This window comes from Capra hircus, assembly GCF_001704415.2.
Source record: "Capra hircus breed San Clemente chromosome X unlocalized genomic scaffold, ASM170441v1, whole genome shotgun sequence".
NCBI classification, from domain to species: Eukaryota; Metazoa; Chordata; class Mammalia; order Artiodactyla; family Bovidae; genus Capra; species Capra hircus.
In genome coordinates this window covers 12,583,008-12,655,096 of record NW_017189516.1, presented here as the reverse complement: position 1 = coordinate 12,655,096, position 72,089 = coordinate 12,583,008, and the positions used below count along the sequence as shown (strand labels likewise).

General features: G+C 39.2%; 1 protein-coding gene across 2 annotated transcripts; it reads left to right on the top strand.

Moving 5' to 3' along the window:
- Positions 1-37,304: 37,304 nt before the first annotated feature.
- YIPF6 (Yip1 domain family member 6) lies at positions 37,305-69,752 on the top strand. Of its 2 annotated transcripts, XM_005700717.3 has the most exons (7): positions 37,309-37,896; positions 55,676-55,804; positions 56,804-56,882; positions 59,833-59,875; positions 62,256-62,381; positions 63,020-63,177; positions 65,092-69,752. In XM_005700717.3, the coding sequence occupies exons 1-7, from the start codon at positions 37,840-37,842 to the stop codon at positions 65,208-65,210; spliced, it is 711 nt and encodes a 236-aa protein (XP_005700774.1). In that variant the 5' UTR covers positions 37,309-37,839; the 3' UTR covers positions 65,211-69,752. The 2 variants fall into 2 exon arrangements, with proteins under 2 accessions (XP_013831876.1, XP_005700774.1); XM_013976422.2 differs by lacking the exon at positions 62,256-62,381 and having other exon boundaries at positions 37,305-37,896.
- The last annotated feature ends 2,337 nt before the right edge of the window (positions 69,753-72,089 follow it).

Genomic DNA, 72,089 nt, shown 5'->3' with positions numbered 1-72,089 from the left:
GCAATTTATTTGCAAAGTCAAGACTGGAGAGGAAATGTTGACCCTTTGAAGATATGCCACAAACATGGTTGTAGTTTAGTTTCTCTCAGTTTGGATTTTGTTCACTGCATCCACACAGTGTCATACACCATGTCCCTTTGTCTTCTGTATTTCTTATAAACTAATAGTTTGATGTTTCCAAAGAAAGGCAATGCAAAAGAGTGCTCAAACTACTGCACAATTGCACTCATCTCACATGCTAGTAAAGTAATGGTCAAAATTCTCCAAGCCAGGCTTCAGCAATACGTGAACCGTGAACTTCCAGATGTTCAAGCTGGTTTTAGAAAAGGCAGAGGAACCAGAGATCAAATTGCCAACATCCGCTGGATCATGGAAAAAGCAAGAGAGTTCCAGAGAAACATCTATTTCTGCTTTATTGACTATGCCAAAGCCTTTGACTGTGTGGATCACAATCAGCTGTGGAAAATTCTGAAAGAGATGGGAATACCAGACCACCTGACCTGCCTCTTGAGAAATCTGTATGCAGGTCAGGAAGCAACAGTTAGAACTGGGCATGGAACAACAGACTGGTTCCAAATAGGAAAAGGAGTACATCAAGGCTGTATATTGTCACCCTGCTTATTTAACTTCTATGCAGAGTACATCATGAGAAAAGTTGGACTGGAAGAAACACAAGCTGGAATCAAGATTGCCAGGAGAAATATCAATAACCTCAGATATGCAGATGACACCTCCCTTGTGGCAGAAAGCAAAGAGGAACGAAAGAGCCTCTTGATGAAAGTGAAAGAGGAGAGCGAAAAAGTTGGCTTAAAGCTCAACATTTAGAAAATGAAGATTATGGCATCCGGTCCCATCACTTCATGGGAAATAGATGGGGAAACAGTGGAAACAGTGTCAGACTTTATTTTGGGGAGCTCCAAAATCACTGCAGATTGTGATTGCAGCCATAAAATTAAAAGACACTTACTCCTTGGAAGAAGAGTTATGACCAACCTAGATAGCATATTCAAAAGCAGAGACATTACTTTGCCGACTAAGGTCTGCCTAGTCAAGCCTATGGTTTTTCCTGTGGTCATGTATGGATGTGACTGTTGGACTGTGAAGAAGGCTGAGCGCTGAAGAATTAATGGTTTTGAACTGTGGTGTTGGAGAAGACTCTTGAGAGTCCCTTGGTCTGCAAGGAGATCCAACCAGTCCATTCTGAAGGAGATCAACCCTGGGATTTCTTTGGAAGGAATGATGCTAAAGCTGAAGCTCCAGTACTTTGGCCACCTCATGTGAAGAGTTGACTCATTGGAAAAGACTCTGATGCTTGGAGGGATTGGGGGCAGGAGGAGAAGGGGATGACCGAGGATGAGATGGCTGGATGGCATCACGGATTCGATGGATGTGAATCTGAGTGAACTCCGGGAGATGGTGATGGACAGGGAGGCCTGGCGTGCTGCGATTCATGGGGTCACAAAGAGTTGGACACGACTGAGCGACTGAACTGAACTGAACTGAATAGTTTGATGTAGAGCAGGGATTAACAAACTACAACCTGCAAGCAAAATTCAGCCTGCTCCTGTATTGCCCCTGAGTTAAGAAAGCTTTCTACTTGGTATATTCTGAATGTTTGTGTCCACCCCCAATTTCACATATTGAAACCTTAATTCCAAAGACAATAAGATTAGCTGTTGGGCCCTTTGGCAGGTGATTAGTTCATGAAAGTAAGGCCCTCATGTATGGATCAGTGTTCTTAGAAAAGAGAATCCACAGAGCTCCCTGGTCCCTTCCAATATATGAGGACACAGTGAGAAGGTACCAGCTTTCAACCAGAAAAAAGACTTTACCAGACACTGCAACCATGCTGATGCATAGATCTTGGACTTTAGGACTTCAGAACTGTGAGAAATAAATTTCTGTTGTTTATAAGCCATCCAGTCTACTGTATTTTGTTAAAGCAGTCCAAATACACTGACACTACATTTTTAAAAGACTAGGGGAGAAAACACAACAAAACTTTAATTATTTTTGAATATGCAATAGAGATAACAGGTGTCTGTCCTCTTACAGAAAACAGTTTTCAACCTCTAGTTAAAAGGACTGGTTTTCTGACAGTTTAAAATATGTTTGTACACAGTTATTGTTCTAATGAGGTTTTCAATCGTTTATATTTTCCTAAGAATTTGTCCAACTCCTTGATGTTTTCAAACTTGCTACACAGATTCATACATGGTACTCTTATGTAGATTTAAAATATTTTTTCCATTATTACTCTTGGCCTAAATTTTAATCCCACCTTTACCAGTAACAAAATTTCTGGGCAATTTGGAGCAAATCACTTAACTCGTTTGAGTCTCATTCTCTTATAAAATGGGAATAATAATTAAACCTTACTTAACAGAATTTTTGTGAGAATCTGATGCAATAATGTATGTAAAATTGGTTTGAAATAGTAGGACTCATGCATATGAGGAGAAGGAAATGGCAACCCACTCCAGTGTTCTTGCTTGGATAATCCCAGAGATGGAGGAGCCTGGTAGGCTGCCGTCTATGGGGTTGCACAGAGTTGGACACAACTAAAGTGACTTAGAAGCAGCAGCAGCAGCATGCAAATGATAGTCATTTTTTATCTGCTGCTGCTGCTGCTAAGTCACTTCAGTCATGTCCGACTCTGTACAACCCCATAGATGGCAGCCCACCAGGCTCCACTGTCCCTGGGATTCTCCAGGCAAGAACACTGGAGTGGGTTGCCATTTTATCTGCTAGGTTATTTTAATATCAAGTCATTTTATTTTTGTGGACTTTTCCTTTTAATCTTGACTTTTCTTGAGTTAAGGGATTGGACCTTGTACACAAGTGATGATGTTAGTCTTAGTAAAGACAACTGGGATGAGCAGAGGCAGAGAATGTGATTACACATGCTCACAATGGGTAGACACGGTGGTGAAATTTTGTAGTTCTCTTTTGATTGGTATCATGTTCTCAGTCAAGTCGAAGCCAAAGTCATCATCTGAAATTTAGGACTGAAAATGAAATGTTGAAGTCTTGAGGAGAAAGGTCCGATCTAGGTGATAGGTGGGTGAATGGACACGTGAAATATGTGTGATCACCAGGCAGCATTAAGGGTTCATGAAGCTTTGAAGCCATTTCAAGTGTGACCAGAAAGCACAATTAGGTTTTACTTCAATCACAGTTAGCTGACTGTGCCAGTGTTGGGCTTAACTAGGATTGGACTTTTGCCAAGTAAAAATTATAAAGCAACCCTTTCATGGATCACTGCCTTGTCATGGTGAAGGGGCTTGTATAACTCAATGAAGTTATGGGCCATGCTATGCAGATGCTGTCCAAGATGGACAGGTCATAGTGAAGAGTTCTGACAAAATGTGGTCCATTGGAGAAGGAAATGGCAACCCACTCCAGTTTTCTTGGGTGGAGAACCCCATGGACAGTACAAAAAGGCAAAAATATATGAAGCCAGAAGATAAGCCCCTCCTTCCCAGGTCTGAAGATGTCCAATATGCTACTGGGGAAGAGCAGAAAGCAATTAATAATAACTCCAGAAAGGATGAGGCAGCTGGGCCAAAGCAGAAATGATGTTCAACTGTGAATGTGTCTGTTGGTGAAAATAAAGTCCAATGTGGTAAAGAACAATATTGCATAGGAACCTGGAATGCTTGGTCCATGAATCAAGGTAAATTGGATGTGGTCAAGCAAGAGATGTCAAGATTGAACATCAATCTAAATTAAACACCTTACGATTATACAGTGGAGGTGATGAATAGATTCAAGGTATTTGATCTGGTAGACAGACTGCCTGAAGAACTATGGACTAGAGATAGAGATTTGTAACATTGTATAGGAGGCAGTGACCAAAACCACCCCAAAGAAAAAGAAGCACAAGGAGGCAAAGTGGTTATCTGAGGAGGTTTTACAAATAGCTGAGGAAAGAAGAGAAGCAAAAGGCTAGGGAGAAAGGGAAAGATATGCCCAACTGAATGCAGAGGTCCAGAGAAGAGCAAGGAGAGATAAAAAGGCTTTCTTAAATGAACAATGCAAAGAAATGGGGAAAACAATAAAATGGAAAAGACAAGCGATCTCTTCAAGAAAATTGGAGATATCAAGGGAGCATTTCATGCAAAGCTGGGCATGATAAAGCACAGAAACAGTAAGGATCTAACACAGGCAGAAAAGAGATTAAGAAGAGGTGGCAAGAATACATAGGAGAACTATACAAGAAAGACTTAATGAACCAGATAACCATGATGGTGTGATTATTCACCTAGAGTTGGACCTCCTGGAGTATGAAGTCAAATGGGCCTTAGGAAGCATTAGTTTGAACAAAGCTAGTGGAGGTGACAGAATTCCAGCTGAGCTATTGAAAAATCCTAAAAAATGATGCTGTGAAAATGCTTCACTCAATATGCCAGCAAATTTGGAAAACACAGCAGTGGCCACAGGGATAGTAAAGGTCAGTTTTCATTCCAATACCAAAGATTAGCAATGCCAAAGAATGTTTAAACTACCATACAATTGTGCTCATTTTACATGCTATCAAGGTTATGCTCAAAAACCTTCAAGCTAGGCTTCAAAAATACATGAACATAGTACTTCCAGATGGACAAGCTGGGTTTTGAAGAGGCAGGGGAACCAGACAGAGGTTGATTTGCCAACATTCACTTGATCATGGAGAAAGCAAGGGAGTTCCAGAAAAACATCTACTTCTGTTTCACTGACTACAGTAAAGCCTTTGACTGTGTGGAACAAAACAAACTGGAAAATTCTTAAAGAGATGGGAGTACTAGACCACCTTACTTGTCTTCTGAGAAACCTGTATGCAGGTCGATAAGCAACAGTTAGAACCAGACATGGAACAACTGTTAGGTTCAAAACTGGGAAAGGAATATGACAAGGCTATATATTGTCACCCTGCTTATTTAACTTATATGCAGAGTATATCAAGCAAAATTCTAGGCTGGATGAATCACAAGCTGGGCTCAACATTGCCAGGAGAAATGTCAACTCTATCAGATATGCAGGTGATACCATACTAATGACAGAAAGTGAAGAACTAAAGAGCCCCTAATGAGTGAGAAAGAAGAGAGTGAAAAAGCTGGCTTGAGATACAATACTAAAAAAAGAAAAAAAAAAAAAACTAAGATCATGGCATCTGGTCCAATCACTTCATGGTAAATAGAGGGGAAAAAGTGGAAGCAGTGAAAGGTGTTCTTTTCTTGGGCTCCAAAATCACTGTGGATGATGACTGAAGCCATGAGATTAAAAGACAATTGCTCCTTGGAAGAAAAGCTAAGACAAACCTAGACAGTAGTCGTCAGGTGCCCATATAAGAGCTGGACCATAAGGAAGGCTGAGTGCCAAAGAATTGGTGCTTTTGAACTGTGATGCTGGAGAAGATGCTTGAGAGTCCCTTGGACAGGAAGGAGATCAAATAAGTCAATTTGAAAGGAAATCAACCCACAGTATTCATTTTTTTTCATTTTTATTTTAATTGGAGGCAAATTATTTTACAATATTGTGGTGGTTTTTGCCATACAGTCACACGAATCAGCCATGGGTGTACATGTTGTACATGCTATACATGTTCCCCATCCTTACCCTCCCCACCTCCCTCCCCATCCAATCACTCAGGGTCATCCAAGTGCACCAGCCCTGAGCACCCTCCCTCATGCATCAAACCTGGACTAGCAAACTATTTCACATATGATAATATACATGTTTCAATGTTATTCTCTCAAATCATCCAATCCTCACCTTCTCCCACAGAGTCCAAAAGTCTGTTCTTTACATCTGTGTCTCTTTTGCTGTCTCACATATAGGGTCATTGTTACCATCTTTCTAAATTCCACATATATGCAATAATATACTGTATTGGTGTTTTTCTTTCTTACTTACTTCACTCTGTATAATAGGCTCCAGTTTCATCCACCTCATTAGAACTGATTCAAATGCATTCTTTTTAACAGCTGAGTAATATGCCATTGTGTATATGTACCACAACTTTCTCACCCATTCGTCTGCCAATGGACATCTAAGTTGCTTCCATGTCCTGGCTATTGTAAACAGTGCTGCGATGAACATTGGGGTACATGTGTCTCTTTGAAATCTGTGTATGCCCAGCAGTGGGATTGCTGGGTCTTATGGCAGTTCTATTTCCAGCTTTTTAAGGAATCTCCACACTGTTCTCCATAGTGGCTATACTAGTTTGCATTCGACCAACAGTGGAAGAAGATTCCTTTTTCTCCGCACCCTTTCCAGAATTTATTATTTGTAGACATTTGGACAGCAGCCATTCTGACTGGCATGAGATGGTACCTCATTGTGGTTTTGATTTGCATTTCTCTGATAATAAGCAACACTGAGCATCTTTTCATGTTTTTGTTAGCCATTTGTATGTCTTCTTTGGAGAAATGTCTGTTTAGTTCTTTGGCCCATTTTTTTGACTGGGTCATTTATTTTTCCAGAATTGAGCTGCAGGAGTTGCTTGTATATTTTTGAGATTAATTCTTTGTCATTTGCTTTGTTTCCTATTATTTTCTCCCATTCTGAAGGCTGTCTTTCCACCTTGCTTATAGTTTCCTTCATTGTGCAAAAGCTTTTAAGTTTAATTAGGTCCCATTTGTTGATTTTTGTTTTTATTTCCATTACTCTGGGAGGTGGGTCGTAGAGGATCCTGCTATGATTTATGTCAGAGTGTTTTGCCTATATTTTCCCCTAGGAGTTTTACAGTTTCTGGTCTTACGTTTAGATCTTTCATCCATTTTGAGCTTATTTTTGTGTATGGTGTTAGAAAGTGTTCTAGTTTCATTCTTTCACAAGTGGTTGACCAGTTTTCCCAGCACCACTTGGTAAAGAGATTGTCTTTTCTCCATTGTATGTTCTTGCCTCCTTTGTCAAAGATAAGGTGTCCACAGGTGCATGGATTTATCTCTGGGCTTTCTATTTTGTTCCATTGATCTATGTTTCTGTCTTTGTGCCAGTACCATACTGTCTTGATGACTGTTGCTATGTAGTAGAGCCTGAAGTCAGGTAGGTTGTTTCCTCCAGTTCCATTCTTCTTTCTCAAGATTGCTTTGGCTATTGGAGGTTTTTGTATTTCCGTACAAATTGTGAAATTATTTGTTCTAATTCTCTGAAAAATACCATTGGTAACTTGATAGGGATTGCATTGAATCTATAGATTGCTTTGGGTAGTATACTCATTTTCCTACATTGATTCTTCTGATACATGAACATGGTATATTTTTCCATCTATCTGAGTCATCTTTGATTTCCTTCATCAGTATTTTATACTTTTCTATATATAGGTCTTTTGTTTCTTTAGGTAGATATATTCCTAAGTATTTTATTCTTTTCGTTGCAATGGTGAATGGAATTGTTTCCTTAATTTTTCTTTCTGTTTTCTCATTGTTAGTTTATAGGAATGCAAGGGATTTCTGTGTGTTAATTTTATATCTTGTAACTTTACTATATTCATTAATTAGCTCTAGTAATTTTCTGGTGGAGTCTTTAGGGTTTTCAATGTAGAGGGTCATGTCATCTGCAAACAGTGAGAGCTTTACTTCTTCTTTTCCAATCTGGATTCCTTTTATTTCTTTTTCTGCTGTGATTGCTGTGGCTAAAACTTCCAAAACTATGTTGAATGGTAGTTTTGAGAGTGGATATTCCAGTGGTCATGTATGAATGTGAGAGTTGGACTGTGAAGAAAGCTGAGCACCAAAGAATTGATGCTTTTGAACTGTGGTGTTGAAGAAGACTCTTGAGAGTCCCTTGGACTGCAAGGAGATCCAACCAGTCCATTCTGAAGATCAGCCCTGGGATTTCTTTGGAGGGAATGATGGTGAAGCTGAAACTCCAGTACTTTGGTCACCTCATGTGAAGAGTTGACTCATTGGATAAGACTCTGATGCTGGGAGGGATTGGGGGCAGGAGGAGAAGGGGATGACCGAGGATGAGATGGCTGGATGGCATCACTGACTCGATGGATGTGAGTCTGGGTGAACTCTGGGAGTTGGTGATAGATAGAGAGGCCTGGTGTGCTGTGATTCATGGGGTTGCAAAGAGTCAGACACTACTGAGTGACTGAACTGAACTGAACTGATTCTTGTCTTGTTCCTGACTTTAGGGGAAATGCTTTCAGTTTTTCACCATTGAGGATAATGTTTGCTGTGGGTTTATCATATATGGCTTTTATTATGTTGAGGTATGTTTCTTCTATGCCTGCTTTCTGGAGGGTTTTTGAATTTTGTCAAAGGCTTTCTCTGTATCTATTGAGATAATCATATGGGTTTTATCTTTCAATTTGTTAATGTAGTGTATTACATTGATTGATTTGCAGATATTGAAGAATCCTTGCATCCCTAGGATAAAGCCCACTTGGTCATGATGTATGATCTTTTTAATATGCTGTTGGATTCTGTTTGCTAGAAATTTGTTAAGGATTTTTGCATCTATGTTCATCAGTGATATTGGCCTGTAGTTTTCTTTTTTTGTGACATCTTTGTCTGGTTTTGGTATTAGGTTAATGGTGGCCTCATAGAATGAGTTTGGAAGTTTACCTTCCTCTGCAATTTTCTGGAAGAGTTTGAGTAGGATAGGTGTTAGCTCTTCTCTACATTTTTGGTAGAATTCAGCTGTGAAGCTGTCTGCACCTGGGCTTTTGTTTGCTGGAAGATTTCTGATTACAGTTTCCATTTCCGTGCTTGTGATGGGTCTGTTAAGGTTTTCTATTTCTTCCTGGTTCAGTTTTGGAAAGTTGTACTTTTCTAAGAATTTCTTCCACATTGTCCATTTTATTGGCATATAATTGCTGATAATAATCTCTTATGGTCCTTTGTCTTTCTGTGTTGTCTGTTGTGATCTCTCCATTTTCATTTCTAATTTTGTTGATTTGATTTTTCTCCCTTTGTTTCTTGATGAGTCTGGCTAATGGTTTGCCGATTTTATTTATCTTTTCAAATAACCAGCTTTTGGCGTTGTTGATGTTTGCTATGGTCTCTTTTGTTTCTTTTGCATTTATTTCTGCCCTAATTTTTAAGATTTCTTTCCTTCTACTAACCCTGGGGTTCTCCATTTCTTCCTTTTCTAGTTGCTTTAGGTGTAGAGTTAGGTTATGTATTTGACTTTTTTCTTATTTCTTGAGGTATGCCTGTATTGCTATGAACTTTCCTCTTAGCACTGCTTTTATAGTGTCCCACAGATTTTGGGTTGTTGTGTTTTCATTTTCATTCGTTTTTATGCATATTTTGATTTTTTAAAAATTTCTTCTGTGATTTGTTGGTTATTCAGCAGCATGTTGTTCAGCCTCTATATGTTGGAATTTTTAATAGTTTTTCTCCTGTAATTGAGATCTAATCTTACTGCATTATGGTCAAAAAAGATGCTTGGAATGATTTCAATTTTTTTGAATTTACCAAGGCTAGATTTCTGGCCCAGGATGTGCTCTATCCTGGAGAAGGTTCCATGTGCACTTGAAAAAAAGGTTAAATGCATTGTTTTGGGGTGAAATGTCCTATAGATATCAATTAGGTCTAACTGGTCTATTGTATCATTTAAAGTTTGTGTTTCCTTGTTAATTTTCTGTTTAGTTGATCTATCCATAGGTGTGAGTAGGGTATTAAAGTCTCCCACTATTATTGTGTTATTGTTAATTTCCTCTTTCATACTTGTTAGCATTTGTCTTACATATTGTGGTGCTCCTATGTTGGGTGCATATATATATTTATAATTGTTATATCTTCTTCTTGGATTGATTTTTTGGTCGTTATGTAGTATCCTCCTTTGTCTCTTTTCACACCCTTTGTTTTAAAGTCTATTTTATCTGATATGAGTATTGCTACTCCTGCTTTCTTTTGGTCTCTATTTGCATGGAATATCTTTTTCCAGCCCCTCACTTTCAGTCTGTATGTGTCCCCTGTTTTGAGTTGTGTCTCTTGTAGACAACATATATAGGGGTCTTGTTTTTGTATCCATTCAGCCAGTCTTTGTCTTTTGGTTGGGGCATTCAACCCATTTACATTTAAGGTAATTATTGATAAGTGTGATCCCATTGCAATTTACTTTATTGTTTTGGGTTCAAGTTTATACACCCTTTTTGTGTTTCTTGTCTAGAGAATATCCTTTAGCATTTGTTAGAGAGCTGGTTTGGTGGTGCTGAATTCTCTCAGCTTTTGCTTGTCTGTAAAGCTTTTGATTTCTCCTTCATATTGGTATGAGATCCTTGCTGGGTACAGTAATCTGGGCTGTAGGTCATCTGCTTTCATCACTTTAAGTATGTTTTGCCATTTCCTTCTGGCTTGAAGAGTTTCTACTGAAAGATCAGCTATTATCCTTATGGGGATCCCCTTGTGGGTTAATTGTTGTTTTTCTCTTGCTGCTTTTTATATTTGTTCTTTGTGTTTGATCTTCATTAATTTGATTAATATGTGTCTTGGGGTGTTTTGCCTTGGGTTTATCCTGTTTGGGACTCTCTGGGTTTCTTGGACTTCGGTGGCTATTTCCTTCCCCATTTTAGGGGAGTTTTCAACTCAAGTATTTTCTCATGGCCTTTCTTTTTGTTTTCCACTTCTGGGACTCCTATGATTTGAATGTTGGGGTGTTTGACATTGTCTCAGAGGTCTCTGAGGTTGTCCTCATTTCTTTTAATTATTTTTTTCCTTTTTCCTCTCTGTGTCATTTATTTCCACCATTCTATCTTCCACCTCACTTATCCTATCTTCTGCCTCAGTTATTCTACTATTGGTTCCATCCAGAGTGCTTTTGATCTCAGCTCTTGCATTGTTCAGTATTGATGGATTCTTTTTTATTTCTTCTAGGTACTTGTTAAACTTTTCTTGCATCTTTTCAATGCTTGTCTCCAGACTATTTATCTTTAACTCCACTTTGTTTTCAAAATTTGGGATCATTTTTACTGTCATTATTCTGAATTCTTTTTCAGTTAGACTCCCTATCTCCTCCTCTTTTGTTTGGTTTGGTGGGCTTTTATCATGTTCCTTTACTTGCTGAATATTTCTCTGCCTTTTTCACCTTGTTTAGGTTGCTGTGTTTGGGGTGGCCTTGCTATGTGCTGGAAGTTTGTGGTTCCTCTTTATTGTGGAGGTTCCTCCCTGTAGGTGGGGTTGGATGAGTGGCTTGTCAAGGTTTCCTGGTTAGGGAAGCTTGCGTCTTTGTTCTGGTGGGTGGAGCTGGATCTCTTCTCTCTGGAGTGCAATTAAGTGTCCAGTAGTGAGTTTTAAGGTGTCTATGGGTTTGGTGTGACTTTTGGCTGCCTGTATTTTTGTGCTGAGGGTTATATTCCTGCTTTGTTGCAGAATTAGCTTGGTATGTCTTGCTCTGAAACTTGTTGGCTCTTGGGTGGAGCTTGCTTTCAGTGTAGGTATGCAGGCTTTTTGGAGAAAGCAATGCCACCCCACTCCAGTACTCTTGCTTGGAAAATCCCATGGATGGAGGAGCCTGGTGGGCTGCAGTCCATGGGGTTGCTAAGAGTCAGACACAACTGAGCGGCCTCACTTTCACTTCTCACTTTCATGCATTGGAGAAGGAAATGGCAACGCACTCCAGTGTTCTTGCCTGGAGAATCCCAGGGACAGGGGTCCCTGGTGGGCTACTGTCTATGGGGTCGCATAGAGTTGGACATGACTGAAACGACTTAGCAGCAGCAGCAGCAGCAGCAGCATGGAGGCTTTTGGATGAGCTTTTGTTGATTAATGGTCCCTGGAGTCAAGAGATTTCTGGTGATCTCAAGTTTTGGACTTAGGCCTCCTGCCTCTGGTTTTCAGTCTTATTCTTACAGTAGCCTCAAGACTTCTCCATCCATACAGCACCGATGACAAAACATCTAGGTTAATGGTGAAAAGATCCTCCATAGTGAGGGACACCCAGAGAGGTTCAAAGAGTTACATGGAGAAGAGAAGAGGGAGGAGGGAGATAGAGGTGACCAGGAGAAGAAGAGGGGGAATCAAAAGGGGTGAGAGCAGTCTAGCCAGTAATCAATTCCCTATTTGCTCTCCACAGTCTGGAACACTCAGAGGGGTTCACAGAGTTCCATAGAAAAGAGAAGAGGGAGGAAGGAGATAGAGGTGACCAAGAGGAGATGAGGAGGAATCAAAAGGAGAGAAACCAATCTAACCAGTGATCAGTTTCCTAAGTTTTCCCCACAGTCCGGAACACCCAAAGAGATTCACAGAGTTAAGTAGAGAAGAGAAGGGGGAGGTTGGGGATAGAGGTGACCTTGGGGAAAGAAAGGAGAGTCAAAAGGGGAGAGAGCAATCGAGCCAGTAATCACACTCCTAAGTAAAAAATGGGTACTGAAGATTGGATTCTTAAAGGTACAAAATTGATAACAATAACCAAATAGCAAAGATTAAAAATCTAGGGTAGAGGTTAGACTCTCAAAAATACAATATTAAAAAAAAAAAAGAAAATTGCCAAAGTCATATAAAAAATATGGAATTTGCTTTAAACTTAGGGTCTTTTTTTTCAAGGTAACACTAGGTTTTTAAAAATGAAAAGAATAGGATTAATAAAACACTTAAAATTTTTTTAAAAAATTAAGAAATTAAAATATGATAATAGTAAAATATATCTAGAAATTTCTTTGGAGCTGTTGAGGGCAATGTGTGGTCAGTTCAGTTTCACATAGTTCCTTGTTCTACCTTATTCTTCTTCTCAAAGTCTATAGGTCCCTTTCATTGTAGTCAGTGTTAACTACAGGGTTTCAATCTGTTGCACCTGTCACTTCCAGAGCCGTTCCCTCTTCATGGTTTATTTTGGCTTCCTCTGTTTGCAAGTCTCTTCAGTATCTAACTTCTGCCCTGACACAAGGGGGCAAAAGTGGTCATTTATTTAGGATCACTTGTTCAGTTGTGCTGCGGGGAGGAAGGAACACTGCAAACAAATATGACTGGCATGTGTGGGGAGTGTTCACAGTGTCTGGATCACACTGGGTTTGCCCCCGCTCGTGGCATGCGTGCTTTCCCAGTCTACACTGCTTAGGCTTCAGGTTACTCTGCCAGGGAACTTTCTGGGGCGGGCCTTGGGTTGTGTGCACTTTCCAGATCTATGCTGCTCAGGTTCAGGTTCTCAGGTAGTCCACAAAGGCACAGACTCAGTTGGGCCTGCGTTTTGTGCCCTTCCCAGGTCCGAGCAGCTCAGGTGACCAGGTGCTTGGAGAGTGCACACTCCCCAGGTGTGGTGCATCTTATCACCTCCCCGGTCCCAGCCACTAGGTTTCCTGGGTGCGCAGCTGCATCTCAGGTGTGCTGTGCGTCTCTTCTGGGGACCTGATCTCTGGCTGCGACCCTCCTGACAGATGTCAACCATCCAGGATCCCAGGAAGACTTGGTTAGCAACTGAGAACCTGCTCGCAGTTTGGTAGGGGATGCTGTCTCTGGGGCTGAGTTTGCCCCTTTCCTTCCAGCTCTGGCTAGCACCCGCCTTACTCTCCGCCTCTGGTGGGGGATGGACTGGTCCAGCAGCTAGCTCTCCTCTGGAGTCTCAGTCCTTTGTTCTGTGAGCAGGCCTGGTAGTGCCTTAGGTTAGAGCTTTTAGCTTTACACGGGAAAGTTCTCTCTCTCCCTCTTTTCTCCTTTTTTTTTTTTTTTCCTCTCTGGCTATCCCACAGTTTAGGTTGCTATCTCACATTAGCTCCCTCAGATTGTCCTCAGGGCATTCAGGCCCAGTCCTTACCCTAAAGCAGTGCAGCCTGCGCCTCCCTGTTCAGCCCCCACTTGCTGGTGGTAGACATGAGCGTCTGGGCTGCTTCTCCTCTGGGAGTTGTAGTTAGACCCATAATCTGTGGGTTTTATTTATTTTTTCCTCCCAGTTATGTTGCCCTCTGAGATTCCAAAACTCCCCACAGGGTCTCCTGGTGTTTTTGAAACTTCTCTTTTAAGACTCCCTCCCCCCCTGGGACAGGTCTCCATCCCTAATTCTTTTGTCTCTCTTTTTATCTTTTATATTTTGTCCTACTTCCTTTCAAAGACAATGGGCTGCCTTTCTGGGTGCCTGATGTCTTCTGCCAGCATTCAGAAATAGTTTTGTGGTATTTGCTCAGCATTCAAATGATCTTTTGATGAATTTGTGGGGGAGAAAGTGGTCTCCCCATCCTACTCCTCCACCATCTTCCTGAATCCCCCCTCGGTATTCATTTTGAAGGACTGTTACTGAAGCTGAAGCTACAATACTTTGGCCACCTGATGCTATGTGCCCACTCATTGGAAAAAGCCTTAATGCTGGTAAAGACTGATGGCAAAAGAAGAAGAGGGCAGCAGAGGATGGGATGATTAGTTAGCACCATCAAATCAATTGACATGAGTTTGAGCAAACTCTAGGAGATAGTGGAGGACCAAGGAGCCTGGTGTACTACAATTCATAGGGTTTCAAAGAGTTAGACATGACTTAATGACTGAACAACAACAACAATGTTAAAGTAAAAGTGGGGCAAGTGAGTTGAGAGTGTTGAAAAGGAGTGAGTAGCAATTATCAATGGAATTTAAACTGAATAAGGAGGAAAGGGAGGACATCAGTTGGATGAAGGCAAGCCAGTAAAATATTGGCAGATCAATGAATTATATATCCCAAGAAGTTCAAAGCATAGAAGAAGTGAGGTGGTCTTGTTTCTTCCTGAGCTTTAATTTCTTACTCATTTCGTATAAAGAAATGGGGTTTTATAATAATTCATACACAAACAGGTAGAAAATAATTTGGACTAAATTTACACACAGGTAACTCAGATATTAGTTAATCATGTACTCATCCTAAGGGACAGCAAAGTCTAAGAAATTTAGTGCCCTCTGTCCACCTTTGTTATGTCCACTCACACTGTTGCCTTTTCCCAATCTGATTGATAGAGGAAACTTACTTTAAAATGATTCCTATACAGTGCTTTTCATATTGTAGATTACTTAAAGTAAAAGGAGAGGTGCTATTTTTCATTCCTCAGTGTATCCTTTTCTATCCTTCCTCCTTTCCTTATTCACAATCTTCCTTTCTAAAATTAGATGTTAGGGAAATGTGGGAAGAAATGCAGAGTCCTACAGGCACATTTTGTTCTGTTGTAATTTTAATGGCAATCTAATGGCATAGGTTTTGTTTTATTTTCAAAAGTGCACTTATCAGATGAATTTATTCAGGGCAAACATTGACTAGATATCATATTTGTTTAGTTCTTTTTGTCAACTGAGCCAAAATCATTCTTCCACAGCAGCCCTGTATTCTCCCATTTCCTAGTTACAAAAGAGGAGGTATTGCTGCTAAAAAGCAAGATAGTAAAGTGCCAGAAAAAGAGGCAGAAGTAATAAAAGAAGGAGGTAAGGGAAGGAGCACCTCCCCTTGGCTAGCCAGATACTAACATTCACCACTTAGTTTATCTGAGTTCAATTTCACACCTCAGTCTCCAGTTTATCTGAGTTCAATTTCACACCTCAGTCTCCCTTGGCCATTTGACCTGACTTTGCTGACAGAATAGTTTTATGTCCCCCTTCAACTGTGTGAGCCCAAAGCCTCCCATCTCAATATCCCATTTATGGGACTTTTAATCTCCAATGCTTAAGTGGCAGTGTGGGTAGATTTTCTCTTACCTGAAAAGAAAAGTATTCTAACAAATAAAGGACACAACTTTGTATTTTATATATTTATATATTCTGATTCTTTATAGCAAACCTGTATTTCTATTATAAGTATTAGTAGCTAACATTTAACTGTAGTCCTCACAACTCTATAAGGAAGGGATTCTTATTGTCTCTGTTTCACAAATAATGAAACTGAGGCACAGAAAAGTTTTGTGACTTGACAAAAGTCAAGTGAGAAGTAAATGGTGGAGTTGAGTTTCATATGCAGCTATTCTGGTCCAAAATTTGTGTGCTTATTCACTTCACAAAGTTGCCTCTCTTTTTATAAATGTAAATAAAAATGAAAGAAAATTTGCTTCCTTGGCACTCCCAGTGCCACCACTATTTTTCAGATCTCTATTATTGTGTGTGTGGACTAGGCATCAAACACCTTTCATGCCCTGCCTCACATCCTCCTAACCCTAACATTCTACAAGCATTTCAAACCTGATATCACTTGTCTACACTGTGATGTATCTCACTTTCTGTCATAGGCCTGTAGGAATCTTTTCTGCCATTTTGAAGCATTCATAAGTTTGGAAGTGCAATGAGTTGAATGCTCCATGTAGTGACCCTTGTACAATGAGATGTGGGGGCTGTAAAGAAACATTACAGTCTTCTGTCCCTCCAAAGGATGATTCTGCATGTACATTCTGTGTAGTTCCTCAGTGAGATCTATCCCCAGTTTTACAGCTTGAAAACATAACCTTCTAAGCTCCAATACTTTGGCCACCTGATGAGACAAGCCAACTCATTAGAAAAGACCTTGATGCTGGGAAAGATTGAAGGCAAGAGAAGGGGATGACAGAGGATGAGATGGTTGGATGGCATCACTGACTCAATGGACACAGAGCACAAGCTCTGGGAGATGGTGAAGGACAGGGAAGCCTGGCATGCTGCAGTCCATGGAGTCGCAAAGAGTCGGACATGACTGAGCAACTAAACAACAACGACTTTCCTACCATTTCTGCTTCATTCTTACTGGTTTCCTACTCCTGTTGCCTGCAATCAACTCCCAACATCAACATATATGAAAGTCCTTGTCTCAGGCTCTGTTTTTTCAGGATTAGACCAACTACTAATCCAATAAGATGTGGTTAACTTAATTTTTCACACTTCACTACTTTTTCACACACTTTCTCAGTTAAGCCTCCAAAATTGGCTTTTAATTAAGTTAGTGCTGATATTGTATCCCCATTTTAATGAAGACATTCTTTTTCATATATTACAATAATGTTGTGAATGATTATTTTAAAAATTACACAGAACATGAGAAGACCATTCTTCGTTCGTGGGCTTTTGTCCTCATCTTTTTCTTCTCATGGTTGCAAGATGGTTGTTGCACCTCTAGATATGATGTCTACATTCAAGGCAAGAAGATTATTGGGAAGGGGGAAAGCCACACAAGCCGAATTTCTCTCTTTTATCTAATCAAGCAAACACTTTCCAAAAAGGCTCCCTGGATGACTCCATTTTTGCTCTCATTGGCCAGAACTGTATCATATGGCTATCCCTGTCAGGAAAGAAACTGGAAAATCAGAAAATAAGATTGCCATGATTGACTTGAATCAATGATGATTTAATATTTGGGCCTGGACACATTGCCATACTGAACAAAAGTGAAGTTCTGATAAGAAGGAATAAGGTATAAATGTCTATTGTTTAGGCAATTAAATTCTTATGTCTACATAATCCTTGCAGTTAACATAAATAATGTTTTTTATAAGCTGCTTTTTTTTCAATTTACTGTATCATGGACATCTTTATATGTCAATACACAAACAACCGTCTTTTCCTTTCAAAACTGCAAGCTGAAATGTTTAGGCATGAAGTATACTAATGTCTGAAACATACTTTGAAGCATATAATAAACAAATGATGCATGAATGGATTGATAAATGGATATATGGATAGTGATCTGATAAAGCAGATACAGCTAAATGTGAATTGCAGAATGCAGGTGGTGTGTATATGGTTGCTCACTGTACTATTTTTTCACATTTTACTCTATTATGCTTTGAACATGTTTATATATTTGAATATATTCATACTAAAATGCTGGGGAACATATTAGTCAAAAATAATAATAGATAAAAATGTGTAAGTATGAAAAATAAGTTGGAAACAATCTCTTTTGATATAAAATTACAGCTAAGACACACACTAAGTATCTGAATGCAATTTTATGGATTAAAGAAGTAACATATCAACTGCTCTAATGAAAGTATCATGGTTTGAAACAGAATAATTAATATAGGCATACATAATTATAAATATTGCTGGATATACTTCTACCTGAAAAAGTATGTCAATTACTATTTTGTGAGTTTGTTCATGTTTTCACAACTTTTTATATTAAGAGTAGCTGTGGATTTTTTAAGGATTACCTATCCAAAAACATAAAGTACTCTACTACATCCTATATCAGTCTTCTACCATATTTTTTAAATAGGGAACAGGTGTGTGTAGCCTGAAACAGCATCCAGGTAACCTGCTGCTGCTGCTGCTAAGTCACTTCAGTCATGTCCAACTCTGTGCGACTCCATAGATGGCAGCCCACCAGGCTCCACCATCCCTGGGATTCTCCAGACAAGAACACTGGAGTGGGTTGCCATTTCCTTCTTCAATGCATGAAAGTGAAAAGTGACAGTGAAGTCACTCAGCCGTGTCCGACTCTTGGCGACCCCATGGACTGCAGCCTACCAGGCTCCTCTGTCCATGGGATTTTCCAGGCAAGAGTACTGGAGTGGGGTGCCATTGCCTTCTCCGCCAGGTAACCTGAATACTGACTAAATCTACAACTGCACTATAACCTGACCTCTTCCTAGCCCAGTTGTCAGAATCTCTTGGAAAGTTCAGGGATAAAGTACACGGTGGAGGAGTTAGAGAGATAACTTATTTTGGAGATTGAGGTAGTGATAAAAGTTATAAAAACCTCAGGGAAGGGGGAAATGGTTAGAGAATGGAACAAGGGAAGGGCTGGGGCAAGACAGCAACAGGAAAAGAGGTGGAGGTAAATAGAGAGGTTAGGGAAGGTTTATCACTAATTTTTTACAACGGGAGAAAAGAGAAACTATATTTACACTAGGAAGGGTGGAGTGTTTATACAGAGAAATGCTATACGTTGGAAGAGGAAAGTGCCAAGAAAGGAGAATATTGAAAGTGGGAAACATGCCTAAAGTTTATAGAGCTGGAACGTTGCTTGTATATTAGAGAGAGAGGGTTAAGATGGGGTTAATGGATGAGGATGTCCATGGGGACCAATGGCCTCAGAGAGAATGAGCAAGGCTGGCTTTGGCCCCAAAGTGAGGAAAGTCTAATTGCATTGCCTAGCACTTTCAGAACAGTATCAAATATTTGTGATAATAAGCATTCTTCTCCTGTTCTTGTGTTTCATGGGAATGCCAGGTATAGGAAGAGGTTGCTTTTGGTTTGATACAGATTTCTTTACCATGTTAAGTAAGCACACTTCTATTCATACTTTATTAATATACTTAATTTGAAAAAAAATCACCCACCATTCAAGTTCTCAAGTACCAAGTCATTAGCTGTTGCAGTCACTGACACCCCACACACTGAAAGGAATTTAGGATGAAGCATTCTGTGTTTTGTATATATGGGCCCCTAGATAGTTAAGATGCAATGCATATCTAAGGAAGAATTTCACTGACTCCAGATTCTTGCACCTTCCCATACATAAAAAACACTAAAATAACTGAGATACCTGAACCTTACGACTAGCAGTAACATTTTACCGATATGTATGCTTTGTAGTTCAGTCACTAAGTTGTGACCAACTCTTTGCAACCCCATGAACTGCAGCATGTCTTTCGTTTTCTCCCAGAACTTGCTCAAACTCATGTCCATTGAGTCAGTGATGCTATCTAACCATCTCATCCAACGCTGCCCCCTTCTCCTCTTGACCTCAAATTTCCCAGCATCAAGGACTTTTCCAATGAGTCAGCCCTTCGCATCAGGTGTCTAAAATATCGGCACTTCAGCATCAGCATCAGTCCTTCCAATGAACATTCAGGGTTGATTTCCTTTAAGGTTGACTGATTTCATCTCCTTGCTGCCCAGGGGACTCCCAACAGTCTTCTCCAGCACCACAATTCAAAAGCATCAATTCTTCAGCACTCAACCTTCTTTATGGTCCAACTCTCACATCCATACATGACTACTAGAAAAACTATAGCTTCAACTATATGGACCTTTGTTGGCAAAGTAATTGTCTCTGCTTTTTAATACACTCTATTGGTTTGTCATAGCTTTTCTGCCAAGGAACAAGTGTCTTTTTAATTTCGTGGCTACAGTCACCATCTGCAGTGATGTTGGAGCCCAAGAAAATAAAATCTGTCACTGTTTCCATTGTTCCCCATCTATTTGCTGTGAAGTGATGGGACCAGATGCCTGATCTTCATTTTTTGAATGTTGGGCTTCAAGCCAGCTTCTTCACTCTCCTCTTTCACCCTCATCAAGAAGCTTTTTAGTTCTTTGTTTTCTGCCAGAGTGGTATCATCTGCTTTTTTGAAGTTGTTATTTCTCCCAGCAATCTTGATTCCAGTTTGTGATTCAACTAGCCCAGCATTTCACATGATGTACTCTGCATAAAAGAGCAGGGTGACAATACACAGCCTTAGTGTAGTCCTTTCCCAATTTGGAACCAGTCCATTGTTCCACATCCAGTTCTAACTGTTGCTTCTTGTCCTACATACAGGTTTCTCAGGATACAGGTAAGGTGGTCTGGTATTCCCTTCTTTTGAAGAATTTTCCACAGTTTGTTGTAATCCACACATCAAAGGCTTTAGCATAGTCAGTGAAGCAGAATGAGATTTTCCTTGGAATTCCCTTGCTTTTGCTATGATCCAGCAAATGTTGGCAATTTGATCTCTGGTTTCTCTGCCTTTTCTTAGCCCAGTTTGTACATCTGGAAGTTCTTTGTTCACATAACGTTGAAGACTAGCTTGAAGGGTTTTGAGTATAACCTTGCTAGCATGTAAAATGAGCAACATTGTATGGTAGTTTGAACATTCTTTGGCATTGCCCTTCTTTGTGATGGGCAATGCCCTTCTTTCTGACTTTTTCTAGTACTGTGGGCACTGCTGAGTTTTCCAAATTTGATGACAATATGTGTAGCACTTAAACAGCATCACCCTTTAGGACTTTCAGTAGCTCAGCTAAAATTCCACCACCTCTACTAGCTTTGCTCATAGCAATGTTTCCTAAGGCCCATTTGACTTCATACTCTATAATGTCCAGTTCTAGATAAGTTGACCACATCATCATGGTTATCTGGTTCATTAAGATCTTTCTTATATAGTTTTTCTGTGTATTCTTGCCACCTCTTCTTAATCTCTTCTGCCTCTGTTAGGCTCTTACTGTTTCTTTCCTTTATCATGTCCAGTCTTGCATGAAATGTTCCCTTGATATCTCCAATTTTCTTTAAGAGATCTTTCATCTTTTCCATTCTATTGCTTTCTTCTATTTCTTTGCATTGTTCACTTAAGAAAACTTTCTTATCTCTCCTTGCTATTCTCTGGACCTCTGCATTCAGTTGGGTATATCCCTTTCTCCATTGTTTTTCATTTCTCTTCTTTTCTCACCTATTTGTAAGTCCTCCTCAGACCACAGCTATGTGTATTTCTCAGCCTTCCCCCCAAATCATATATATACTGGTTCCTCCCTTAATTCTTTGGAGCAGTTCCTCATAGCTATCTGGGAGGTTGTCTCTCCAAGGCAATAGTACTCAGTTAAGTTCCAAAATAAAACTGAAATTTACAGTTCTCACATTGTTTGGGGATTTTTGGTTGTTGACGATTTTGGCAACCATGAAGGGACCCAAGGCATACTTCTCACCTGAACTATATTATACTAGGAGCCCTGGTCCTATGTTCATCCTCCTCCTCAGCAAGTCCAGACCAGTGAGGATTTTCCCAGTTTAGAGACACTGGGGAAAAGTGCATGGTTGAGAAACACTGGGAAATTTGCTCAGTTGAAAGAGACTGGACTTGGTGATTAGGTAGGAGACAGGCCTAACATCTTTTCTCAATTTGACTACCTTAATAGAATTTGTCAGAATTAAAGTGAAGATACCATATGAGAGTTCTCTGCTTTAAAAAAAAAGGGGGGGGGACACAGCTCTTTCTGGACAATTATGGCTTTTTCCACAATTGAGAAATTTATGGGAGTGGTGAAGGCAAGTCCTAATACCATGCAGTAGTCCAATGGGGAAAATCACTCATTAATTAAAAACTTGCTCACCCAGTGACACACAATGTAAAAGTTGACCAAGCAGTACTCTAAGCACCCATGGTGGCTTTAGACTGAATGAGGGAGAAGCTGAGACACATAAAAGAGCTGAAATGACTCTAGGGTGACATCTAGAGGAGTTCAACTCACAAACAGCACACGGGTCCACCATATAATTTCATTAGCAATTTCATTCCAACAAACCAACTTTAAAGTGGGTAAGTTTCCCAAACAGTGAAATGAGGGGAGTCAGAAAACCTCTGACTTAATAACCCAACCAGGTTTATGTATATCCAGATGAAATTGAATAAGTGTCTCTTATTCTCAGATCTACCAATTATTGGTTGACAATCCTGAGTTTTATTTGGCTATGAATAAAAAGGTACCTGACTCCTCAGTTAACAGACATTGAGGAGGATTTTCCCAGTTTAGAGAATTTATATTCACAAGTCCTTTTACACTGTGAATTAAAGGAACTCTTGCCCTGAAATGGCCAAGATGAGACTCATTTGACATTCCAAATTTAGTTTCTATGCATGCAGTTAGAGAAAGCTGGCAGAAGGTAAGAATTCTTAACATATCTGTCAGTTTCTTTGACCTCTGCCTGCAAGGTTTGCTGGAAATTAGAGTGGTAAAAGTTCTTCTCGTTTCTAAAATTAGATTAGTGGGAATAAATTTTTGTAGAGTTAGCTCCTTGAACTCAGTGACTTTTGGTTTGAAATGTGGAAGAGTACTCTAGGTTTGTTAATCCTTTTCCTCCCAGACATGGTCAGGTTTTCTTGTTGTTGTCTCTGTCTTTTGTGTCTTTGGTCATATGGAGGAAAATTATTGGTCTGATTAGGTTTTCCTTTAATCTTATATATATCCTGAAAACTTGTCTCTAACATACAGAAGGTGCATGTACATTTGGCAGTCACTCAGTATACTGGAATTCCAAACTGAGAAATTCTTTGTCTGACAGAGTCAGCTCTCAGGGGAGTTTGTCATAACGGATCTCAGTCCATATGCGACCTTTGTCATCTCAAACTTTGTTGTTTCCATTTGCACAATGAAAGTCTTTACTTTCTTAGAACATCCTTGGGCGTGAAATTTCTGCATCTTGTGAGGGCTGCATCCTTTGTGATCTCCTGCGGGAAGCCTCCTACATACTTGGTTTAGCCACAAAAAGGCTTATTGAGTTGAGTCACTATTAAGATCCTACTCATCAATAGACATCACTTTGCCAACAAAGGTCTGTACAGTCACAGTTAATGATTTTTCCAGTAGTCAGGTATGGATGTGAAAGTTTGACCATAAAGAAGTCTGAGAGCTGAAGAACTGATGCTTTTGATTTGTGGTGCTGAAAAAGACTCTTGAGAGTCCCTTAGACTGCAAGGAGATCAAATGAGTCAATCCTGAAGGAAATCAACCCTGAAAGTTTATTGGAAGGACTGATGCTGAAGCTGCAGCTCCAATACTTTGTCCACCTGATGCGAAGAGCCAACTCAATGGAAAACTCATTTCCCTGATGCTGGGAAAGATTGAAGGCAAAAGGACAAGAGGTTGGCAGAGGATGAGATGGTTAGATAGCATCACCAACTCAATGGACATGAAATTGAACAAATTCCAGGAGATAGTGAAGGACAGGAAAAACTGGTATGCATGACTTACTGACTGAACAACATCAATAGACAAATGATGGATCCTCAGAATTTGAAAGACTTTGAAATTGTTAAAATTTTAGAAAGTGCTCATCTTAAACACTTGTACTTATTTTAATTGGTATGCAAAGTCCCCAAAGACTTCTAATTTCCAAAACAGCTTCTTTGAAGGATTTGTGGTATAAGGCTAATGAATGATTAAAAATATAAAAAGTATCTGAAAGACTGTAAGATTGACATAGCTCCTACTCCCCTCTATCCTCCTTTATTTGAGCACTCATTCTTATAATCCTCTGTATGAATTGCTTTTCCACTCTGAAGAGACTGTTAAGCAGTTACCTTTAGAAATAGGACCTCTTAAGGCTGTAGGCAATCCTCTTTGGGTCAAGGGGTGAACTGAGGGCCATAGTTAAATAATTCCTTAAATGCAGAGAGGATCCTCAAAAGTTTTTGTAAATGGATTACCTTTATGGGAGGCCATTGGTCTGACTAAACTAGCGAACACAGCTGATATTCACAGCCTGATAAGGAACTTTTTGGCCTTCTCCCCCAAGCTAAATATACCCAGAGGGAAAGAAAAGCATCCCAGCACAGGTGGATGGGTATGTCCATCCTTTGATGTTTATGAAAAGTGAGTGAAAATTGCTCAGTTGTGTCTGACTCTTTGCAATCCCATGAATTATACAGTCCATGGGATTTTCCAAGCCAGAATACTGGAGTGGGTAGCCGTGCCCTTCTCCAGGGGATCTTCCCAACCCAGAGATCAAATCCAATCTCCCTCATTTGCAGGCAGATTCTTTACCAGCTGAGCCACCAAGGATGTGGCTACTCAATTCCTTGATGGGCTTTCCAGGTGGCTCAGTGGGTAAAGAATTTGCCTGCAATGCAGGAGATGCAGGCAGATTCAGGTTGGGAAGGTCCGCTGCAGGAGGGCATGGCATCCCACTCCAGTATTCTTGCCTAGAGAATCCCATGGACGGAGTAGCCTTTTGGGCTACAGCCCATAGGGTTGCAAAGAGTCAGACACAACTGAAGTGGCTGGGCAAAGGACGCAGGCACTTAATTCCTTGAGGAATTAAAAAAACAGCAGTACTCAATTTTACAAATCTACTCTTTCCAGGACCAGAGGTATGGCTTGAGAAACAATTAAAAGCCCATCAATCCTTTTTTTTTGGTTTTCTCTCCCTCAAACATCTGCTAGTCTTCCCCGGTGGCTCAGATGGTTAAAAAAAAAAAAAAAACGGTCTGCAATGCAGGATACGTGGGTTTGATCCCTGGGTTGGGAAGATCCCCTGGAGAAGGGAATGGCAACCCATTTCAGTATTCTTGCTTGGAGAATGGCATGGGTAGAGGAGCCTTGTGGTCTATAGTCCATGGGATCATCAAGGGATGGACATGACTGTGCGAGCAACAAACAACACTAATTAACCCAAATTTCCCCTATCTATCTTATGAGGTTTGTAAGTATTAAAAGAAAAAAAAATTCTGGCCTTACAGGAACAAAGCCCTTCTAGAAGGATCTTGCATTTCTCTCCCTGAGCCTTTGAGATGTAAATGTTCTACATGGTCTTCTCCAGAAAGTTTTATCTAGGCCATTTTTAAGTGCAAATTTTAGGAATGTATTTTTTATGGAAAGAAAATGAATAAGGAGATAGGTCATTTGGAACTTGACTTGTCAAGGAAAAATATAATTTTTCAGTGTCTAGTGAAAAAAAGGTTTTAGCCACCTAAATAAGTGACCATCTGCCAGAAACCCAATTCAAATCTGACTTTTTCTATAACGAATGGGTATTGATTTATTGTACCTGACAAGGCTGAAAATTTGGAATGGGAACTAAGGGATCTCTGTTTGTGTGTGTCTACATATATGTGTGAAAGTTACACAGTTCATCCGTAATGGAACACCAATTTATACCTTGTTCACAAGGCACTAAAACCTCACTCCCACACTACAGCGGGAGGGGACAGGATGGGATATGAACCCACGCATGCAGAGCACAATGGATTAGTGTTGTAGATGTGTGGTATAGTCAAAATTAATTTGTAAGAGTCCTATTTAGTTGGTTTAAAGAAAATTAAGCACTTAGATAAACTCTCAGAAACATAAAAGAAACTAAAATGAATTTCAGTTTCACAAGATTTGGGAAATATTCAGTACTGAATTAATGTTTGGTATTAAAGATAGTTTAGTTCTTTATTAATATAGACATGTCTTTAGAGTTATCAGCATTAAATATAATACTTTTGTTGTACCTAGATTTATAAGAAGTTAAATAAGATCTTATTACCTCTGTTGAAAATTTGTCAGCCAGAAAAATGACTTGATATAATAAAATTTTTAATAGTAAATTAAGTGTATGTTCAGAGTTTTTAAGTGAACTCTTTAAGAATAATCATGTTTTATGGTGTGTCTACTTAACAGTTTCTCTAAATCTTTTTGGCAACTTCAAATTTTAGAGTTTTGCTAATTTAAGGTAAATGACAGAAGTTTATTGAATATCTAGATCATCCTCTAATAAAATAGTGAAACATTAATTACTAAACATAAGCTTCCTTTTACAGAGAAACTAAAGATATTGAGGACTATTTAGTAAATATGTTTGGTGCCACATGGAGATATCTTCTATAAAAAAGCACATAGTTTTAAAAAATCATAAGCAGTATTTAGAAGTTTGCCAATCTACAGAATGCTAATATTCATAATGGCTTACTTCTTAGTTTTTGTTAGAAATGAAGGTTTTTAAGAGTTGAGAATTCTAATTAAAATATGTAATTAAAACCACTAAAATTAATAAAGAAAACATCTTTGCTTTCAAGAAAAAAGATATGAGGAATGGAAACACATTTATTTCCAGGATGATAAAGTAATTTTGTCCTAAAGGTATTTTTAAAAGAGAGAGAGTACAGGCTTTGGCAGCACATATACTAAAATTGGAATCACACAGAGAAGATTAGCATGACCCCTGTGCAAGGATGACTGGAGAAGGCAATGGCACCCCATTCTAGTACTCTTGCCTGGAAAATCCCATGGATGGAGGAGCCTGGTAGGCTGTAGTCCATGGGGTAGCTAAGAGTTGGACACGACTAAGCGACTTCCCTTTCACTTTTCACTTTTATGCCTTGGAGAAGGAAATGGGAACCCATTCCAGTGTTTTTGCCTGGAGAATCCCAGGGACGGGGGAGCCTGGTGGGCTTCCGTCTATGGGGTCGCACAGAGTCGGACACGACTGAAGCGACTTAGCAGCAGTAGCAGTGCAAGGATGACACACAAATTTCAGAAGCATTCTATATTTTTATTAACAGATGCAAACTATTATATATAGAATGGTAAACAACAGGTCCTACTGTCTAGTGTAGAGAAATATATTTAATATCCTGTGATAAACCATAATGAAAAAGAACATGTAAAAGAATATGTGTGTACATATATATATATATATAGAGAGAGAGAGAGAGGGAGAGAGAGAGAGAGAGAGAAAGAGAGAGAGAGATGACTGAGTGACTGAACTGATAACAGATATTGATACGCTCTTGATAATAGATTGTAAAGTGTTTTTTTGTTTGTTTTTGTTTTTTGTTTTTACCTTTTGAGTAAACTGTTGTAATTTCTGTATTTGCATTTGAAATCTTTCATCACTTTTGGGTGGATAACTAAGTATGGTTACATAGTGACCTATGATCCTATTTGATTAAGTGTTTTAAAACCTTTTTAATATAGTTGACAAAATTCCCCTAAATCAAATTCTAAATGAAGTTCTTTTGACCTCTAGCTAACTTTGAGGTTTTTAAGAACACCTTTGGAGCATGTTTTCTCTTATCAAAGAGAGACATTAAACTAATTAAGACTTATTTCGTAAGTTAAATTACATGGGAAGCATTGTTAAATGAGTAGTGATAAACGTTTTTAGGTTGCATTATATAGATAAATGTCATTAATATAAATGTTCTAGAAATCAAATGAAATTTCTAAAATTTAAATATGTCCTGGTGTGATGTCATCAATCATAATTCTAGCTATTATTTTAATATTATATGCCACTACAATAGCAAATTTCTTTGACAATTGCATTGTAAACAGGTTTTTAACCTTGCTTTCTAAGTCTTTTGTCTTCAATAGACAGTTATTTTTGTACTCTGACGCTTTTGCAAAAATGCTTCATCTTCAAAAATATTCATAGAAATAACTTTTTGACACATCAGGTTTCTGATAACTTTCAGCTCATATCAGTGAACTAGTTAAGAAATTAAATAATTCTAATGGAAACCCTGATGACTTCATAAAACTGTTAACAGAAGATCATGGTCAACAAGAATTAATTACATAGGCTGAATGTTAGTTTGTATGACTTTTTGTCTGAAATATTACTAGCTTTTAATCTTTGTTGTCCAAATATAAGGAAACTGTTCCCCTTAAATTAACTATGACTTACAGCAATTTTACATTTTAACTTTGTAAGCAGAATTGTAACATTCATCTTTTCTCTCTAAATTCCTACAGAATTTAGAGACTCTTAGTGAGTATTCTTATTTTTATGGCAATATAATTATTTGCATAAGTTTGATAAGAATCTGTTCTTAAAACAGGACATACTGGGAACATTGGGATTATATTACCATGGTTTTGACTGGAATGTCATGTTTGAGAAAATCCATAGAATCAGATATGACCAGATAGCTTTAAAGAACTAAGGTGAACTTTATGGAGACATAAAGCCCATCAGGATTGTAGCTCTTGCTTCTTCTGTCTGCCCTCTGAAGAAGAAGGTAAGAGGATTGTGCAACCTTACTCCAGTACTCTTGCCTGGAAAATCCCATGGACGGAGGAGCCTGGTGGGCTGTAATCCATGGGGTCGCTAAGAGTCGGACATGACTGAGCGACTTAACTTTCACTTTTCACGTTCATGCATCAGAGAAGGAAATGGCAACCCACTCCAGTGTTCTTGCCTGGAGAATCCCAGGGATGGAGGAGCCTGGTGGGCTGCCATCTATGGGGTCACACAGAGTCAGACACGACTGAAGTGACTTAGCAGCAGCAGCAGCAGCAGCTGATGGCAGGGACTGGCTGGGGGAAGACTGGGTCTTGCTCTGGTGGGCAGGGCCATGCTCAGTAAATCTTTAATTCGGTTTTCTGCTGATGGGTGGGGCTGTGCTCCCTCCTAGTTAGTTGTTTGGCTGAGGAAGCGACTTAGCAGCAGCAGCAGCAGCAGCAGCAGCAGCCCAGTACTGGAGTTGACAGGCTTTTCATGCATTGGAGAAGGAAATGGCAACCCACTTCAGTATTCTTGCCTGGAGAATCCCAGGGACGGAGGAGCCTAGCGGGCTGCCGTCTATGGGGTTGCACAGAGTTGGACATGACTGAAGCGACTTAGCAGCAATAGCAGCAGCATGGTAGGGCTAAAGGTGACCTCCAAAAAGGATTTATGCTAACACGCACCTTCCTGGACTGTGGTGGCCAGAGTTCCTGTCCTTGCAGCAGGCCAAGTCCGACCTACATCTTTGCAGGAGACCCTCAAACACTCACTGGCAGGTCTGGCTCAGTTTCCTGTGGAATCACTGTTCCTTTCCCCTGGGTCCTGATGAACACAAGGTTTTGTTTGTGCCTTCCAAGAGTCTCTGATTCCCCCAGTCCTGTGGAGGTCCTGTAATCAAATCCTGCTGTCCTTCAAAGTCAGATTCCCTGGGGATTCCCAGTCCCTTTGCCATATCCCCAGGTTTGGAAGTCTGATATGTGGGGCTTAGTTCACTGTTCACTTTCATGCATTGGAGAAGGAAATGGCAACCCACTCCAGTGTTCTTGCCTGGAGAATCCCAGGGATGGCGGAGCCTGGTGGGCTGCCATCTATGGGGTCGCACTGAGTCGGACACGACTGAAGCGACTTAGCAGCAGCAGCAGCAGCAGAACCTTCCCAACAGTGCAAGAACTTCTTTGGTATTATTGTTCTCCAGTTTGTGGGTTACCATCCAGCAGGTATGAGATTTGATTTTAACGTGATTGCGCCCCTCCTATAATCTCATTGTGGCTTCTCCTTTGGCCTTGGACATGAGGTATCTTTCTTTCGTGGGTTCAAACATCCTCTTGTTGATGGTTGTTCAGTAGCTAGTTTCAATTTTGGTGTTCTCACAGAAGGTGAGTACACATCCTTCTACTCTGCCATCTTGAGGATTATGAATGAGATAAGTTGCTACACTGAGAGCAGAGAAAGTCCAGCACTGCTACACCTATGAATCTCCCTTAGCTGTTGTGAACACACAATGAACATGGAAGTACAGATATCTTTTTATATCTGTTTTCATTTTCTTTAGATATATACCCAGGAATGGTTTGCAGGATCATAAGGTACTTCTATTTTTCCTCTTTTGAGGAAACTCCAAACTGTGTTCCATAGTGGCTGCACCAATTTACATTCCTATCAACAGTGCACAAGGATTACCGTTATTGTTTGTTAATTCACATTATACTTAAAAATTTTATATAAAGTTTCAATCCACACATTTAAAACGTTGTTTCCACTTCTTTTCACTCTCTTCTGATTTCTTTGACATCTTCAGCTATATTCCCTGGACAGCATATTCAAAAGCAGAGCCATCACCCTGCTGACAAAGGTCCACAAAGTCAAAGCTGTGGTTCCTCCAGTCATCATGTACAGATGTGACAGCCAGACCACAAAGAAGGCTGAGCACTGAAGAACTGATGGCCCTGAATTGTGGTGTTGGAGAAGACTCTTGAGATGCCCTTGGACTGCAAGGAGAGCAAAGCAGTCAATCCTAAAAGAAAAGAAATCTAAATATTCATTGGAAGGACTGTTGCTAAAGCTGAAGCTCCAACACTCCAGCCATCCAATGCAAAGAGCCAACTCACTGGAAAAGACCAATGAGTATGACCATATGGTCAAAGCTGTGCTTTTTCCAGTGGTCATGTATGGATGTGAGAGTTGGACTATGGAAAATGCTGAATGACAAAGAATCAGTGCTTTTGAATTGTGGTACTGGGGAAGACTCTTGCAAGTTCCTTGGGCTGCAAGGAGATTGAACCAGTCAATCCTAAGGGAAATCAACCCTGAATAGTCATTGGAAGGACTGATGCTGAAGCTGAAGCTCCAATGTTTAGGCCACCTGATGTGAAAAGCTGACTCACTGGAAATGACCCTGATGCTGGGAAAGATTGAGGGCAAGAGAAGAGGGCAACAGAGGATGAGATAGTTGGATGGCATCACTAACTGAATGGACATGAGTTTGAACAAACTCTGGGAGATGGTGAAGGACAGGGAAGCCTGGTGTGCTGCAGTCTACGGTGTTGCAAAGAGTTGGACACAACTGAGTGACTGAACAACAACCATAAGAAAGCCCCTTGGAAAAACAACCTGTTACCTTACTTACAGAGAGCCCAGCAGCCTTACCAGGTAAATAAGGAAGGTTACTTCCTTGAAGTCCAAGAACCTCAAAATATTTTGAGGATCCCAAGCAGAGGGGTATTCATCTGATCTATATGTATCTATATATCTATACAGATATAGATAGTACAGGCAGATCTGATGACAAGTCTTTGGTATGACTTTTCTGACCTTGAGAGGCCTTTTATTAAAATTCAATCTGAGATTTCTTATGGAAGGTTCCAGCACAGCCAACTTAAAAAAGCCTGCATGATTAGTTATACTTATGCAAATAATCAGGCAAAATTTACTGAAACCAGACTTCTTTTGCAAACAAGTTAATCTTCATTTGGGGATATTTTGTAGAAATGAGGGTAATTTTAGAGAGAAAATGATTGTTTCTATGAACGCTGAGTTCTAATGTTGTTAATTGTCTTTGAGATTTTGTATTTACTGCCCAAGACTCCCTTCATGAATGTCTTTGTTACTGTCTTGCATTGTGACAAAAGTTTAGTCCAATTATTAGAAGGATATGCTAAGATTGTTTCTGAAGTTTATCACATGGATCTATTTTTGAATGAAGACTGGGTGACCTATGGTCTAAAACCAGGAGATGATGTATAATATAAAAGATATCATTAAAACAACTCTCTCTAACCTAGATTAAAGGACCTTTGTCAGATTCTCCTAATTAACTCTTGCACAGCATTACTTACATATTTACTTAAGTAGTGGCTCAGTCCTGTCTGACTCTATGCAACCCCATGGACTGTAGCCTACCAGGCTCCTCTGTTCATGGGATTTTCCAGGCAAGAGTACTATAGTGGGTTGCCATTTCCTTCTCCAGGGAATCTTCCTGACCCAGGGATCAAACCTGGGTCTCCCACATTGCAGGCAGACGCTTTACCATCTGAGCCACCATGGAAGCCCCAGTTATGCACAGCATAACTAAAGAGAATTGATTCTTGGATTCTTGTTTCCCACTTAGAAAGGGCCCCTGCACTTGACTTGTCAATAGAGAAGACTGCTGACCTCAAACTCACCTTAAAATAATACTCAAACAGAGGAGAAACTACTTCCACTCCAGGATAAGAAGAAGACATTAGAAGGAGATAGCTATGCCCAGATGCTGGATCTGACCCACATGATTATTTATAGTGTTGTTTTCATTTCTTTGACTTTTGCACATAACTCAAAATGTTTTTCAGGGGCACAAGTCCCATGTAGAGTTTAAAAACTAATCCAATTGTTGTATTTATGGTCAATTACCTACATCAAGAACTTCTTGGTAACAAGCACGGAAATTAAAATTCTAATCAGAACTCTTCCAACAAACAAAAGCCCAGGACCAGATAGCTTCACAGTTGAATTCTACCACAAGTGTAGAGAAGAGCTAACACCTATCCTACTCAAACTCTTCCAGAAAATCGTAGAGGAAGGTAAACTTCCAAACGCATTCTGTGAGGCCACCATCACCCTAATACCAAAACCTGACAAAGATGCCACACAAAAAAAGAAAACTACAGGCTAATATCACTGATGAACATAGATGCAAAAATCCTTAACAAAATTCTAGCAAACAGAATCCAACAACATATTAAAAAAGATCATACATCATGACCAAGTGGGCTTTATCCTGGGGATGCAAGGATTCTTCAATATCTGCAAATCAATCAAAGTAATACAACACGTTAACAAATTGAAAAATAAAAACCATATGATTATCTCAATAGATGCATAGAAAGCCTTTCATAAAATTCAACATCCATTTATGATAAAAACCCTCCAGAAAGCAAGAATAGAAGCAACATACCTCAACATAATAAAAGCTATCTATGACAAACCCTCAGCAAACATTATCCTCAATGGTGAAAAATTGAAAGCATTTCCCTTAAAGTCAGGAACAAGACAAGGGTGCCCACTCTCACCACTACTAGTCAACATAGTTTTGGAAGTTTTGGCCACAACAATCAGAGCAGAAAAAGAAATAAAAGGAATCCAGATTGGAAAAGAAGTAAAACTCTCACTGTTTGCAGATGACATGATCCTCTACATAGAAAACCCTAACGACTCCACCAGAAAATTACTAGAGCTAATCAATGAATATAGTAAAGTTGCAGGATATAAAATTAACACACAGAAATCCCTTGCATTCTTATACACTAACAATGAGAAAACAGAAAGAGAAATTAAGGAAACAACTCCATTCACCATTGCAACAAAAAGAATAAAATACTTAGGAATATATCTACATAAAAAAACTAAAGACCTATGTATAGAAAACTATAAAACACTGATGAAAGAAATCAAAGAGGACACTAATAGATGGAGAAATATACCGTGTTCATGGATCAGAAGAATTAATATAGGAAAATGAGTACACTACCTGAAGCAATCTATAGATTCAATGCAATCCCTAACAAGGGATAACCAACGGTATTTTTCAGAGAATTAGAACAAATAATTTCACAATTTGTACGGAAATACAAAAACCTCCAATAGCCAAAGCAATCTTGAGAAAGAAGAATGGAACTGGAGGAATCAACCTGCCTGACTTCAGGCTCTACTACAAAGCCACAGTCATCAATACAGTATGGTACTGGCACAAAGACAGAAATATAGATCAATGGAACAAAACAGAAAGCCCAGAGATAAATCCATGCACCTATGGACACCTTATCTTTGACAAAGGAGGCAAGAACATACAATGAGAAAGACAATCTCTTTAACAAGTGGTACTGGGAAAACTGGTCAACCACCTGTAAAAAAATGACACTAGAACAGTTTCTGATACCATACACACAAATAAACTCAAAATGGATGAAAGATCTAAACGTAAGACCAGAAACTATTAAACTCCTAAAGGAAAACATAGGCAAAACACTCTCCGACATAAACCACAGCAGGATCCTCTATGATCCACCTCCCAGAATACTGGAAATAGAAGCAAAAATAAATGGGACCTAATTAAAATTAAAAGCTTCTGCACAACAAAGGAAACTATAAGCAAGGTGAAAAGACAGCCTTCAGAATGGGAGAAAATAATAGGAAATGAAGCAACGGACAAAGAAATTAATCTCAAAAATATACAAGTAACTCCTGCAGCTCAATTCCAGAAAAATAAGCAACCCAATAAAAAAGTGGGCTAAAGAACTAAACAGACATTTCTCCAAAGAAGACATACAGATGGCTAACAAACACATGAAAAGATGCTCAACATCACTCATTCTCAGAGAAATGCAAATCAAAACCACAATGAGGTACCATTTCACGCCAGTCAGAATGGCTGTTATCCAAAAGTCTACAAGCAATAAATGCTGGCGAGGGTGTGGAGAAAAGGGAACCCTCTTACACTGTTGGTGGGAATGCAAACTAGTACAGCCACTATGGAGAACAATGTGGAGATTCCTTAAAAAACTGGAAATAGAACTCCCATATGACCCAGTAATCCCACTTCTGGGCATACACACTGAGGAAACCAGAATCGAAAGAGACACGTGTACCCCAATGTTCATTGCAGCACTGTTTATAATAGCCAGGACATGGAAGCAACCTAGATGTCCATCAGCAGATGAATGGATAAGAAAGCTGTGGTACATATACACAATGGAATATTATTCAGCTATTAAAAAGAAGGCATTTGAATCAGTTCTAATGAGGTGGATGAAACCAGAGCCTATTATATAGAGTGAAGTAAGCCAGAAAGAAAAGCACCAATACAGTATACTAACACATACATATGGAATTTAGAAAGAAGGTAATGATAACCCTGTATATGAGACAGCCAAAGAGACACAGATGTATTGAACAGTCTTTTGGACTCTGTGGGAGAGGGTGAGGGTGGGAGTATATGGGAGAATGGCATTGAAACATGTAAAATATCATATGTGAAACAAATCGCCAGTCCAGGTTCGATGCATGAGGGAGGGTGCTCAGGGCTGGTGCACTTGGATGACTCCGAGTGATGGGATGGGGAGAGAGGTGGGAGGGGGGTTCAGGATGGGGAACACATGTACACTCATGGTGGATTCAAGTCAATGTATGGCAAGACCAATACAATATGGTAAAGTAAAATAAATAATTAATTTTTTTTAAAAAGTACTTCTTGGTGGATTTCTCCAAGGCTCTAATTGGACAACCCTAAATTAGGACTTCCCCCTTGGCTCAGACGGTAAAGCCTCTGCCTACAAAGCAGGAGACCCGGGTTCAATCCCTGGGTTAGGAAGGTCCTCTGGAGAAGGCAATGGCACCCCACTCCAGTACTCTTGCCTGGAAAATCCCATGGATGGAGGAGCGTGGTAGGTTACAGTCCATGGAATCGCAAAGAGTCAGACACGACTGAGAGACTTCACTTGTCACTTGGTCTTAGAAAAATTATTCTAGAAGAAAGAAGTTATATTTCTGTTTGAGCCACTTTTGATATTGCTAGATTGGAGGCCTTCACTTGGCCAACCAATCATACTTGTTCTGACCATGGTCATAAATATGAATTACTTAAATCTTCCTTAATCACCCTTGTTTACTGTTGCTTTTCCTGGCAACCTCCCATATTGACTCTCCCTACCCTCAAAAGCCTATTTTGTTTTTAGCTGAGGATGGTAATTAAGGTGAGGGTTCTGGCCATTTTGGTGAGTTACCAGTTTTTCTTGGTCTCTTCCCAGAAATGTTATTAAACCTTGTTTGATTTTCTCCTGTTAATCTTTCTCCTGTCAATTTAATTCTTAGACAAGCCAGAAGAATGTAGATGAAAAGAGGAAAATTTCTTCTTCCCTAACAGTAGCCTTCAAATCCATTCAGTACCTTGGGGCTGGGAGGGGAGGATAGCTCTTTGTCAACTTTTTTTTTTTTAAGTAACACATAACACATGCATATAGTAAAAATTTCAAACTGGATGAAAGGTCATACAATGAATAGCCTTCCCTTGAAAGTCAATAAACAGTCCCTCCCACTTTATTGTCAGTCCACCAGTTTCTCCCTCAGAGGCAACCACTGTTACCAGTTTCTTTGTAGCCATTGGGACATAGTCTGAATATTCAAATACATGGATATACATTCCCTTGTACTTTTTTACAGAGATGATAGCATACCATGTAAACTGTTCTGCACCTTGCTTTTTATATATTAAAATTTATTTTCTTCCAAAATTTTGTCCTAATGAAATATGCTGCTTCCTTTTTGAGTTAATTTTGACCATTTCTTCAGGAAACTGCCTGTTTCCTCAATATTTTCCAGTAGTTTTCAGAGTTAGAACAACTAACAAAGTTCTTCATACCCATGGGTCTGTTAATCCCACTTCCACCACTTACAAAGTTTCTAAGCTATTTGGGGCAAGTCCTGTGACTTCTGATGTGGGGTAAATGTTCACAGAGGGTAATGAGTATAGCATATTAAACAGTAATGAATCAGTTTGGAAATTTTGTGAGATGTGATTGCAATTAAGAACATAAAATGATTACTATTTTAGGAGTGTAGCCCTATGCCACCCCTTCCTCTTCAACTTTCTTTCCTGAGTTTCTCTTCATAGCATATTATCTCACATTCAACTTTGTACCCTATTAGTTAAATGAGAAACACTGGCATTTTTAGACTGAAATAATGCCTAGGTAAGCCAAACACTGACTTTCTCAACAACTGTTGTATGGCCTGTCCTCCTCTTAAGCCAGCACCAAGGCCATCTGAAATTAGTGGCAAAGAGGCCAAGAGATAAGGTTGGGTGTTATAGTTGTGGTTTTCAGTTGGAGAGAGATAACTTACTTTGGAGGTTGGCAAGGAAACAGAAAAGGTTACTAAAGGCCTCAGGGAAGCCAGAAGGGACTTGGTAACCTGATAAGAGTGCTGAGGTCAGGACAGGGTAGGGGTGGCATTGAGGGTGAGAATGGTACTGGTAGGGATGGTGGAGGATGTATGGGAGGCTGAAGCTGAGCCTGGGGAATTGTACATAATATTCTCTTGTAACATTTTTTTAAAGTTTCATATCTACTGGCCTAATTTTTAATATTATTCCCATCAGTATTTGCACAAGTACTGAAAATGTGCTTAGTCTGACAAGGTAAATTATAAGAATATTTAAACAAAACAGAACACACACACACCTCATTAGTTTGGGAATTTTATCACACTACAGCCACATTCTTTTACGTTTACTACTTGTGTGCTTTCCTAGATTGCCCAACCAAAAAATAAAAAATAAAGCTCCCTATTTCACATCATCTCCTACCTTGTTTGTTAAAAGTGGAAAACTAGTATTTATTTGCCCCAACTGGCACTCTAGCATATATTGCTCACATCAACAATGGATGTATTGCCTGATCTCATTTTAGCCTGGGGAGAGGTGAACTGGAGTCTGAAACACTGAGAAAGTCCCGAGATGAGACAGAAAAAGAGATAGGGACATGCAGGAGTATTCTTTAAAAAGTTACTTTAATATTCACCCTCTTTCAGCCTTGAACATCTTCAGTACTTGCCCCAGATCGCTTAGGGGCAACAGTAGAAGGAGCAGTTGGTAGGGAAGGCTTCATCTTTTTATTCAGCAGCTGGTAAACAGTCGCTCGGCCGCTGGGGGAGGAGCAGGGTTTTCCCCTAAGGTGCAGTTGTGGGGTGAGGTTGGGGGCGGCACACTGAGCCTCCGCCTGAGAGCCGGAAGCAGGCACTGGAGAGGGAGTGGCGCTGAGCCGGGGGAGGAGTGAGAGAAGGAAGCGGCAGTCCCCTGGCATACGGAGCTGTCTGAAAATCAGGGATGAATGTTAAAAAGAGAGCGTATTTAGCGACACTCCTGGCCCCGAAGAAAGGAACTGAGGCGACACGAATCCCCTGTCCAACACCCAGAAGACGAGAGACGAGTGCCACGGCCGCCAGCAGCTGTTAGGCGCTTTTTGGTGACGCGGCCGCCGCGCGCAGACGCGCTGACGGGCCGTGGCCTCCACGTCTCAGGTTGCGCAAAGGCCTGTGGGAGCGACCGGGAGGAGGGCCAGGATGGCAGAAGCGGTGGAGTCTCCAGGAGACCCGGGGACAACAACGCCCAGGCCCCTGGTGAGCTTGGGATCTACGACAAAGGGGACCGAGGGTGAGGCAAAGTGCCCCTTAAGGAAGTAGGGTAACGGGCTTGTACTTGAGAGTACTGGAATTCCTTCCTCCCGACAGGCCCTTCCTGTATCAGATGCCAGATCCAGTCCCAACCATCTACCTGTTCTTTGGGCTAACTGCCCCACCCCCCATTCCCCTCGCTGCCGCCCCCCTCCTTTCCACGCCTTCTTGTGAAACTCTCAATTCACTTTCCTTTCACAGGCTCTCACCACTTGTCTTCCTCCCCTTTATTTTGTTAAATGCTGAGCTTCAGGCGATTTAAGTATCTTTGCATCTGCTGTCCCCTATTTTATCGAGACTTGTCACTAGTCCTCGAGGGAGTAGCAGGATTCTGGGATTAATGAGAGATTGATTCTCATGGGATATTATAACTTAATTATTTATTTGTTCAGTGAACCCCAGTCGTCCTGTTTTAATCCCTGCCCTCCCTTGTCACAGCTCTTGCAGTCCTCTTCGTGAGGATCTCTTGCTCCTGTCTGCAGAGGGCAGAATTTCTATTGCAAGTACTACAAGTCCAAAGCCTGAACATGTATTTAAGAACACAGGGTTTGGAGTTAATGTTACTTGGCCTGGAATCACCCATTCTGGCACTTGTGTGAATTTGGGCAAGTCATTTAATGGAGAGTATTTCTTCATGTGTAAAATGGAGATAAAAATACCTGCCTCAAAGAGTTTTTAGGAAGTTGAAATGACATAATTTATGTGAAATGTCTAATAAAATTAGTACCATAACTGAGTAGTGTCAACTCAACATTCTGCCCCCATCCCACCTCCCAAACAACATTTAGTCATGTCCCAAATAGTGTTTATGAGGAGGTGCTCAATAAGTGGTACATTCCTTTTCTCTGTTTTAAATTGTCAACATAGTCGAGGACTGATCTGGGAGTCAGGTGAAACTAATTCTAGCTATGGTTCTGCTTACTAGCTTTATTTGTTCATCTCTTCATTCTTTTGTCAAATATTTATTGAGCATCCACTATGATCCAGGCACTCTTTTAGGCATGGTGGATTCAACAGTGAAAGAGAGTGAGTAGGTCCAAGTTCTCATGGAGTATTTGTGACTTTGAGGAAATCACTCTGAACCCCAGTTTTGCCTTTTGGAAAATGATAGTAAGTCACCACAGAGTCAGAGTACTAAATGAACTAATATAAGCATAGGGCATGGTATGCCATAGTTACAGGAGTTTAGATGCTTTTAGTTCTGTTTTTCGTCTAAACTGCCCACTTCTCTTTTATGAAGCTTTCCCCCAATTAATTTTAGTGGTTCTGATTACTCATTACTCTGTATCCAATACACTTCTATTCAGCAGTGTTCGTTGAACTCCCACAAAGTGTAATATATTATGCTAGTTGCTTTAAGAAATACAAGAGTCCTGTCCTTATGGTGCTTACAGTCTGATTTTAGGCATAAGACAAACATACAATGCCAACATAAGACAGTATGTAAGAAAGTTACACATAACATTTTAACATAATTTAAAAGGTGCTATCATGTCTTGTTGAGGTGATGAAGCAGGCAACATGGTAGAAGTTATATTTGAGGGAGCCTCAAAGGATGGGTAGGATGTGAGCATAAAGCTATGAATGATTGATTACCTGATATGTGCCAGGATTGTGCTAGACATCCTTTGCATATTTTCTAAACTTGATAGCAACTGTTTCAGTTAGGTGGTTTTTAGACTGTGTTTTACTTGCAGGTGAGGAGATGAGACTCAGAGAGATTTGATGATTTCCCTAAGGTGACCAGGCTGAAATTTGAACCTGGGTCTGCTTCTGAAACCAAGACTATTACCATTAATGCTACACAGACTCTCATCGGTGAAGATACAGAGGTTAGGAGATACTAACGTATTTGTAGAACAAGAGAGAGATTACTTTGGTTGAAGCACAGGGAGGTATTAGAAAAGAAGCCTTAAAAAATAAAGCTACTGTAGTAGAGAGGCAGTATAGAACAGTGGCTTTGTGTGCTCTGGGGTTCAAATTGTCTAGATTTGGTTCTATGCTCTGTCATTTAACTCACTGTGGGATATTGGGGAAGTTACCAAAATCTCTCCATGTCTCAGTTTCCCTATCTGTAAAATGGAGATAAAGTAATACAGGGTGGTTCAGTGGATTGAATAAGTTAATACACATAAAACACTTGGTAGAGTGCCTGGCACATAATAATCATGCAATAAGTGTTATTTCCTTTTATTGACCACTGTGCTGGGAGGTTTAACAGGCAACAATGAGTCAGTGGAAATTTTTGAGGAGGGAAAGGTTTTAAATCATGAATTTGACAACATAACAAAGGAAAAGTTACCATGGAAAAAGTGTGGAATCTAGAATACCGTGCAATTGTTGCAGTAGTTCTGGAATGAAGTGATGGCTGCCTGGATTATAGCAGCGGTAGATGTGAAGATTTGAGAAAGGCAGAATCCTCGAGGATTTGCAGTGCTAGGGAGAATGTGTCTTAGTGTTTTTCAAACTTTAACATGCTAGCAATCATCTGGGGAATCTTATTAAATTGCAGGTTCTCTTTTAATAGGTCTGAGATGAGGCCTAAGATTCTGCATTTCTAATAAGCTCCCAGATGGTGCTGCTGCTCCCGGTATCACATTTTGAAAAACGAGGCTATAGATAAGTGGGAAAAAAATGATACCCTGAACAGAAATACAGAAGAGGATGAGAGCCCTAAATGTTGATTCATTCACTTTTGGAAATGTTTAGTTCCAGATATTGATTGGCAGGCCATCCAGTAGATATCCAGCAGGTAGTTGGACACTAAAATCTGGACTTCAGGGCTCACAAGAGGTCAGGACTAGAGAGATTGATTTGGAATCATCTGTATAGAGTTGAGAATATAGAATCTTGGGTAATGCTTGTCTATTGCCTGTCTATTTAAGGAGCAGAAAAAAGAGCCATAATAATCGCTGTAGCCTAGGGTCTGGAAGGATGTTGGTCCTAGGTGGACCATGACACTAAGCCCCTACCCGCCTGCTTGGACCAAGTTGTTTTCCTGCTTGATTTCACCCACCCCAGCCCACTTGTTGACCTTGTTGACTTCTTTTTCTCTTCAGAATTTTGGTCAGTAGTTGGTCATCTGTTCCCAACTGCTTTCTTAAGGCTGCAGTCCCCACATTTACTGTGTGTTCTTGGCCCTGCCTTTACTTGCTCCCCTCATTGGCCCAAGTCAGGCAGCAAAGTGTGCACATGTGTTTAAATGCACATATATGTATGTATGTGCACAAGCCTGCCAGCATAGAAGAAGGGGAGGAACATGAGGTCCAAGTCACCTTTTATCCTCACCAAGGGGCTAGTCAGAGAGTAAGGTCCACTAGCTGAGGGCCTGGTAGCACTGTCTCATATATGGGGCTGGAGAGCTTCAGATCCTGACTCAGTTCACTGAGCAATGTTAGTGAGTCTCTGGAGAAGAGAGATTGAGGAAGGGTTGGGATGAGGGGTGAGTGGGAATCACATGGCACTTTAGTGACTACTGCTGCTGCTGCTAAGTCGCTTCAGTCATGTCTGACTCTCTACGACACCATAGACAGCAGGCTCTGCCATCCCTGGGATTCTCCAGGCAAGAACACTGGAGTGGGTTGCCATTTCCTTCTCCAGTGCATGAAAGTGAAAAGTGAAAGTGAAGTCACTCAGTTGTGTCTGACACTTCGAGACCCCATGGACTACAGCCTACCAGGCTCTTCTGCCCATTGGATTTTCCAGGCAAGAGTACTGGAGTGGGTTGCCATTTCCTTCTCCATTAGTGACTACAGTCACTCCCAAAACCAAATAACTGGAGTTAGGCCAAACTTCCCCAGTTAAGGGCCCAGTCTTCCAAAATATTGGCCACTTCATATACCAGCCACAGGTTTGGAGGTTCCCAGGACTACCCTCACTTCTGAACTACTGCCTACAACTTCATGGTCAGGCTCTGTAATTCATTAGAATGACTCATAGAACTCAGGACAATGATATACTTAAAATTACACTTTTATTATAGCAAAAGGGTACAGTCCAAACCAGCAAGAGGGGGAGATGTGTAGGTTGAGGTCTGAGATAGTTCGTAATACAAAGCTTCCTTGTCTTCTCTCTGTGGAGTAAAGGCAGGACCTTGTTACCCTCCTGATACGTTGATGTATGACAGACAGTATGTAGAATATTGCCAACCAGGGAAGCTCACTCACATATCTAGTTTTTATTGAGGTTTCATTACATAGGTGTGATTGACTGGATCGTTTTTTCTTCCATTCCCAAGAGACCAGGTTTGTATCACAGTACTCAAGTGAAGTTGCTCTGTCGTATCTTACTCTTTGCAACCCCATGGACTGAAGCCTACCAGGCTCCTCCATCCTCGGAATTTTCCAGGCAAGAGTACTGGAGTGGGTTGCCATTTCCTTCTCCAGGGGATCTTCTCAACCCAGGGATCAAACCCAGGTCTCCCGCATTGTAGGCAGACGCTTTACTGTCTGAGCCACCAGGGAAGTCCTCACAGTACTCAAACTTGACTTCAATCCTCTAATCTCACGTTTGGTCTTTTAGGAGTGGTTAGCCCCCTATGCTCGGAGAAGGCGATGGCACCCTACTCCAGTACTCTTGCCTGGAAAATCCCATGGACGGAGAAGCCTGGTAGGCCGCAGTCCATGGGGTTGCTAAGAGTCGAACATAACTGAGCAACTTCACTTTCTCTTTTCACTTTCATGCAGTGGAGAAGGAAATGGCAACCCACTCCAGTGTTCTTGCCTGGGGAATCCCAGGGACAGGGGAGCCTGGTGGGCTGCCATCTATGGGGTTGTACAGAGTCAGACACGACTGAAGTGACTTAGCAGCAGCAGCCTCCAGGAGAATTGCACCCTTAACCAAGGCTCTCCACATGCCAAATGTTGAGCATTGATTGTGTGTTACATGACTTGCAGGTGTTACCTAATTCTTATAGCAGTGTTGTTTCCAAGGTAGGGCCATTCGGCTTCAAAGCCCATTTGTTCTGCACTGCTCTGCCTACCCTAGCTGTAGCAGGCAACAAGATAACTCAAAACACGAAATCCTGGAGTTTGAAAGGACAGTATCATAGTAGTGAAGAGAGAATAATGACTTCAAAATGAGGTGGTTTACACATTAAGTGCAGAAGAATATTCAGAAGACAAAACCGAGAAAGAATTCTTATATTTCCCTTTTTTTAATTGTGGATTTTATTTATTTATTTTTGGCCACAACCTGTAGCATGTAGGATCTTAGTTCCCTGCTGCTACTGCTGCTAAGTTGCGTCAGTCGTGTCTGACTCTGCGCGACCCCATAGACAGAAGCCCACCAGGCTCCTCTGTCCCTGAGATTCTCCAGGCAAGAACACTGGAGTGGGTTGCCATTTCCTTCTCCAATGCATGAAAGTGAAAAGTGAAAGTGAAGTCGCTCAGTCGTGTCCGACTTTTAGCGACCCCATGGACTGTAGTCTACAGGCTCCTCTGTCCATGGGATTTCCCAGGCAAGAGTACTGGAGTGGGATGCCATTATCAAACCCATGCCTCATGCATTGGAAGTACAGAGTCCTCTTGACTGCCAGGGATATCCCAGGATTCATATATTTCTTGATTATGAGGTCATTGTTGGCAATGTCAGTAAAGTTGTGGGAACACCAGTACAGATTAAAAAGGATTAAGCAAGTAAGAGAGTGAAGAGCAGTTTGATCAGAGAAGAGGAGAGCAGTTTGAGATGGTGACAGAAGTAAGGAAGTGAAATATTTTACCATACTTACTTTTATTTTTTAAAATGTTTGTTTGCTTACTTATTTGTTTATTTGGCTGTGACAGGTATTAGTTGTGGCATGTGGGATCTAGTTCCCTGACCAGGAATGGAACCCTGGGTTCCCTATTTTGGGAGTCTTATCTTAGCCACTGGACCACCAGGAGAGTTCTTCAAATATTTAAATAAAATAAGGAGTAGTATAATAAATCTCATATAACTTTCAGCATTCTTCTGTTGTTTCATTTATTTCATCACATTTTTTTCTAAAATAACCTTTTTATTTTGAGCTAATTTTAGACAGAAAAATTGCAAAAATGGCACAGAGTTCCTGTATAGCCCTCACTCAGCTTCCTCTAGTGGTAACATTGTATATAACCACAGTACAAAGATCAGAACAAGGAAGCTAAGGTTCATACAACACTATTAAACTATAGTTCTTATTTGAATCTTATCAGGATTTCCACAAATGCCCTTTTTTGTTCCAGGATCTTACCCAGGATATCACATTGCATTTAATTGTTATTTTTCCTTAGTTTTCTTCAGTTCGTAATGGTTGTTCAGCATTTCCTTGTCTTTCATGATCTTTTATGAGTATTTTAAAGCAAATCCCAGATGTATTCCTTTACCCATAAATACTTCACTATGTTTCTCTAATAGGTAAGGACTGTTTTTTTTTCTTTGGTTATCACACATAACATAATAATAATCACTCCTTAATATCATCTAATCTCTGTTCACCTTCCAATTTTCTAAAAAAAAAATGTGTTTTTACAGTTTGTGCAAATCAGGATCCAAACAAGGTCAAATTGCACTTGGATAATACATGTCTTTTAATATATGTGTCCTTCTCTTTTTGATGTAATTTATTTGTTTAAAGTCATTTCTTTTGTAGAATTCTCCACTTTCTGTATTTGGCTGTGGTATTTTTAGTAGGTGCCTCTGTCCACATATTTCCTGTAAACTCTTAAGATCTAGAGATTTGTTTATATTTAGGTTCATTTTGGCTTGGGTAGGGGAGGCAGAAAGAAAAATGAACTTAGGTGGCCCCTAAAATTAGGAATTTTTTGTTTATTTTTTAACTTTCTGTTGAGAAAAGTTTCAAACATATACAAAAGTAGAATAGTAAAGTGCACTCTTGTGTACCCAACCTTCAATAATAATTACCAATTTATGGCCAGTCTTCTTTCTTCTGTAGCCCTACCCATTTCCCTTCTATACTATTTTAAAACAAATCCCAGGCATCATTACATTAATAAATATTTAATATGTATCTCTAAAAGATAAGAATTCTGTTTTAAAGAACATAACCACAGTATCATTAGTACATGTAAAAAAATCAATAATTCCCTAATATCAAATGTCTTGTCAGTGTTCAAATTTCCAGCTCTCCTAAATGTTGTATTTTTATAATTTAAAATCTGACCCACCACCTATTTTTATAAATAAAGTTTCATTGGAACACAGCTGCACTTCATTTTTTTATGTATTTGACTTCTTTCATGGTACAGAAGCAGAGTTGAGTAGTTCCAACAGCAACCATTTAGCTCTCAAAACCTAAAATATTTACATTTGGATCTTTCACAGAAAAAGTTTGGTGACCTCTGCTTTAGGCAGTTATCTTTTAGAATCATTAAAAATAAGAAACAGTGCTTTTTATGTTGACTTTCATTTAAACCACTTCTGGAGAGCTTCATTTCCTTGTGTAAATCCAAACTTCCTTCTGATACCATATTCCTTTCTGAAGATTATCGTTTAACATTTCTTGGAATGCATGTTTCAGCTTTTTGCTCATCTGAGAAAAGTCTATTTTGCCACCTTTTTTTGGAGGGGGTTATTATAAGACTTTCATTCAGCAAAGACAGTGTTACCTTGAAAGTCGGTTAGCGTATGTTTTATGTGTATAAAATAATAATTCATGTTTTGATGCTGTTAAACTTTAATTTTATTTCATTTTATTTTAGGGAGCAGGAGAGGTTTACACTTTTCTTTGAGAAACCAAAAGGGAAAGCAGTTCTCCCTCATCCAAGGCAGGAAATAGTCAGTCATTGCTTTACAGCAGCATTGTCGTTTCAAAGAAGTTAAAACTAGTCCTTCTTTAAATGGCTTTTTAATTCAATCAATGTTACTACAGTATAATGCCTGTTCAGTAAAATTCACCCATTTTAAGTATGTAGACGGTTTTCAAAAGGTACTTGATTCTAGGATCATACTGGGAGAATGAATAAAAGTGTTTGGAGTTTGCCGTCCTGAGAAGCATCTTTGTTATCTGTGATTCTGGTTCCTTTGCATGGCAAAATCACATATGCCTGAAAAGACAGCTGTCATTTCAACTTTCATTGATGTCCTATTCCTTGGGACATCAGGAACAGGAAGTCACGGATATTCTGGAAGGCTTCAAGTTTCTGGGCCTTTGCGTTTAGTATGGATGACCTCAGGGCCTTTTCCCTCTGCTCCATTTTTTTCCTCTTTCTGGAGGAGAGGCCAAAGGCACAGGCGGATGTGTCTTGCACGGAGCCCCATGGTCCATGGATGTAGCTGGTGGTCTCCCATGAACCTGAGACAAGTATTGCCTTTCATTTTTAATAGCTATTTTTGTTGTTTTTTGAATTGTGGGTTGACAGTTTTATTCATTCAGCACTCTAAAGGTGTGTTTGTCTTCTTTCTTACATTATTTTGAGTGAGATGTCTATTGTGTTTTTCTCCTGATTGCAATGTCTTTTTTTCTCTGGTTGTCTCTAAGGTTTTCCTCTTTATCTTTGGTTTTCAGTGTGAATGTGTCTAGGTTTGTGGATTTTTGCTTTTGTTTTGTCTTTAGGTATTTTTCTTGACTGGGGTTTTCTGGGCTTGGATCTATCATTTGAGGTCTTCTGTCATTCTGGAAAATAATTCAGCCTTTACCTTTTCAAATATGTTTTCAGATCCATTATCTCTCTCATGGGATTTCAATAATATACAAATTAGATTATTTAATATCAACCCCACAGTTCTTGCATGCTGTATTCTGTTTGGGGTGGTCTTATGTTTTTTATTCCTGTTTTATTGAAATATTGGCATATAATGTTGTATAAATTTAAGGTATACAATAGAATGACTTGATATATGTTTTTTTAAATTTTCCAGCTCTTGTTTCTGTTTAGATAATTTTCACTGACCTGTCACTGATTTCTTTATTTGACCTTGTTGAGTCTGTTACTGTGTTCTTTTATTTCTAGCATTACCATTTGACTCTTACAGTTTCTATCTCTTTGCAGAAATTCACCATCATTTTTGCATATATCTTCTACTAGAGCCTTTTAACATATTAATCATATAGTAACTTTTCTGCTGAAATTATAACATCTGAGTCACCTCAGAGTTTGGTTTAATTGCTTTGTGTTGTCAGAGTGTGTTGTTTTTCCGTGTATGTGTTTATGGGGAAGGGGTAATTTTTTATTGATTGCTGGCTATCATATTTAGTAGTAGAGACTGCCTGGAAATGGCACATCTTTTCTGTTAAGTTGTTACTATAGGGATTAAGTCAGTCTAGTAAGGAGTTGAACCTGTATTTGGCTTTTGTCCTTGATAGGGGAACTGTCAAATGCATCATCAGCTTCAAATTTCTCTCCTATTACTTTGTGCATAGGGAGGGCAGTAGGTTTGCCCAGTGTTTTTCTTAATGTTTCTTCTCCATGTTTCTTTTTCTGCATTCTGTTTGCCTCTGCATAAAATAGTGGGTTTCTCTCTAAGCTCTAGCCCCTCCCTTAGCACTAGATTGCTGGCTTTTGTTACTCCATAATTGTAGTCTGGTGGTGGAGACCTGGGAGGTAGGGACTTTTTGTTGTTTTGATCCACCCTCTGCCCTGTGTCCCTGAGTCTCCTGGGTGAGACTTTCTCAGTGATCTGTCTCTTTCCCTAGCTGAAAGCAAAAGCTGCCCAGTCATGTTCAACTCTGCGACGCTATGGACTATACAGTCTATGGAATTCTCCAGGCCAGAATACTGGAGTGGGTAGCCTTTCCCTTCTTCAGGGGTCTTCCCATCCCAGGGATTGAACCCAGGTCTCCCACATTGCAGGCAGATTCTTTACTAGCTGAGCTGCAAGGGAAGCCCCTAGCTGAAGGAGACTCTAATAGCCTGGCATTTGGATGATTTCCCATCCTTCCCCCAGGAGTAGCAAGGTTTGTCTTTTCCCTTTCCCCAGCCACAGTGGGTCTTCACCTGTGCTCTGAAAACAACAGGGTTTGCTGATCTTCCCCCAGCAGCTTTAAGGCTCTTTTTCTGTAGGAGAGAAGGGTATGAGCTGGGCTCTCTGCTTTTCTCAGAAGAGGCAGCTGCTTCCCGCCGCCACACCTGGATCAGTGGAAGTCTGTGGAGAAGAGCCTGCAAGTGGATGTGAACTCCCCCTATGTCTAATGCTTAAAAGGGTGCTATCCTGTCATAACAGTCCACACGTGGTCTTTAGCAGTTCATTTTAAGTTTTAGCTGTATTCTTTACCATCTGTGATGCCCAGTGTTGTTCTCATGCTTTGCTGCAGATGAGCCAGTGCTCATGTCCCATCTCTTCTTGGAAGTGCCTGTTTTTCCTTAGATTTCTTTCATGATACTTGGTTGCCCTAAAACCTCAGCTCTGACATGTTCAAGGAAAATTATGATTTTGTAATTAATCTGGCTTTTTTCATTGTTCTAGTGGATTCCAGCTCATTCCAGCTTTCTGTATCCTGATTAGAAATCAAACTACAGTGTTCTAAACTCACTTGAGATAGTTGCTCTTTGTGTGGTTATGTATTTAATTTAGCAGGTTCATTTGTTCCATTTTTCTTTCAGTTTTAGGGACTACTTTAAAATTTTAATTTTGTTTAATAATTCTGTCATAAATACAAGTCATAAATACAGAACAGTGTGTATTCTAAGAAGCCTAACTTCTCTCCTTATTTCCTCCACCTTTTCCCCTCCTTTCCTAAATAGGAAGCTTTAAAAAAAATCTATAAATACTACTTACATTACATGTGACTTAAGTCACTTTGTGTGTGCATGCTCAGTCTCTCAGTCATTCTGACTGACTGTGATCCAGTGAACTGTAGCCTGCCAAGCTCCTCTGTACATGGGTTTCTCCAGGCGAGAATACTGGAGTGGATTGCCATTTCTTCTTTCAAGGGATCTTCCCAACCCAGGTCTCTTGAATTGTAGGCGGGTTCTTTACTGTCTGAGTCATGAGGGAAGACTATATTTTCAGGGATCATTTCTAAGTCATATTGCATGATTTATTTCTTATTTTTAAAAGGTAACATTCAGATATGTGTATGTGTATATATATAATATATATTTGTATCCCTTTTGTAGATGTAGCATGTATACAAACTTTTCTTCACATTCTTCTTTAACACGCCATAATATTGAGGTGGTGAAAAAGCTTGTTTGGTTTTATCTGTAAGATGGCTGCAAGAAGTGCTTAGTTCTCATTTTTTTTTTAATTATGAAAGTATGATAACACATTTATAAGAGACTTGGAAAATACAAAACAAGTTTGCATATCAGTTCAGTTCAGTCGCTCAGTCGTGTCCAACTCTTTGCAACCCCATGAACTGCAGCACGCCAGGCCTCCCTGTCCATCACCAACTCCCGGAGTTCACCCAAACCTATGTCCATCGAGTCAGTGATGCCATCCAACGATCTCATCCTCTGTTGTCCCCTTCTCCTCCTGTCCTCAATCTTTCCCAGCATGAGGGTCTTTTCCAATGAGTCAGCACTTCTCAAAGTATTGGAGTGGCCAAAGTATTGGAGTTTCAGCTTCAACATCAGTCCTTTCAATGAACACCCAGGACTGATCTCCTTTAGGATGGACTGGTTGAATCTCCTTGCAGTCCAAGGGACTCTCGAGTCTTTTCTAACACCACAGTTCAAAAGCATCAATTCTTCGGTGCTCAGCTTTCTTCACAGTCCAACTCTCACATCCATACATGACTACTGGAAAAACCATAGCCTTGACTAGAAGGACCTTTGTTGGCAAAGTAATGTCTCTGCTTTTGAATATGCTGTCTAGGTTGGTCATAACTCTCCTTCCAAGGAGCAAGAGTCTTTTACTTTCATGGCTGCAGTCACTATCTGCAGTGATTTTGGAGCCCAGAAAAATAAAGTCTGACACTTTCCACTGTTTCCCCATCTATCTGCCACGAAGTGATGGGACCGGATGCCATGATCTTAGTTTTCTGAATGTTGAGCTTTAAGCTAACTTTTTCACTCTCCTCTTTCACTTTTATCAAGAGGCTCTTTAGTTCTTCACTTTCTGGCATAAGGGTGGTGTCATCTGCATATCTGAGGTTATTGATATTTCTCCCGGCAATCTTGATTCCAGTTTGTGCTTCCTTCAGCCCAGCATTTCTCATGATGTACTCTGCATATAAGTTAAATAAGCAGGGTGACAATATACAGCCTTGACGTACTCCTTTTCCTATTTGGAACCATTCTGTTATTCCATGTCCACTTCTAACTGTTGCTTCCTGACCTGCATACAGGTTTCTCAAGAGGCAGGTTGGGTGGTCTGGTATTCCCATCTCTTTCAGAATTTTCCACAGTTGATTGTGATCCACACAGTCAGAGGCTTTGGCATAGTCAATAAAGCAGAAATAGATGTTTCTCTGGAACTCTCTTGCTTTTTCCATGATCCAGCAGATGTTGGCAATTTGATCTCTGGTTCCTCTGCCTTTTCTAAAACCAACTTGACCATCTGGAAGTTCACAGTTCATGTATTGCTGAAGCCTGGCTTGGAGAATTTTGAGCATTACTTTACTAGCATGTGAGATGAGTGCAATTGTGCGGTAGTTTGAGCATTCTTTGGCATTCCCTTTCTTGGGGATTGGACTGAAAACTGACCTTTTCCAGTCCTGTGGTCACTGATGAGTTTTCCAAAGTTGCTGACATATTGAGTACAGCACTTTCACAGCATCATCTTTCAGGATTTGAAATAGCTCAACTGATATTCCATCTCCTCCACTAGCTTTGTTTGTAGTGATGCTTCCTAAGGTCCACTTGACTTCACATTCCAGGATGTCTGGCTCTAGGTGAGTGATCACACCATCGTGATTATCTGGGTCGTGAAGATCTTTTTTGTAGAGTTCTTCTGTGTATTCTTGCCACCTCTTCTTAATATCGTCTGCTTCTGTTAGGTCCATACCATTTCTGTCCTTTATTGTGCCTGTCTTTGCATGAAATTTTCCCTTGGTATCTCTAATTTTCTTGAAGAGATCTCTAATTTTTCCCATTCTGTTGTTTTCCTCTATTTCTTTGCATTGATCGCTGAGGAAGGCTTTCTTATCTCTCCTTGCTATTCTTTGGAACTCTTCATTCAAATGGGTATATCTTTCCTTTTATCCTTTGCTTTTCGCTTCCCTTCTTTACACAGCCATTTTGCTTTTTTGCATTTCTTTTCCAGGGGGATGGTCTTGATTCCTGTCTACTGTACAATGTCCCGAACCTCCATCCATAGTTCCATCAGACACTGTCTATCAGATCTAGTCCCTTAAATCTATTTCTCACTTCCACTGTATAGTCTTAAGGGATTTGATTTAGGTCATACCTGAATGGTCTAGTGGTTTTCTCCACTTTTTCAATGTCAGTCTGAATTTGGCAATAAGGAGTTCATGATCCAAGCCATAGGCAGCTCCTGGTCTTGTTTTTGCTGACTGTATAGAGGTTTCCATTTTTGGCTGCAAAGAATATAATCAATCTGATTTCGGTGTTGACCATCTGGTGATGTCCATGTGTAGAGTCTTCTCTTGTGTTGTTGGAAGAGGATGTTTGCTATGACCAGTGCGTTCTCTTGGCAGAACTCTATTAGCCTTTGCCCTGCTTCATTCTGTATTCCAAGGCCAGATTTGCCTGTTACTCCAGGTGTTTATTGACTTCCTACTTTTGCATTCCAATCCCCTATAATAAAAAAGGACATCTTTTTTGGGTGTTAGTCTAGAAGGTCTTGTAGGTCTTCATAGAACTATTCAACTTCAGCTTCTTCAGCATTGCTGGTTGGGGCATAGACTTGAATTACTGTCATATTGAATGGTTTGCCTTGGAAATGAGCAGAGATCATTCTGTCGTTTTGAGATTGCATCTAAGTACTGCATTTTGGAGTCTTTTTACTATGATGGCTACTCCATTTCTTCTAAGGGATTCCTGCCCACAGTAGTAGATATAATGGTCATCTGAGTTAAATTCACCCATTCCAGTCCATTTTAGTTCACTGATTCCTAAAATGTCGATGTTCACTCTTGTCATCGCCTATTTGACCACTTCCAATTTGTCTTGATTCATGGACCTGACATTCCAGGTTCCTATGCAATATTGCTCTTTACAGCGTGGAACCCTGCTTCCATCACCAGTCCCTTTCACAACTGGGTATTGTTTTTGCTTTGGCTCCATCCCTTCATTCTTTCTGAAATTATTTCTCCACTGATCTCCAGAGCATATTGGGCACCTACTGACCTGGGGAGTTCATCTTTCAGTGTCCTCTCTTTTTGCCTTTTCATACTGTTCATGGGATTCTCAAGGGAAGAATACTGAAGTGGTTTGCCATTCCCTTCTCCAGTGGACCACATTCTGTCAGACCTCTCCACCATGACCCAGCCATTGGCATGGCTTAGTTTCATTGAGTTAGACAAGGCTGTGATCCACGTGATCAGATTGGCTCGTTGTCTGTGATTGTAATTTCTGTCTGCCCTCTGATCCCCTCTCTCAGTGCCTACTGTCTTAACTTGGGTTTCTCATACCTTGGACGTGGGGTCTCTCTTTACGGCTGCTCAAGCAAAGTGCAGCATATATAGCAAAGGTTGCATGTAGTTCCATTGTATATTACAATTATTTTTAAGTAGATAAACTAAGATTTTTATTTGGAGTTTCAATATCAAACTCTCAATAATTAATAAATGAATATACAGAGAAGTAGAAGGATATAGTAGATCTGAAAAGCACTGTGAACCAGTTCACACAACAGTAGGATACAAATTCTATTCACGTTCCCATAGACTGTAGACTCAGAGACACTGGAACATATCCAGGGACATAAAGTGCAAAATTTTCATGATCTAAAGGTATTGAAATTATACAGAATCTGTTCTCTTGTGCTCAATTAGTTGTGGCTCACTCTTTGCAATCCTATGTACTCTCCAGGCTCTTCTGTCCATGGAATTTTCCAGGCAAGAGTACTGGAGTGGGTTGCCATTTTCACTCACTGTGGGATTATGTTAGAAATCAATATCAAAAGATATTTGAAAATAACCCACATTTTTCAAGTGCATTGTGACGTTTACCAGGAGAGATTACTTAGACTTAGCCATCAAAAGCTTCAATAAGGTTAGACTGAAAAAAAAACAGAGAGGGTGATTACTGAGAAGAAATGCTTAGTTGTCTTTAACTTCATTTGAACCAGTTTTGTTAGCTTGTGACAGCTGTCATATCACATTGATTTTTTAAAAACTTACCAAAATTGGTGAATTTTTGTGTAGCCATTTTTAATATTGAAGATGGGAGGGGAAAAAGCAACATTTTTGGCATATCATGCTTTATTATTTCAAGAAGAGTAAAAACGCAACTGAAACACAAAAAGATTTGTACAGTATATGGAGAAAGTGCTGTGACGGATAGAACATGTCAAAAGTGCTTTGGGAAGTTTTGTGTGCTGGTTAATGCTCCATGGTTGGGTAGAACAGTTGAAGTTGATAGTGATCAAATCAATACATTAATTGAGAACAATCAAAGTTATATTATCAGGCGGGAAATCACCGACCTACTCAAAATATACATATGAAGTATTGAAAATCATTTGCACCAGCTTGGTTATGTTAATTGATGTTTGAGGTCCACATAAGTTAAGCAGGAAAAAACCCCAAACTTCTTGACCATATTTTCACATGTGATTGTCTACTGAAACATAACGAAAACATTCCATTTTAAAAAACAAATTGTGTTGGGCAATAAAAAGTTCCACACTGCTGGACAGTATCCATAGAAGAGATCATGGGGCAAGTAGGTTGAACCACCACCAACCACACTAAAGGCTGGTCTTCATCCAAAGAAGATGATGTGTACATGGTGGGATTGGAAGGGAGTCCTCTATTATGAGCTCCTTCTGGAAAACCAACAGATTACTTCCAACAAGTACTGCTCCCAGTGAGACCAACTGAAAGCAGCACTTGGCAAAGTGTCTGGAATTAGTCAACAGAAAATACATAGTCTTCCTCAGGATAACACAAGACCTCACGTTTCTTTGATGACCTGGCAAAAACATAATAGCTTGGCTGGGAAGTTCTGATTCATCCACTGTATTCACCAGACATTGCACCTTCAGATTTCCATTTATTTTGGTCTTTATAAAATTCTCTTAATGGAAAAAAAAATTAATTCCCTAGAAGATTGTAAAAGGCACCTAGAATAGTTCTTTGCTCAAAAAGATAAAAAGTTTTGGGAAGATGGAATTACGTAGTTGCCTGAAAAATGACAGAAGGTAGTAGAACAGATGGTGAGTACATTGTTCAGTAAAGTTCTTGGTGAAGATGAAAAATGTGTCTTTTATTTTTACTTTAAAACTGCAGGAACTTTTTGGCCAACCAGATGGTTCTTTAGAGATATCCTCATTCCTCTTACAGCTGCATGGCATTCCATTATGACATACCATGCTTTATTCAACTAGTTCTCTGTTGATGGACATTTGGGCTATTCACAGGTTTTTGTTGTTGTTGTTGTTGTTTGTTTGTTTTTTTGCTTTTACAGGTAGTATTGTAATGAGGAGCTTTGTGTATGTGTCTTTTTGTATATTTACTGCTTTAGACTCCTAAAAATGGTGAGCAATCCATATGTAAATTTGCTAGATATTGCCAGATTCATCTTCAGTAGGGCCTAGTACCATTTTGCCTTCCCACCAACAGTGAGTGCTCTTTCCCCTCAGCTTTACTTGCAGAGTGTGTTGTCAAACTTGGGTTTTTGCCAGTCTAATGGGTGGAGAATTTTCAAGTACTTTTAATAAAACTGTGATCAAAAAGTTGTTTTTTATAAGTTTTCTGAACAACTTCATTTTTTCTAAAATTTTATTGTACTGTCTTGTTTTTCATTTACCTGCAACCTTTTCACACTAAACATCAGACCCATTGGACCAAGAACCGTATGAGGAGGGATTGCTTCTCTTTTCTTAGGAACTTGAAGATTCTAGAGTTTCAGTCACAATAATCAAATTTGACATATGAATGTAAGAGTTTAAAAGTTTGCAATCTTGCAGTTCACTTTGGAAATGTTATTTGTCCTGTGGTTGCCAACAATCTGGTAAAAGAAAACAAAAAGAGGATAAATAATGTGCTTTACTGTTTCTGTGTTCTTCCCAATTTTCTTTTAGATTTTACATAATGTTCCTTCTTAGCCAGCAGAGGCCACTAGAGCCCACTAAAGAGCAGAAGTGTAAAAGAATGACAGTGCTAAGATGTGATCACTGAAAGGTCACTCTTTTTCAATAGTTCTGCAATCTTACTAGCTATGTCCTGTTAAGATTTCATGCTTGAAAGAAACTATTTGAGGCCAAGAAAATATCTATTGTTGTTGTTTTAGTTGCTAAGTCGTCTCTGATTCTTCTGTGGCCCCATGGACTGACCCCCTACCAGGTTCCTTTGTCCATGGGATTTCCCAGGCAAGAATACTGGAATGGGTTGCCATTTCCTTCTCCAGGGGATCTTCCTGACTGAGGAATCAAACCCACGTCTCCTGCATTGGCAGACAGATTCTTTACCACTGTGCCACTAGGAAGGCCCATAAAATATCTGTGCTATTTACTTTATAATATTTTTCATCATATTCCATCTCCTTCTTTAAAAGAAACAAGTATTTGAGAATTTTAATTCACTGTACTGTTCAGTGTTTGGTGAACTAACACCTTACTTTAAAAACTGTATAAAACCCTATAAAAAGATATAGTCCTGCTCCCTGGGAAATGATGTCTTTGGGGGAATCCTGCAGTTTATTACAAGCTTTAAATTTTTTTCCCTAACTCTTTTCAGTTTGCAGGCCTTTCTGATATATCTATCTCACAAGACATCCCTGTGGAAGGAGAAATCACCATTCCTGTGAGATCGCGCATTCGGGAATTTGACAGCTCCACATTAAATGAGTCTGTTCAGAATACCATTGTAAGTTAGATGAGTTGAGAGAATTTCTGTTCAGTGTCATGGGCTAAATAACTAATAGCACTTTGTAATATTTTTGTTTGGTTCACTAATTTTCAGTGTATTTTATTTATTGAAATTTAAGATTCTCCCCTAGAGAATAATTTTTGGAAATCATTTTGGCTGTAATGGATATTAAGGAACTTAAAACGTTCACATTTTTTTAAGGTGATAATTTTGTTTCTCTAGGTATAGTATAAGGAGAAAAAATTCAATACAAAGATAATTTTAAAAGAAAAATATTTATACAAAGATGTTTGTTACAGCAGTCTTTATAGTGGGGAAAAGTTGAACAGAAGAGTAATTGGCTAAGTAGATTATGTTACAGCTATGTGGTAGAATGGTTAACAACCATTAAAAATCATGTTTTCAAGTAACTATTAATGACATGAAGAAATTTTTAGGTGAAAAACTTAGGACAGAATTACCTCAACTATATTTTGAGAAGTTAAATAACTGTACCCTTCTTCAAATGTCTTGATTTTTAAAAGTCTGACTTCTAGGATTCTTTTGCCAGAATGAATGGGAATGTTGAAAATTAATTGATTTTACATATTGTGAAGAGTGTGGTAGCTTAGGAGCAGGCCCTTTGGCTCTTGTGACCTTATCATGTTGAACTGAAAGTTAGATGCTGTGTTTTGCAGAACAGATTTTACGAGTGCTATTATTTTCATTTCTTTAAGTAGCATATTAAGAGGGCTATATTTCTCTTTTGCAGAGTTTAAAAAATCAAAATCAACAGAACTGATGAATATAGTAAAAGTTAGATGTTGGCTTTAGGAGTTAAAGGAAAAGTTAATAGAAAAAGGAGTTAGTACAAAAACCCCACCTCTCTGGTTTGTTTGTATGGTGAAGGAGTTAGACTGGAGTTGGATTGAAATTAAAAAAAAAAATTGAGCAAATTCAAGGGGCTACTTGGTAGCCTTGGTCATTACAGTATAGCATATTGTTTTTATCTTTCAGATGCGGGATCTAAAAGCTGTTGGGAAAAAATTCATGCATGTTTTGTACCCAAGGAAAAGTAATACTCTTTTGAGAGATTGTAAGTATGTGTGGTTTTTGAGGCTTTGCTGTTTTTCATCTTACCTTATCATAAGCATTTATAAGGCTTTGTGGTAATAAAACTGATATTTTGCAGGATGAAAAATATGTAAGTGAATATATTATAGAGGAATGTTTTGAAAAAAGTTAAAAATTGAGGATGGAATTTCAGAGATTGGAAGATTTTGCTTAATATATCGTCCTCATCAATAAATATAGACTGTATATTTTCACCTGCTGCAACAGACACTGCAAAAAATATTTCTGTAAATGGCAAACACATAGTGACTTTGTTCAGCCAAGAAACTTAATGATCTCCAAGGGAAAGACAAAATGTTTAAATGTTACATTAGAGTAATAGCTAATACCCATTAAGGATTAACAAATTAATAGTACTTTATTGACATTTCTATTTTCAGAATAATCATTGTTGACTGCTTTAAGAATTCCAAAACAGTGTTTGCAGAAAATTATGCTATTATTTAGAATTTATTCTCAAAATTGTTAGACTTTTAGTTTTTCTTTTCAAACATTCTTGGCTTTTTTTAGAACCCTTTATCAAAAAAAAAGACTCAGTTGTTTGAGAATAGTAACAGTGATGTTGGATATGAGTGTACCTTCTATTTTGGCAGCATTTCTGCTGTAACATAGGGATGTCAGATATGTGGCAAATGTGCCATCACTGTGTGGTGATTGGATGCAGTGTCAGAATGCTTTTTCAGCAAAGTACATTGTGGGTTGAAGCTGACAGATGATTTGCTGCTGCTGCTGCTGCTACTACTACTACTGCTGCTGCTGCTGCTAAGTCGCTTCAGTCGTGTCCGACTCTGTGCAACCCCATAGATGGCAGCCCACCAGGCTCCTCCATCCCTGGGATTCTCCAGGCAGGAACACTGGAGTGGGTAGCCATTTCCTTCTCCAGTGCATGAAAGTGAAAAGTGAAAGTGAAGTCGCTCAGTCATGTCTGACTCTTTGCAACCCCATGGACTGCAGCCTACCAGGCTTCTCCATCCATGGGATTTTCCAGGCAAGAGTACTGGAGTGGGGTGCCATCGCCTTACAGCTGGTATATAGTGGAAAGAGCATGGACAAATCTGGGTTTTGAATAGTGATTCCATCACTAGCTGTGTGATTTTGGATAGTGATTCCATCACAAGCTGTGTGATCCTGGATAAGACAGGTAACTTTTCTGAGGCTGAAGTTTCTTCCTCACAAAAGCTGTCTTATCCAATGAGATGCCACTTCAGATCCATTAGGATGGCTCTTATCAAAGGAATGGAGAATAACAAATATTGGTAAGGATGTAGAGAAATTGGAACCTTTGTGCACTGCTGGTGGGGATGTAAAATGGTACAGCCACTGTGAAAAAGAGCGTGGTGGTTCCTTGGAAAATTAGGTAGAGAATTACCACATGATTCAGTACTTCCACTTCTGGGTATATACTCAAAAGACTAGAAAGCAGGAACTCAAAGAGATATTTGTATACCCATGTTCATAGCAGCAGATGAAAACAACTCAAAGGTCTATTGGTGGATGGATGAGTAAATGAAGTATGTCATATACACCATGGTATGTACCATATATGAATGGAATATTACTTATCCTTTAAAAAGAGTGAAATTCTGATACATGCTACAACATTGATGAACCTACACAAAAGAATATATATTATTCTACTTAGGTTAGGTACCTAAAATAGTGAGATTTATAGAGACAGAAAGTAAAATGGTTGTCAGGGACTGAGGGGATATTGGGGAGTTACTGTTTAATAGGTTGGAGTTTCAGTTTGGGAGATGAACATTTTATTGTTTACCTAGTAAACATAGTCTATTAGAGTGTTAGGATTTTGATTTTTGTTTTTTTTTTTTTACATCTTTTACAAACTTTCCACAGTGGTGTCAAAATTACTCTTTCAGGTAAAGTTATGTACAAGTGAAGTTAAAGTTAGAAGTAGTATGTACCTTTTTACATATTGTTTGAGGAAGATAATTGTGCTTTAAGCTTTATGTTACTGAACTATTGGTGTATTAATCACTCAACAGCTATTGGTTGAGAACCACCATGCTTAGACCTGATACTGGCAGAGCATTTATAGTTTTCAAAAAGTTTTCATGTTATTTGTTAATATTTAACCCTATGAAATTACCAATGTTGGGCTGTTTTCTCACTTTATAAGAACAACAGTTCTGTACTGGTTCAGTGTAGTAATTATGAAAGGGAAGCTGTGTTGTAGAGTAGAAAGGACTTTATAGTAAGAATCAGAAAATTCTGGTTTTGTTTCTAGGTTCTGGTCCTACCCCCACAGTTAACTGTTTATATTAACTTGGGCATATCGCTTCTTCTCAACTTCATTTTTTGTATTTTTGAGATGAGCCTGATTATACTTGCCTTGTCTAACGTAGTCTCAGATTGGTGAAGTGACTTGGCTTTAGTCTTCTTTCCGACTGTGCAGGGTGGGGCATTTAAGTCTTCTGACTCCTTGCCTATTGGTCTTTAATGATAGCTTGCTGGAATGTGGCTTAGTAGGTGGTGTGTGTGTTAGTCGCTCAGCCGTGTCTGACTCTCTGCAACCCCATGGACTGTAGCCCACCAGACTTCTCTGTCCATGGGATTCTCCAGATAAGAATACTGGAGTGGATTGCCATTCCCTTCTCCAGAGGATCTTCCTGACCCAGGAATTGAACTCTGGTCTCCTGCATTGCAGGCAGATTCTTTACTGTAGTAGCTGAGGAGAGGGGTGATTAGTGTTGTATGAAATGAGCAAAATTTAAAGTATATATGAAGCATTCAGAATTGGGAAGCAGAGAAGGCCACTAGAGGGATAGGAGAGGTGGAAGGTTTGGGCAGACAGAGAAAGCCTTGATGTCTGAATGCCAAGACTGGCAGAATAAAAGACAGAAAATACTATATGCCTGTGTCTTAACAATTTTCTGTCTTTTCTTTTCTTGTAGGGGATTTATGGGGCCCTTTGATCCTTTGTGTGACACTTGCATTGTAAGTACTTATATTTCCTTTCTTTGTCATTTGAGATAGACTAAACTTTTTCATGGAGTTTCAAAATTGAAGGGGATTTTTTTTTTGAATACTCCGATTTTTATTAACAGTTACTTATGATTCATGGTATCAAAATGATTTATAATCTTGTCCATAGAAGACTTTAACTTCAACTGCATTATTAATTTCTACTGCATTTCATTTTCAGAATTTTTCATTTTGGACTTCTTTGACAAATTATACTCCTTATGCATTTAAATCTAAAAAGTCAAGTAGCTTTCTAGATCAGTTCAAAGAGTGATGGAATTAAAGATATGAAAATTACACTCCCCCCCATTTATCAGTGAGTTCTTACCCTGTTTTAGTCATTTCTATAGTCATTACTATGTTTTAGTCATTTCAGCATTTATTCACACTCATTTACCTCCCCCATCATTAAGCTAAGTGAATTAAGTATCTTAAAGTTTTAAGTACTAAACAATTAAAGTAGTATTTATTTGCAAACATAATTCTTTCAAAATTTTACTAAAAGTACAAGTGAGATTAAGTTAGAAGTGATTGAGTTCAAAGCAAGATCACGTTTCACAAAGTGTTATATTTTCCATACTCATTGTATGTAAAGAGGAAGAGGACGGAAGAAGGAAAGCAGAAGTTCTGTTGGAGAGGGTAATATAACCACTGGTAGAGTAGAAAAAATACTACACTAGGATCCATTTCTGGGTTCTGATCCTAACTTTGCTATCAGCAGAGTGACTTTGGGCCTCTAAAAAAACTTTTAAATACCTTCTCTTATCCCCATAACAAGAAGTGAATATTATTCTCCTCTTTTGACAGACAAGCTCAGGTTCAAAGAGATTGAGGACTGAACTAAACATCACATAATCAATCAGTGGTAGACCTGGAATTCCACTTCAGGTTTCCTTGACTGCCCATTCTCTACCTCTGTGATTATTACACATCTCTTCCTACCTAACCTCTCTAGGTTTCCTTTTCCATATCTATAAAAGTAGATGGTTGTAGGTCCTTTCCAGGCCTAACCTATTGTGATTGTAGATTCAAATTTCTTACTGGCTTCTCTAACCCTTTTTAAATGTAAAGTCAAGTGCATGGTAATTTAGGTAAAAATGTGGAGTGCTCTATCTTATGCTTTTAATAACCATATCAAGGGACATAATCCAGTGCCTTGATGTAAGTGTTTATATTAAAAGCTCTGAGCATATCCTTTTTTAGTTTTGAAAGATTAGAGATTATGGAATTTAATCCTGCTTATTTGCAGAGAAGAAAATCTGAGTCCTAAGACATCAAGTGATTTGCTCTAGTTTACATATCTGGTGACAGAATTAGGATCAATATCTGAGTCTCCTGCCTTCCAGTCCAGTTAATCCTCTTTCTATCATACCATGCTGAAATAATAGGAGTTCCAGAGAACAAGTGATCAGGGCTAGCATTCATCTCATCAAATTGTCAGGACTTGGAATGGAGTATGCAGAACCATAGAATACAAAAGCCTGTGCTGGCAAATAGCATAGCAGCGCAAGACTTATGGTGTGATTTGTCTCTACTTTGTAATAAGAAGAGGTTGTTAAAAAAGAAGTTTTGAGGTGATGTTACTCTGTTACTGAAAAAAATGACACAGAGTACAAGTGTAAGTCCAAAATTCAAAACAGTGTATGTGTTAAATTCTTAATATTTGAGTGACTGTTCAATTACTCAGTTTCAAAGAAAGCCTTTTAGTGATATTTGTATGCTTTGATTTTTATAAGATCAACAACTAAACAGATAGGCTGTTTGCATTTTTAAATGCCAGAGCTATAACCTTAACCCAAGAATTACAAATTCAAATGTGTATATTCATGTATTGCAAATTGGTGACCAAAAGCCCTTGTGAAGGAATCTGCTGCTGTGTCACCTGCACCTGATTATTGCCATGTAGAAATGCAGGCCCGGTGATAGAACCTCTTCTGATTTTTTTAAGAAAATCCAGAAATACATATTTTTATGTGAAATCTCCCAATTTTAAAATAACATCAACTTGAATTTAAAACCTTTTAAAAATATTATATGGACCAGCAACCTCATGTCCGTGAGTCACACTTAGCCCTTCAGTTTATATCCTCTGCTTAACCAAAAAAGGTCTTCAGTAATCCATTTAAACATTCCCACAAGATCAAAGGGAGCATCCCTTGTAGTCCTGAGGGATTTGGAATTTGAAATAAGGGAGCCTTGCCATATACTTGAGGCATTTTCCTTTTGTACACCCTATAAGAGATCTTCAGGTAAGATATAGAGCAGCACCCTGATTCAAAGTTTGAGAACCCGTACCTTAACTGTGTTGCTCTAAATAAGGTTAGGCAATTCTCATGCCATTTCCTTGTCACAGAATGCTTCAAAGAGGCTCTGTAGATAGCGAAAAAGATGGAGGGCCCCAGTTTGCAGAAGTGTTTGTCATTGTCTGGTTTGGTGCAGTTACCATCACCCTCAACTCAAAACTTCTTGGAGGAAACATGTGAGTATTATTTAAATGCATCCTTTTTCCATTTCCAGGTTGCATATCTTAGATTTTTTAAGGAAGTCTGGCTTGTTATATATTTTTCAAAAAGAAAAATCAAAATAAATGAGAGCAAAAAGAAAATTCTGTTAAAGACACTGAACAGAAATAACCTAGTTGAATTAATTATGTTAAATTATCTGGGGTCCTTTGATAAGCTTCAGATGTTCTCTCTCCGGCCCCTGAAATGATGTGCAGAACATTTTGTGTTAGAAGATTACATTTGTTTTTGGGAACAGATGCCCCATAGCTTTCAACAAATGCTCAAATAGGTCTATAAACCAGAAAAGATTAAGAAACAAAATCTTAGTGGTTTAGTGGGAGAAAGAGGTCTCTAGGAATTAGAGTAGATCATCTAGGTCCTAAATGGCTGACTGTTAAGGCATTTAAGTAGAGAGGAGGAGAGTATGGTGAGAGAAAAACTAAGGCATATGTTTAATACAGAGGTCTATCCTCATAAAATCAACATTAGGGTATAGGTAATATCTATCTGGAAGAAAGTAATGATCCACGATACATAGAAATCTGTATAATAAATTGTATCATGATATAGATCAACTATATTTATGATCTTTATGGATATATGTTGTTTTTAGATCTTTTTTTCAGAGCCTTTGTGTGCTGGGATACTGTATACTTCCCCTGACAATGGCACTGCTGGTTTGCCGGCTGGTACTTTTGGCTGAGCCAGGACCAATAAACTTCATGGTCCGGCTTTTTGTGGTGATCATCATGTTTGCCTGGTCTATAGTAGGTAAGAATGTACTTATCTCTGTGGTAGCAGAGCAGACTGAAAATATGGGTTAGAGACAAAGACCAGATGAGCAGTGTAACTTATAAGTCACGTTAGTGATATGAGTCGTGCTAATGTTATCCATAGAACCATCTGCTCTCAGTAGGGATAATGTCCATCTTATCTGAGTTGGCTATCTGGACTTCTGAGATGTGAAGTCACATCTTTCTTGTTTCTTCAATCTTTAAATAATGGATAGGGTTGGGAAAGGAGATTACACTAGACTTAGCTTAGTCCTGGCATATAGGAAGCATAGGTGACTTGCGAAATGACTTGAGCCTTTTCCAGACAAATTAATCATGATAATAGTTAACATTTACTGATTACTTATTGTAGGCCAGGCACTGTCGGAAGTACTTGATATATGCCATCTCATTTAACCCTCACAACAACTGTAATAAATAAAAACTGTGTTATTATTGGTCCCATGTTTATAGATGAGAAACAGACACAGGGAGGTTAAGCAACTTGCCCTAGGACACATAACTAGAGAATAGGGGAGTCAAGTGTGAAACCCAAGTAGATCACATACCTTTTTAGAACTGTACTATAGCACCACCCAGTATAGGTTGTTAAATATCATTACATAGTATTGTTCTGCTTCAGTAGAAAATTCTGCTAAAGATTAAGGAGAGCCTATAGCATTGGCAATGAATGCTATTTATTCATTATTTGTACATCCCTAAAATTCTCTTGAAATCCCCCCTTAAACTAAAAGTGTTCACTAGCTTCTTTTTAATGGGATAGATAGGCTGCCTAATATTTTTGTGTGCAGTAACATCTCTTTGTTTTAGAAAATGGCTAAAAGCCAAGAAGTGATCCAAATTAAGGTTTGGGAATGCCAGAATTGCTTTCCCTAATACTATTTAAAAACTACCTATGGAAGAACCCCTCATTCCCTCACTTAGAGTCTGATGATTTACTGTACATGTAGTTCTAAATAGCTTAGTTATCCAGTGTCCAGGCCCACAGGGGTTCAGCAAGTAGAATCTTAGAAGAGAGAGAGGTACCTGTAATTCAGCTAAAGTGTATTAAGCAAAAACTATGTGTCAGGCACTGTGCTAGGCATGGTGTCTATCCCCTGAGTTCACAGTCTAGGCATATAAACACTTAAGGGCCATAAAGTGTTCCAGGTGGGCAATGGAAGTCTGTGCCAGGTATAGTGGGGACACAGAAGAGGTAAGTGGGCAGTTCTACCTGGGGTGGTAGGATGCCAGATGGTTGTTCAGGAAAGATCTCCTTGAAGGATCATTATTGAATAAAAAGATGAGTAGGTATTTCCTGAATGGTCAAGAGGGTTAACATCTAAAAGAGCTGATAGGGAGTTCTCTAGTGGTCCAGTGGTTAAGACTTCATGCTCCATATGCAGGGAGCTTGGGGTTTGATCCCTGGTCAAAGAACAAAATTCCACATGCCACAACTTAGAGCCTGCATAGTGTGACTAAAGAGCCCACATGCTACAGTGAAGATCCCACATGTGGCAATGAAGATCCAGTGTGCCGCAATTAAGACCTGGGACAGCCAGAGAAATAGATAAATAATAAAACAGTTGATAATAAGAACAATTACTCAAAAAATACAACAGTGTGAGACCATTTGCCATAGGAGCTTTGTAATCCTTTTTAGTACAGTTCAGTAGCTTCTCATAAAAGTGTAAGAAACCCCTTTTAGAAAGATTTTGGTAGGAAAGAAGCTTTCTATACTTAAACCAAGCAGCTCTCAGCTGCTGCCAAATGCGGTTTTAAGGTCACAAATATAACTGAACTTGTAGTATGTAATTCTGTGTCCCAGACTATGCCAAGCACATTCAAGTTTAGTAAATGTTAATAGTTGTGACATTCGTATTAAATATTCCTTTTGTTTTGTTTTGTTTAGCTTCTACAGCTTTTCTTGCTGATAGCCAGCCTCCAAACCGCAAAGCCCTTGCTGTTTATCCTGTTTTCTTGTTTTATTTTGTCATCAGTTGGATGATTCTCACCTTCACTCCTCAGTAAATGGAAGTTAAAAACCAGGGAATTCAAAACTCATCTCAGAGATGCAGTTCACCATGAAGCTTTGCCTCTGGCCCTCTTTTGTCTGTTTTGGAGTTACTTGGTAACTGGGTGTGTGAGGTGATTATAAAGGAGCCATAAAGCACCGTCACCATTTATGTAAGGAACTAATGTTTGAAAAGCTGTCCTTTCCCTCTTAATGTTATTTCTTTAAAATATGTGTGCATAGTACACAAAATATAATGCCTCCTAAGGCATGATGGGATCACTGTGGTTCATCTGGGTGACAGCCAATGACTTGGAAAGCAACATGGATTCATTCTGCAAGTTGAATAGAGTTGGTAACTATATTTTCAGTTTTGAGAATACCAGTTCAGGTGCAGCTCTTAAACATATTGCCTTATGACTATTAGAATATTCTTCTCTTTTCATAAATAAGAAGGGATAGTTTGTCTATTTTACTTCTCTTAAGCTTAAAAAGACAATGACAGAGGTTGGGAAGGGGGTTCATAGATGTGGGAGGAGAAAACATGCACTAACCAAAATTCAGATTTTGATTAGAGACAATTCTGAACTTGTTGCTTAAAAAAAAAGGACATCTAAAGCATAAGTTTTTTTGGTCTTTTTGTATAGTCACCTCTCTGCCGTGTTAAATAGGAGCTCAGTGACACTTTAATTTTCAGTCTTACTCCCAAGTTCTGCATTTGCAAGCTAAGATATTAGCAGTGAACATGTAATTTTTCTTCTACTGAAGCTCTTAGTGGACCAATGCTTGAACTTACCCAAGTAGAAGACCTCAGAAATTTAGATTGGTAGGTCCCTGATGCATATTATCATGTGGGCACTTTCTATTCAGGGTAGAATGAGGCAGTTTGGATACAACATAGCTGTAAGGAATTTCTTACTGTTCTGTGTAGTCTGGCCTCTAACTAGAAAGTAAAGCTGAATCAGAAGGCTGCACTCAGCCATATGAACATGGAGAGATTTAGTGTTCTGATGGCTGATTGACAGAACAGCTAGATGCTTAAAGCATTACATAGGATGAGTTGAGTTTACAGCTGCCACCTTTTCTACTAATGGGCTTAGCAGTTTTTTGATTAGGTGTGTTTTTCAGGTTGGGAAATAGCAGTTTATTTTCTTGGTTTTAGACTTTATTTGTAAAACCAGTTAGATTTACAGCTACTTTTTTGCACATGTGCACCTACTTGTATTCTCAGCTGTTTATGCACACAAGTCTGAAGGGAGCAGAGTGTCTGAGACAGGCTGATTCTGAGCTAACTGGGGCTCCTTTAAGGTAATATGAACTGCTGCCTTCTGTAAATTGCACAGTGAAGAACTCTTAATAGACAAAGATTAGGAGTCAGGCAGAAAACATTCATTGTAAATATACAGTTACTTATAAAGATAGCAATTTCTTATTCCACATTTTTTCTTTATCATGGAATTTAAATATTTATTCATTTGTATTTGAAGATGGCCTACACATAGATATGTAATTGTAAAAGCATATTTTCCCCATCACTAGATTAACCAAGACCAAGTGAACAGTACTAGGACAAAGGAGTCCTTGGAATGATATTCAATTACAGAGCATTGCAAAGTTGGCTCTCTATGTCCCAGTCTTGTCCAGATATTTTGGTTATGTATTTGTTTCAATTTCCCTTTACAATTTCAAAATAAATCCTCTTAGGACAAAGCCAATATTTCATCCTTGAACTGATAAATATTTATATTTTGAAATATTTGAAACTGGTTCTAAGTTTGAAATTGGTCCTAACTTGTCATCTGTTTCCACTGTCTGAAATTTTCTAGCTTCTCACAAAACACACTCTTCCAAAGTTGTTTTGTAATCTGTCCCATTGATTATAATGTAAAATTAAAGAAATAATCATGCTTCTTAAAAGGGAATTAAATATTTACTGAATTTTACTCAGGCTAAATATTTGATCAGAAATTCCTAAGGCCACAGCTTTGGTGGGGGTCTGTGTGTGGTTGGGGGTAGAGGGAGGGTATTACACATATTGGGTGTTAAGGTAACTTGTTCTGTTTTAATCTGTTGGTTTTGGGTGACTTAGGGAATAGTTTTATTTGAAATTATCTTTCTGAAAATGAGTGGTCAGTTTGAGGGTATAAATAAATATTAATATATGCAAAAAAAAGTGCATTGCTTTCTGTCACAGAAGACCTGAATATCTGAAAGTTGTAACCCTCAAAACAACTTTCCCTGATTTGCTGCAGAGGCACATGGATAATTATAGAGAGCAAGACCAGAAGGGAAAAGGACTCGAACAAAGGAAACTCTGTTCCAAGAATTGGAAGGTTTCATGTTTTAGATGAAATTCAAGCGTGTAAGCATCATTGCCTAATGTGGTGCATTACTGCCATTGTGGTTTATCACTTGCTGCTCCTACTTCTGAGATTGACTGGTTGTCATATTCTTTTAGCAATAGGAAAGATGAACACTGGATTTAATTGCTGTTCAGATTAGAAAAAACTCAATTGATGCAAATATCTTTACACAGTAGTGTTAAAATTCAGTCACTAATTGTCAGATCTTTTGCCTTTTGCCTAAGTGACTTATTGCATGAGTTGAGTTGTATCTTTTTGTTGTGTTGGGGATTTTCTTTTGAGCAAGGTGAGGGGAATCACAGGGCATGGTAAACATTTTACTGTATTTGTTTTTTTATAAAGTGTTCCCCAAAAAGTGATTAGAAGGCTAGTAAGCATATATTTGAAAGTTTAACAGTGTACACCACATAATCTAAGCACTTACTGTGTTTGGACTTCTTGTTTATTCCTGGAGATGAAAATGAAAATCTCCCATCATTTCAGATTCTTGGTTAACATCAAGTCATTGAAATTTACCTAAAACCTATCACGGTATGATCAGACATCCATTGCATGCAGTTGTTTTATTCCAGAGTAGAATACTGAAATTGTGATTCTTAATTAAACTGTTCATTTCTCAGACAATTTGGATAGAAATAAATGTGTGGATGTTAATCCATATATCATATATGTAAAATAGAAATACTTTTCTGGATTCTGTGGGCTTTTATTAAAAATAATTTCTAGGGATTTATTTGAGCCATAGGATGGCTAAATAATAATGTGACAATAATATTACTACTAATAATAGCTAACATTTATTGGGCACTTACTGTGTACCAGACACTTCTATTTTTTTAAGAATTTTTATAACATCTTTATTGGGATACACTTTACCACAAAATTCACCTTTTTAAAGTAATGTACAGTTCAGTGATTTTTCCGTATATTCACATAATAGTACACCTATCACCATTATCTCATTTTAGAACATTCTATGATTCCACAAAGAAACCCCATATCCATTAGCCGTCACTCCCCTTTTCCCTTTTCCCCACCCCCTGGCAGCCATCAATCTTTCTGTGTCTGTTGATTTGGCCAGTGCGTCTCCTCCAGTCTTCAACATAAAGTGGTACAATCCTCATTTTGTTGTTGTTCAGTCACCAAATAGTATTCGACTCTTCATTACCCCATGGACTGCAGCATGCTGGGCTTCCCTGTCCCTCACCATCCCCCGAAGTTTGCCCAAGTTCATGTCCATTGAATTGGTGATGCCATCTAACCATCTCATCCTCAGTTGCCCTCTTCTTCTGCCTTCAGTCTTTCCCAGCATCAGGGTCTTTTCCAAAATCCTAATTTTACTGGTAGAAAATTGAGGGACAGAAAGATTAAGTAAATTGTCCAAGGTCACACAGTAAATTGATTTAAAATAGAAAAACACATTATCTGAGATCATAGTAGGACAATAGTTTTGAATTACATTGTTATGCATATGAAATAAATACACCCCTTCCCCAGGGTATGTTCCCCATTATTAGCCATTACAACCTACAGCTATAGGTGGTCAATAACTTGTTCTTTTTTTTCTGAGTACTAGAGCAGCACATTAGCAGCATCTGAGAAACACACAAGAGCAGTTGTACATTGGGAAGAGTTAGGTTTGCTGCCCTCACTCCTTGAGCCCCTCCCGTCCTCGCACCACCAGACACATATATCCCTCCCCATTAAGGGATCTTAAGAATCTTAAGAATCAAGTCTTAAGAATCAAGCAGCTTCTGCCTCATTGTTTTATTTCTTCTAGAGGGATAGTTAACACATCAAAATTTAACTTGTCTATTCATGTGTTTAGTCAAGAGATGCCGCTGGTCACATATAGTACCAGCTATATTCCTAAGACCTCAGAGAGCAGTAGTAGTATGAGAATAGAATGTTTTTCTACTTGAGTAAACTAGGTGGGAGGGAGAAATAACACAGTAAATAAAGGTTTTGCCTTAATGAAGTTAGTGTTCCAGCCTCTTAGGAAGTGGCCACATTCTGCTTTTGTTCACTCTGTTCTCTTTCAGAGCCTTTGTACTCTGCATCATCACTGCTGGTATTTCTTGGTCCTTTTCAATATGCTGTTTTAATCCTCATCTTTCCTATAAAGAACCTGTGAAAAGAATAAATCTGTAAAATGATTTGTGAATATTAAATGTACAAATAAAAAACACTGGAAAAGGAGAATTTGCATGTGCCTTTCTTATGCTGAGAGGCAGGGGGATATTTGCTGCTAGTATTTTCAGATATACTGTCATCAGAAAATATTGAATGCTGTGTAGGATTGCACAGCCAGCAAGTTAGAAAGGAAGTCACATTTACTGAGCAAAGAATATTTACCAGGTGCTGTTTTTTTTTTTGTTTGTTTGTTTGTTTTTAAACTTTTTGCCACTCCACAGGCATGTGGGACTGATTCCCTGACTAGGGATGGAACCTATGTTTCCTGCTTTAGAAGCATGTAGTCTTAACCACTGGATCACCAGGGAAGTTCCATAATAGCTGTTTACTATTGTTCCCGGTGAAGTTAAGGTTCTTGCCTCATTGTAAAAGAATTAGGAGACAAGCAGGGAAGTTAAGAAAGCAAAGTGACTTTGAGCAAGAATACTCTCAGGAGAAGAGTGGGCAGACAGAGCTGTTGCTCTCGGTTTCTTTGGCGAGCCAGTTATGAGAGGTACACAAATGAAGGGATGGAATAATCACTGGGGAAAGAGGGGTTTGGGGGTAGTATTCCCTGATTTTCATCCCAGCTTCATCTTCCAGAGGGTGGGAGGGATTTTTGTCCTTATTTAGTTTGTAATTGTCATGGTGTTGGCTCTTGATGGGTCCTTATGTATAAGGCCAGTTTTATGTAATGAGAGCCTAATGAGCAGCAGGTCACATTTGAACATAGGAGATTCCCCACCTTTCTTTCTTTGCTTCCCCAACACTTATCACCCAAAAGTTGTGGTTTCATGTCAGTCTGTTTTGTCTGTCCATGGACCCCTGCTGTTTACAAGCTGCATGATCTTTTGCACCCTGGTTCCTGCCCCCATTTCTCTGCTCATATCTAGCTACCTGCCTGCTGCCACAGTATCTTTAATCACAGCAGTCTTTTGAGGTTGATGGTATTATCGTTAATCTCACAGTTGAGGAAACCGGGACTCAAGGAGATGCAGGATACAGGATGCTCGGGCCTGTTGCACTGGGATGACCCAGAGGGATGGTATGGGGAGGGAGGTGGGAGGGGGGTTCAGGATGGGGAACACGTGTACACCTGTGGCAGATTCATGTTGATGTATGGCCAAACCAATACAATATTGTAATTAGCCTCCAATTAAGTAAAATTATATTAAAAAAGAAAGTTTCCCAAAGGGATATAGTGGTGCAACCAGGATTCAGACTCACGTTTTATGACTCCATAGCCCCCTATATCAGTTTCTTGCCAAACTAAAGTGTTTACCCAATTAAACTAAACCAGATCAGTCATGCAGCTTAAGAGTGTGGTGAAAAACAGCTTTCAGCTTTGTGCTGTAGACTATCCTCCCTCTCAGTTTACAGTCTGTGTGGAAAAACTATATCTTCTACTCCACTGACACATACTATAGTTGAAATACATGGCGATTCTTATTTTTGGTACCACATAAGATGTCATAGTCATCAGTAAGAATAGGAGAAAGTCTTTGAAATATTGAGAATGTTTCATCCAAGAGGAGAGGAGGAAGAGCATTCCAGATGGCAGAGAATACTCATGAGTAAAGGTGAGAGGGAGAAGGCAAGCCTGTAAAGCCATCTGTGTGCACGTGTGAGTGTGGCACATGGTCCTGTACACAGTCACAGTGCTTTGTGACACTTTTCTAGCTGTCTTTATACATCTTCCTTCACTCTGTGAGGTAGGTAAAACTAAGCTTCTTTTGTAGTTAAGGAAATAGGCTTGGGAAATGAAATAATACGCCTTGGGTTACAAAGCCAGCCAGTCTCTTAAGAACACAATTGGAAAGTTGTTAATACAGTGATTTTTTTAATAACTCGTATAATGAAGTGAATTCAACTGAATTGGGGAAATGAAGTTAGTAGAATAAGGTGAGGCCAAATTATTGAAAATATTGAAAAGTAGGAAATCATAAGCTAGGTCTCATGGTAAGAAATCAGGCACCTCCGAATGTTCTGAAATGGTAATATCTTGATGAGAGTGACTTTGAAGGAATAAGTGAGAACATGAGAAATTGGATTGGGAGAAAGATAGAAGAAAATGCCAAGAGCAAGAAAGATGCTCTTCTGTACGTATGGGAAAATGCCATGTTTCTGAGAACAGTTGTAGAGGTGCCAGGTTTGGCTATCAAAATGGTTATATCCTGGAGACAACTGGAAATAGGAGTCTGGAGAGTTGTAGAAATCATAGATATGTAGGTTTGAGCTGACAGATGTGATGGCATGTTGAGAGAATGCATTGTCTCAGTCTTGGTGACAAGCATAGTTGATAGAGGGCAGGGCTGCCAAAAGAAAGATGAGAAGGAAGGAAGAGTCTTTTCAGACACAGAA

Excerpts from the sequence above, each read along its gene's own strand:
- YIPF6 (XM_005700717.3), top strand. The coding sequence starts at position 37,840 with ATGGCAGAAGCGGTGGAGTCTCCAGGAGACCCGGGGACAACAACGCCC. Across the intron at positions 56,883-59,832 it reads TAATACTCTTTTGAGAGATT|GGGATTTATGGGGCCCTTTG; the intron begins GTAAGTATGTGT and ends CTTTTCTTGTAG. Across the intron at positions 59,876-62,255 it reads CTTTGTGTGACACTTGCATT|AATGCTTCAAAGAGGCTCTG; the intron begins GTAAGTACTTAT and ends TCCTTGTCACAG.